Source organism: Helianthus annuus, chromosome 16, assembly GCF_002127325.2.
Source record: "Helianthus annuus cultivar XRQ/B chromosome 16, HanXRQr2.0-SUNRISE, whole genome shotgun sequence".
Taxonomy (NCBI): domain Eukaryota; kingdom Viridiplantae; phylum Streptophyta; class Magnoliopsida; order Asterales; family Asteraceae; genus Helianthus; species Helianthus annuus.
The window spans coordinates 192,683,384-192,755,472 of NC_035448.2; the positions used below are offsets into that span (position 1 = coordinate 192,683,384).

The following is a 72,089-nucleotide window of genomic DNA, read 5'->3' on the forward strand; positions in this document are numbered from 1 at the left end:
GGGCGACATGTTATTAAAATACCTCTGAGCAACCCAAATTATAAATCCCAAGATCCTTAAATTGTTTGATAAACATCTGATATGTTAGCCGGTTGTTTCTAAATAAATACTTCCATTCTTATATGGCAAATTGGATTCTTTGAATTGTTACAATAACATTCTGTAAATAAATTCTGAATTAGGGGAATTACACTTGAAATTTAATTCATGTCCAACTATATGAGAATCCAAGAGAAATTCTTGAGATTTCCGTCATTTCAAATTTCCCACAAGATCCCAAAAGGGTGTAATGCATGGCTAGACATGCAATGGCTGACTAGGTGGTCCCCTACTGCAGTAAAAGCATGAGAATTCGGAGTCTACGAAGTTGCATGGTCAAGGCTTGAAAGTTATAAAAAATTTTGGTTCTGGTCAGCGGATACAGACCGTATGGCCCTAGGCTTACGGTCCGCAAGGAGCATATCTGGGCATATCTGACCAGGGTCGGTTACGGACCGTAACCGTATAATCATACGGACCGCAAGAGTTTTGGCTTACGGTCCGTAAGGCTGTCGCTGGCAACAGAAAATGGACAACTGCCTGTTCAGCTGTTCCACCGCCTTTCATGAGTGGTTTTCGAAATCATGGACTTGCTAGGCAGTATTTAGCCACATAGGGGCACCTGGGATCATCTCACAACACTTGTAGACTTCCTTGGCAAGATCTTGTGACATTTAGTTCACTATATAAGGAGCTTTAGTTGTGACCATTTTAGTTCATTCATTTCAAATATTCACAACTTCATCTCTGGAGCTCTCTGGACATCAAGCCAACTTTCTAGTGATCTCTAGCAGTAATTAGGACTCTTGTAAGTATCCTTAACCTCCTTTAATCCGGTTTAGCTTAGTTAATTAGTTAAAAGTCAAACCGTCATAATTAAGGTTTGACTTCGTGATTAATCAAAATTGGTTCAGTCAAATCACGAATGAAAAATACCTTTGAGTAGGTAATTATGTGGGTAATAAACCCTTAAAAGGGTATTTCCAGATTCCCACTCTAACTATGTTAATTGTCGAGTCAAAGGTTACTTTAAAAAGTCAACAGCATGCTTAATTCCAAATTAATACATAATTAGCAATGTAGGATATATGCAACCTGTTTGATCATTAATACAACTTGGTAATTAATGTAAGAACATGTTTAAACATGTTCAACTCGACAATTTCAGTTTAGACCCGGTTTGGAACCGAAAGTCGCATAGTTTGACTTTCGCTATTGACTTTCAATTCTGACCCGTTTAGGCCACGTTTAGGATTCCCTTAGAGCTTCTTTTGGACCTAGTTACATGTTAGTATAACTCTCTGTGTTTATACGACTTGGTTCACTAGTTGTCTAATTATTATGCAAGTTTCCGTTAAATGCTCATATGTTGACCATTATGCCCAAATGACCTTAAAATGAGATTTTTGAAAATATAAAAGGGTAGACATCTTAGTTACTGAATTATAAAATTGTACCCAAAATTTGACATCAGTTTGAGGTCTAGATTAAGAGTTATGCTCATTAGCGTAATTAGAAGCTTTCTTAGTAATTAATTGGCGTAATTAGCATATAGCCTATCTAAACCCAAATTTTAATATCAAACTTTATACCCACTGATATATAATAATATTTTGGGATTTTTGGAGATTTTTATTTATTTTTAGGCAGAGCATAACTTAGAGTTTTAAGCTTATTTCGGTTATTGCCGGTTTTACCCTTTTAGGCTATAAAATGAGTTTTATAAATCCTTTTGACCTCAAACCTTTTTCTACTGATTTATTATGTTAAAATAATTATTTTGAGCCTTCTGGAATATTAGTAATATCAGCTTTTTATACAAAACCCGAAAATGGCTCCAAATCGCCTTTTTAGGCATTTTTACGACATAGTATGTATCAAAACTAGTTTATATGTATAAGGGTTGATACCTACTGATATATTCAGTAATTTTTTATATTATAACAGTAAACTAAAGTTTTAAACTCAGGTTTCCAGTTTTGACCTTTTAGGCTTATGTGAAATTACCAAAATGCCCTTTCGGTGCATAGGATGGTTATAATTAATAAAATTCACATATATATGATACCCTACTGTTATAACATAATAAATTAAGTATATTTACTGATTTATTCAGATATATAACTCAGGTTACTAGTTTAACTCTTTTATACCCTTTAAAATGACTAAAATACCCTTTCGGGGCATAGTTTGAGTTAAAAACCACTTTGGGCATAATATGACATATCTTACTGATATCACAACATATTTGGTGCATATTAACTCAGAAAACTTGTATATGATTTATATGGTTACCCGTTACGCACTTTCGCGTTCGGATCGGCTTATGTAACTAGTTTACACATATTAGCCGAAACGGGACAAACCATATTATTTTTGTCTCAAAACCCAGAATGTGATTATGTTACCCATATTAAACAAGCATGCAAGCTTGTCGAGTCAAAACCACATTCTAAACCAGTTCTCGCCTTCCATGCGATTGAACCGTATTCATCCTTGAAAACTAACCGGTCTAAGCTAAGGCTAAATTAAAGACCCGTTAGGATTCTAATAGGTTATTACAAACCTTCGTTCCAGAATAGAAGATCCAGTAAAAGATAGTTGCACTTGCTTGTTGTGGTTTGTACTTGCTCAGGTAAATACTTTTAACTTATTTTCCCTTATACAGGCTTGGGGTACGGTATATAAAATACCGCTTGGTCGGGCATTTGACCTTAATCGATTAGTGGTTAAGTATTATCAAGATGACCCGTTTAAAAATTTGTTTTGTTTGTTTTACGCCTTTGGGAGTTTAAGGACCATGTCCCGGATATCCTTGGCATCATTCATGAAATGGCCACGACCTTGACACGCGGGTGTAGGCGTACACCCGATAATGTGTCCATATTTATTAAGGTATAACCGTTGGTTTCCCGCCGCGGATTTATACTATGTGGTGTGTCTATTAATCTTAAACCCGTCACGAACCGGGCCACTAAACGCATAACAAACATGTAATTCTTTTACAAGTTTAAATTTGATTAATTATCCCAAGTTATAAAAAGTTTTGTGCCATGTGCATTCAAATCAATTTTTAAAACATTTTCAAAATGAGTCAATTAAATTGTATTTACGAGTGTAAACTGACGTATTTTCCCCAAAAAGATTAAGTGCAGGTTCTACACGTAATAGGCTGGCCTCTCCTTAGCTTCGTTTAGAGTCTCGCAAGCTTGGATGCAATAAACCTGTTGAACAATTCTCCTTTTTATTTTGATCCGCCTGTGGATCTATTTCAACTACATTATGATACTTAAATATTACAATAATCATTTGGTTGGAATAAATCTATCTCTTTGCTTCCGCTGTTCATTATAATTTGTGTAGTTTGACTATGATGATATCAATTACGTCACGATACTCTCCCACCAGGCCCACCGGTGACCCGTGGAAATTAAGGGTGTGACAATATGCAACGGTTTTAAGTAAACGTTAATGTTGGATAATACACTCACTCTCTATCACTTAAGTCCCATCATACTACCGGGTTAGTTGCTTGTAGGGCAACAGGGTTATTAGTTGATGCGCTATTAGGTTTGGCACCCTCACGACGTACCTGGATAGGACGGGCGTGAACTAATAACTTTAAATCATGACCAATGTTTGATAGAGCATTGGAGAAGGGCAAAAGGGCCGTCTGCGTTATCGAGTTATTATCAACATAACATAACATGTCATAAGTCACTACTTGTTATTAAACGGTTAAAACAAACTGTGAACTCACCAGCGTTGTCTGATACACTTTTCTGCATGCTTGCAGGTCCTTAGGTTCTTGGATTGGAACTTGCTATCTGGAAGTGCTGGAGTGGTCATGGATCGCAACTCTTGGATATTTATTCTTGGTTTAGCACATTGTTTTGAAACACTTGAACAACGAATAATCTTATGCTTCCGCTGAATGTTTACTTTGGTTTTAATGTATGGTTTGAAACTATTTTATGAATGAATGGAATGTTTTATTTAAATACTTATTATAGTTCAATGTGATTAGTGGCTGGATCCTGGTACGTCACACACCTCGCAGGGTTTCCGCATGTGGTGTTTTAGGGGTGTGACAGGTGCCCTCCAATGTGTCACCATTTTTACGAGCAGACATCACATTTGTGGTTAACAAAGTTTGTCAATACACGCATGCTACATCTAGAAATCACTTGTATGTTGCTAAACAAATTCTTCATAACTTAAAGGGCACAATTTATTATGGGTTACATATTTGGTACAATTCTGGATCCCAACTTTAAGCTTATACTGTTGTTCATTGGTTGTGTACCTATATCCTGTGTGCTTACTCAGGTGCTAACTGGACAGCCAGTCCACAGGAATTTTCCATCTATATGAGTTCTAATCTCATATAATGGACTGCACAAAAATTAGAAAACCGTATCTCGATCATCCACAGAGTCAGAATGTAAAGCACTGACTGACACTGTTGTTGAACCGACCTAGTTAAAAGCTCTTCTACAAGAACTTGGCGTAAACACCCAATTTACTCCAACTTTCTGATGTGACAACCTAGATGCAAGCAATCTTGATGTTAATCATGTGTTTCATGCTCGATCAAAACACGCTGAAGTTGATTCATAATTCGTGAGAGAAAAGGTTTCTCAAGGACTATTGCATGTACACTTCATATCCATAGGAGATCAGATCGCAGACATCTTTACGAAATCATTGTCAACGCAAATATATACATATTTATGCTCCAAGCTACATGCTGCTCCTCTACCTTAGCTTGCGAAGGAATATTAAACATATTAGTGATAGATAAGGGTTGACAATGTAAATATGGTTTTGTATATATGCCTTTGTAACCCTAACATTCATAATAACCGATACTAATAGCGTGTATCAATTAGCTTTACATTGCTTGTCAATTAGCTGTACATAGCTGTACATTGATTGTCAATATTCTGTTTCCATTCTATTGGCTCAATACTGTATTATAAATTGAGGTCAAATGAAACACAGAGGTCATTCAGAAAATTACATTACATTCTCTCACATGGTATCAAGTCTTTGATCCTCTTTCTTCCCCACCTTCCCTGCCACTTTCTTTACCCACCTTCCCCACTGGCCCTACACCTCCTTTTCCCTTTCTTCGATTCATTCTTCTTCCCCACCACAAAAATTCTCTCATCTCCACTATCAACATCCAATTTTTTTAAGGTTCTTTTTTTTTCGTTTTCTTTTTCAACTTACATATCTTCTTCAGTATAATTTCTTCTTCACATCCCGCCATGGAAACTAAGCTACACCCCGCCATGACGGTCAACAACATCAAAAACATGGTCCCAATCACCCTGGAAGCGGAGACATCACAATATACCACATGGACCACCCTCTTTGAAGTCCATTGTCGGGCTTACCAGGTCTATGATCACCTGAAACCACGTCCCGCAGCTGCTGCTCCCACTGACACCTCAGACGCGGCCAAGGCCGCCGCTGCCGAGGCTGAATCCATGTGGTCCCGAATCGATGCCATAGTCCTTCAATGGATCTATGGCACCATCTCCACCGACCTCCTTCAAATCATTATTGAACCTCGACAAACCGCCTACCAGGCATGGACAGCCGTAGCCAATCACTTCAACGACAATAAGAGTGCTCGCCAAGTCCAACTCCAACAACAATTCTCCAACATTCACCTTGAAGCCTTTCCCTCTATGGCTGCCTACTGTCAACAGGTTAAGCATCTAGCCGATCAACTTAATAATGTCGGAGCTCCTGTCGATAATCAGCGTCTCGTCACCCAACTTTTGAGCGGGTTAACCGATCAATACGAGAGCATATCTGCTGTCTTACAACATCGGGAACCCTTACCCGATTTTGCTGAATGTCGATCCCGGTTAACCATGGAAGAAAACAAGAAAAAGAACCAAGCAATTCGTGCCGCAGCCTCAGCCGCAACAGCCCTTGCAGCCACTACGACCGTTTCCACACCAGCTGGTCACTCGACTTCTTCGTCTACTCAGGGACGTGGTCGAGGTGGACGCTCTCGTGGTTGAGGTCGGGTCAACACCAACAACCGCAACAACCGCAGCCCTGGGAACCCACCCTCACACCCATATATTGTCTTCCCTCAATCATGGGCGGCCAACCAATGGGGCGCCTTTTTCCCTCAACCTTCTGCCAACAACACCCCTCCATGCCCCTACCCTTCGGTACCTAAAACACCCACCACTGCCCCAGGTACCACAGCCGCGGGCATTCTTGGACCACGACCCGACCAGGCTTATGCTGCTGCTTTTACCCCCACTGACATCCAGCAAGCACTCTACACAATGTCTCTCCAACAACCGGATCCGACAGGCTATATGGACACAGGCGCAACCGGTCACATGGCTAATCCTCAAGGTAACTTCTCCCCGTCTTCTTTTAATTCTTGCACTAACAAATCTATCATCGTTGGTAATGGCATGCAAATACCTGTTATTGGACAAGGCAATCTTACTTTACCATCACCATACCCACCTCTCAAATTAAATAATGTCCTATATGCCCCTCAGTTAATTAAAAACCTGATTTCTGTTCGTAAACTTACAACCGACAATTTGCTATCTATAGAATTTGACCCTTTCGGTTTCACTGTGAAGGACCTCAAGACCAAGGCTCCCATCCTTAGGTGCAATAGCTCGGGCGACCTCTACCCTCTGACTGCTCCTCTTCTCAAAACCACCTCTCAACCTACTGCTCTTGCTGTCACCACTCAAGACCGATGGCACCAGCGACTTGGTCACCCGGGCGACAATTTATTGCATTCTTTAAAATTATCTTCATCCATTTCATTTAATAAAAATAAGACTCCACTTTGCCAATCCTGTGTCTTTGGCAAAAGTGTTAAATTTCCGTTTCATGATTCATGTAATGCAACTACTTTACCGTTTGATATTATCCATAGTGATTTGTGGACCTCCCCGGTTCTAAGCACCGGTGGTCATCGTTATTACATTTTATTTCTTGATGATTTCACCAATTTCTTATGGACATATCCTCTTACAAATAAATCCCACGTTTTTTCCACCTTCACTCATTTCAATAACTACATCAGCACACAATTTGAACGAAAAATCAAACAGTTCCAATGCGACAATGGTAAGGAATATGCAAACGCCTCTTTCCAAACATTTTGCAACAACCATGGCATGCACTTTCGTTTTTCATGTCCATACACCTCGTCCCAAAATGGCAAGGCTGAGCGGAAAATACGGACAATCAATAACATGGTTCGTACCTTGCTCGCTCAATCCTCTCTCCCACCTTCTTTTTGGCATCACGCCCTCGAAACCGCCACTTACCTTTTAAACATCCTATCCAACAAACATCTAAAATTCTACTCCCCTACCACTCGTCTTTACCACTGTGACCCCACGTATGAACACCTCCGAGTGTTCGGCTGTCTTTGTTACCCATTATTACCCTCCACCTCTATCCATAAACTCGCCAACCGCTCCAAACCTATGGTTTTCCTCGGCTATCCCACAAACCATCGGGGCTATAAATGCCTCGACCTCACCTCTCAGTCTATCTTTCTATCCCGCCACGTTCATTTCGAGGAAACCATTTTCCCCTACGCCACCACATTACCGCCTAGCCCCACCGCCTATGACTTCCTCACACCACCCTTTAACCCTCTCCTATGGCCTCATGTGTCTCACCCATCTCCACAACCCTCGGACCATACTACCACCCCTCCTCACAGCACGACCCAAACACCACTCACCCAACCATCGACCCAATCCTCTCCTGGCCCATCCTACCTCACCCAAACTTCAGCCCAATCCCCTGCTGGCCCATCCCACCTCAACACGGCCTCTCCACTTTCCACGTCCCAACCCACCCTAAACGAAACTCACTTCTCCCCACCTTCGGCTCCTGTTCAAATCAACCAACAACCTATCTCACCCACCACTGCTCACCCGTCTCCACCACCACCCCCATCCCCCCCTCCCACTACCCGTACCATGCGCACACGTGCCATGGACGGCATCCATAAACCAAAACAACTTTTCAACCTGCACACTGCCACCATCACCCCCATACCAAAATCACCCCAGCTTGCCTTGTCCTCTCCGGATTGGTTCAATGCCATGTCTAACGAATATAGTGCACTAATTAAAAATGAGACCTGGGAGTTAGTTCCACGTCAGCCTAATATGAACATTATTCGTAGTATGTGGTTATTTAAACACAAGTTCAAATCTGACGGGTCTCTGGAACGGTATAAGGCTCGTTTGGTTTGTGATGGCAGAAGTCAGCAGGTTGGAATTGATTGTGGGGACACTTTTAGTCCGGTTGTTAAACCGGCTACAATTCGCTTGGTTCTCTCCTTAGCTCTCTCCCAATCTTGGTCGATTCACCAATTGGATGTCACAAATGCTTTTCTTCATGGCAACTTGGCGGAAACAGTATACATGTATCAGCCCATGGGGTTTCGCAACCCCACTTATCCTGACCACGTATGTCGTCTGAAAAAGTCCCTATACGGACTTAAGCAGGCGCCACGTGCATGGTACCAGCGTTTCACTGACTTTGTGTTATTACAGGGATTTATCCAGAGTAAATCAGACACATCCTTATTTATTTATCATCATGGGACAGATACAGCGTATTTACTTATTTATGTTGACGATATCATCCTAGTCACATCCTCTGCCACTCTGCGTCAACGTCTCATGACATCTCTCGCTGGTGAATTTGCAATGAAAGATTTGGGTCCCCTCACTTATTTTTTGGGCATATCTGTCACTCGTACTGGCAATCGCCTGTTCCTGTCTCAACAAGCCTATGCCAAAGATATTATTCATCGGGCTGCTATGGACTCTTGCAAGCCCGTTGCCACCCCTGTTGACACCAATTCCAAATTGGGGCACACCTCTGCCCCTCCATTTAGTGATCCCACAGCTTACCGCAGTCTGGCAGGTGCCCTTCAGTATCTTACTTTCACCCGCCCAGATATATCTTATGCAGTTCAGCAGATTTGCATGCAGATGCATTCTCCTACGGAAGCTCACTGGAATGCTCTCAAGCGTATTCTTCGCTACCTTCAAGGCACATCCGATTATGGCTTGCATCTTAGCCCTGCTCCTGATTTATCTCTCCTGGCCTACACTGATGCCGATTGGGCCGGTTGCCCGGACACTCGCCGTTCTACTTCCGGTTACTGTGTCTACCTTGGGGACAATCTTCTTTCTTGGTCCTCTAAACGTCAGCCCACTGTCTCTCGCTCTAGCGCTGAAGCTGAATATCGAGGTGTGGCAAATGTCGTTGCAGAAATTTGTTGGCTTCGAAATCTCCTGCTAGAGCTCAACCGTCCTCTTTCCCGAGCCACCTTGATCTACTGTGACAATGTCAGCGCAATCTACTTGTCTGGTAATCCGGTTCAACATCAACGGACGAAGCACATTGAGCTAGACATTCACTTCGTCCGTGAGCAGGTACAACGGGGGTGCGTTCGAGTCTTACACGTACCATCCCGACATCAAGTTGCCGATATCTTCACAAAAGGCCTCCCTCGCATCCTCTTTGATGACTTTAGATCCAGCCTAAACATTCGGCCACCGAACGTCTCGACTGCGGGGGTGTAATAGCGTGTATCAATTAGCTTTACATTGCTTGTCAATTAGCTGTACATAGCTGTACATTGATTGTCAATATTCTGTTTCCATTCTATTGGCTCAATACTGTATTATAAATTGAGGTCAAATGAAACACAGAGGTCATTCAGAAAATTACATTACATTCTCTCACAGATACAATTAATCACCTACACAATAACACAAACGGTAACAAATCTAGCACAGATTCAATTAAGGTTGGAGATGAATCAGTAATCGATGCTTCAATCCCACTATTTCATACTCATAATTTCTACTTGTAGTGAAGTTCTCGATCTGAAATGTTGTAATTTGTGTTGTGTTTTCTTGTGTTGTATTGTATTTAGTAAAATTGTGGTTAATCATATCTCAAATCTGTCATGTTAGTGTTTTAAGAGGGTTAGGTTACCATAAACATGGAGTCGATCGGATTTTGTAGTTCTAAGAATAAAGACAAGCTTCCAACATCATTTTCTGAGAAAAACAGGAATACGAATTCAAAGCATATAAAGACATCCATTAATGGAAATGGTTATGTGACACCGCCCATGAGATATTGATATGTCAAATGTGATATGATGCAAAACCAATCACATTTAAGGCCGGGACGTGATTTTTACCATACTAATAATGTGTCGGTCTTGAAAAAGGCATAGTTGGAAGTAAATTAATTAATGCCATAAGAACACATACTATTCAATTTTTTCCTATTTATAAAGGAATATTTTAATCGTTTGTTTGTGACCATTTTATTCCATTAGTTAAAAATAAAGTTGTTGTTTCAAATTAAGTTCTGAATAATAAGAAAATTAAAATACTTAGATAAATAAAAGTATTTGATATAAATAGTAGTATCACATGCATGTAATGATATTTAGATTCATAACATCATTAAATAACTAATAACTTATACAAAATGTAACATATAATCAATTATTATCGGTATTATATAGTTACTAAAATTTCAAATACTAAAGTTATACATTAAAATAAGTAATTACATATGAAACAGAATATTAAATGTGAAGTTAACATATTAAATAATGCATTTTTTTAGATGACAATGCCTACTTACTCTTAATTTATACCAAATTAATCTTAATTTACTCTTTGCTTGGGATTAAGCTCAACACCCCCCCCCCCCCCCTCCTAAAAGACAAAAGTATTTATCAAGTGAGCTAATCCCAAATTGACACTAAATTTTAGTTAATGAGCTTAAATATTAGTATTATTATGGCATATATACTAATATTAAACAGAAAGATATTTTTAACTTTTGACAACCTTACCTTCAAATCATAACCTTTTTTACTGTTTTTCTCTTTTAATACTATATGGTATAGGGGCAAATTCAATCCTTGTTTCTATATGGTAGCGTTTGGTATGCATGAATGAGAGGTGGAATGGAATGGACCATTGAGAGGGAATGAAGAAAAGAGTGTTTGGTTGGTCGATGGAATGGAATCGCCCATTCCAAAATGCATTCCATTCCCTCAAAATCATTTCATCTCTCCCCCCTGTTTTTTTTCCATTCCATTCCCTCTTCACCCTTCATTAACAACACCACAACCTACTACCGTTGCTACCACCCACCACCACTGTCAACCGCCGCCGTCACCCACCTTCGCCGCCACCCGCCACCGCCATCACCCGCCATTGTCGTCTCCACCCACCTCCATCCCCGCCACCGCCGTCGCTGCCATCCACCATCGTCGTTGCCACCTCCGATCACCGCCACCACCCACCTTCGATCATCGCCGCTGCCACCTCTGATCACCGCCGCCACCCACCTCCGCCATCGCTAACAACCACCACCACCCACCGCCACCACCGCTACCACCTGCCACCACCGTCGCCACCGCTACCACCTCAGATCACCGCCGCCACCACCTTCGCCGTCACCCACCACCACCACCACCACCGCCGCTATCACCACCAGTTGCCGTCTCCAATCGCCGCCGTCTCCACCCGCCACTGTCGCCGCCGCTACAACTATCACCTATCACCACCTACCATCGCCGTCCATCATTGACCAGCGCCATCCGATTTTATTCTTTCGTCTTTTCTCGCATACCAAACAACAAAAAGTAATGGTTCATTCCATTCTCACATGGTAACCAAACAAGACATGGAATGGTAATGATCAATTCCATTACCTCATCCATTCCATTACCTCGTCCATTCCATTCCCCCGTCCATTCCATTACCTCATACCAAACAGACCCTATTAGTTTTCAATTCTTTTCTACGGCGCCAGGTAGAAGTGTTCGGTAGTTCACAAGACTCATAACCTTGAGGTCATGGGTTCAAATCATCTCTCCACAATACGTTTTGTCTAAACAATGTATGTTTTACTCTGATAACTAGTAATTAGCTAACACATTTTCTTTTGCGGTAGGGATAGAAGGCAAAGAGGTGAATCTTGCGCCGAAGATGAACAAGGCTGGCGGCTTGATGTATCAAAAAAATTATTTTTGTTGCATCCAATATTTTTGTTCTAACAATCGCATGAAGAATGGATGTGGGATAAATACTATCATTTCTATAATTGAATATTGTTATTGTTATTGTATTATTAAGTATTGAAGTGTAGTGAAAATGGAACTTAAAGAATTCTATTTTTTTTAAGCTTAGTATATAGTATACATAAAAAATAGAATAGAAAGAGTGTTCTAATTTTTTAATCTTGTGAACAAGATATAAGAATTCATTTAGTTGATGGAAGAAGATGGGTGCGGGTTTGAGGATCAACGGGTAGTGAACGAGGGGATTGCTTTTCCTTGAACAACTCTTTAAAAAAACAAATATATCTGTCTTTAACACGATAGAAGAGGAAGCCGATGCCATCATAGAAGAAAAAGTTGAACTTCGATGAGCGTGAGCAAAGTATGCCAGCGAATCTGCTATTTTGTTCCCTTCTCGCAAGATGCGAGAAAGTATCATATTGTCTTATAAATTATTTTTTTATAACTTTGCCGTATGTGTTCTTTCCTTGCATTATGATTATATTTTGCTGCATGTAAGAACAATGTTATAGAGTATGTAAATCACCTTCCTTTAAGTTTAAGTCTCCCTTGCCCTTTTCAAATTTCATTTTTAACAGCGACAAATATTTTATATTACACATATTTGAATATAACGAAAACGATATGAACTTGATTCTAATACACAAAAGATTATTGCATAAATTTGTGATGCAAAGTTAGGAGTAAAGGTGTTCATCGAGTCGAATAAGTTGAATTTTAGATTATATTTGAGTTTGAAGTTTTGAAATTTGTATTCGAATTCGCATGAAATTCGAGTTAACCGATTCGAACAAGCTTGATCGAATTTGACTTGAATTCGGGTTTATTTGAATTAGGAAAAAAATAAATAAAAATAAAATATAAAAAAAAAGATCACCATTTTCCTCAACTTTTAACAATCTAAATTAAGATGAATATCGGGATAAGGGTTAACTTGTGTATGCCGTGATTGTCGCCTAATAGCAGATAGAAACTAAATGAGGCAAGGAGCGATCGTTTAGTAATTAGGTCGTTATTCAAATTCGAACTGGATTTCAGATTATTCGAGTGTGGTTCCGTTAATGAACAACGCTAGAAGTGGTTAGATATACATGAGATCAAACTATATTAATAAAAAAAAAAAAAATCAAAAGCTTCCATCTAATGTTTATACGTCTCAATTAAGTACGTTGTGAGTAGCGACCCATGATTTAATGATCCATTATATGCACATGCTGCATTAAAAAAATCGTGACACATTTCAGAATCCAGCATTTAAATTTGGTATCTAATTCGATCCCTATTTACTGAGTTTTTATAGAGTAACAATACACGGGTCTAATTTATTAATCTAAAAGTATGCTTAAAAATATTCAATGTTTGACAAGACTAAAAGATTTTACTTCTCATATATACTTTCAGATATTGTGCATGTTTATTTTCTTATATGTTAAGTTAATAATTCTTAAACATATCGATATCATATTTAATTAATTTTAAAAATCTAATAGTTTTATTTCTCTATAGCTAAAGAAAACTTATTTCACAAACCCACAACTGTCTCTTTCTATTATGTAATATCAATATAATATAATATAATACTCCATTTATGAACTCATTGACTTGTCAATTTTTCTTTTAATAGTGCCGGGAGGTGATTATTTTTTTTACAGCAAATATTTATTAGCAACTAACATGATACTAATTACTTACTAAGTTATATTAGTAAATAGTAACGTATAAATCACATATGTTCTCTCTTTTCTGAAAAGAGTTAATTACATAGTTAGTCCCTGTGGTTTGGACAAAATAACATATTTAGGTACTAGTAGTTTAAATCACCTTCTAGAGTATTAACTTTTAATTTTGTAACGTTTGGAAGTATTAACTTCTAGGGTATTAACATGGTTAGTCCCTGTGGTTTGCACAAAATAACATACTTAGGTACTAATAGAATGTGATTTTAAGCCTACAAATATCGTTAATACCTCCAAACGTTAAAAAATGAAAAGTTAATACCTTAGAATGTGATTTTAAACTATTAGTACCTAAGTATGCTATTTTGTGCAAACCATAGGAACTAACTATGTAATTAACTCTTTTTGAAAAGGTGATTAGTACAACATAACATTACTTAGTAGACTACTATGCTTGAAGTATAGTTTTATGCTACACTATGTTGTTAATGTTCCTCTAATAGTGTAAGTGATTCCCTAAATCACGTACTACTTAATGATAACTAATAAAATAATGTAGTAAACGAACACATTAAAAATATATGAAATATAATTAAATGTTATACCATATATATAGTTCAAATGATAAAAAAATATTGTAAGAATAGAAAGAATAATTTTAAACTAATAAAAATGTTTGATTTGAGATATCTATTTAATGTTATTGTAAGGGTATAGATGTAGATTTACATTACTAATTAGTTTATCATATTTCTTTAAATTAGCCAACTAAATTAAATTGATAACTCATTATCAAAAAATATCATTTCAAAGAAAACTTAATTTATGGAGAAAGATAAATTACGATATGTGTAAGATAAAATGTATAATAAATATATAAAGAATTTCGATATGTGTAGGATATTTGTTTGATATATTCAAATAAGTATAGGATAAATATCAATATCTGTAGAGTAAAATGTTTTTAAAAAAGTAACTAGAGAGAAAATAACTAATGTTGGGGAAAGATAACTTGATTAACGTTTTACCATTATAACATTTCCTCTCTTTCTTCACACATTAACTTTTCTTCTCAGAAGATCGTTATATTGGGAACGATCCCCTAAAAAGTATATTTTGCCTAAGCAGCATAAGATGAATTATAGAAAGAGTTAATTACATAGTTAGTCCCCGTGGTTTGCACAAAATAACATATTTAGGTACTAAAAGTTTAAAATCACCTTCTAGGGTATTAAGTTTTCATTTTGTAACGTTTGGAGGTATTAACTTCTAGGTATTAACATAGTTAGTACCTGTGGTTTGCACAAAATAACATACTTAGGTACTAATAGAATGTGATTTTAAACCTAAAAATAATGTTAATACCTCCAAATGTTACAAAATGAAAAGTTAATACCCTAAAATGTGATTTTAAACTATTAGTACCTAAGTATGTTACTTTGTGCAAACCATAGGGACTAACTATGTAATTAACTCTTATAGAAATGAAATGTGACACTCTTCGTAACTAAGATAAAAAGACATTTTTGTCCTAAAACATGAATTCTCACCTTTTTGTTTTCTCAAAATACAACACAAAAATACCAGTACAAAAAAAATCAGTATAAAAAATTCAGTACAAAAAAACCAACCAAAAAACATAAGTATAAAAAGTTCAACACAAAAAAAAAATCAGTACAGAAAATCTAGTACAAACAAAAACTAGCTCAAAAAAAATATAACACAAAAGATCCAACATATAAAATCTAACACAAAAAACTCAGCGTACAAAATCTAGCACAAAATTGTTATACAACATAGATATACAACACATTTTTGTATATTTTTATTTGTCATTTTTATATAACAATATTATACTCAAATTAAAGATAAAAAATGCATGAAACGATGCAATTTTTTTGAGAAAACAACTTCGTATACAAAAATGTTATAAACGTTTAGAAAAGTGAAGAAATTTAAAAATAGTCAACGGAAATGACCAATGTTTTAAAAATCAGTTTTTAAATCATACCGGATTACACTCGGGAAAGGTTCAATTGATTAAACCGTGTCGTGTCGGGCGATTCATGTGGGTTAACTAACTAACTCTATAATTTCATAAGATACAACTTCAAGTCAAAAAATAATTCAAAAATACATGATTTCATAACAAAATACATGATTTCTAAAATAAAAGGGTACAATAAGTTTATGTCACTGAAATGTACCAAATATTGGATTTTTAAAATTTAAAAATCAACTTTAAGGGGTTAAACGAGTATTGATTTATTATTTAGATAATAAATTAAAGAGGTTATTTTATTAGGAATAAAATAAAGTCAAAGCGTTTGACTAGTGATTTTAGTGAGACGATCAAATAAAAACTGTTTGACTAAAACGAGGAATAATTATTACTAGATAATGATTAGTGAGAGTTGGTTTATTATATGATGATAAAACAAAGTGAAAGGGTTGATGTGGCAAAAATAATTGATCAAACGTTAATTATTTGGAGGGAAAGATAATTATGTGTGGACTATAATGTAATTATGGTTTCTTTAAATAAGAGGTTAGGTCTAAACCCTAATTAGAGAGTTGTGACAGTAAAGATCAACACACAAAAGAAACCTGACACTCTCCTTTCTCCCTCTCCTTCATCCACGATCACCGGCCACCACCAGAACCCACACCTCGCCTCGCCGGCCGCCACTGCCTCCACCACCGCCATCCTCCTTGCTGGACCGCCTCGCTCGACTGCCCTCATTCGTCGATCGCCACCGTTGTTGCTCACTACCACCGTCTCGCGTCTGGTGTTCGGTTAAAAAAATTCGATTCGTTTTCACGTTTGGATCTTGTGGTGTATCGGGCTTACTAGCGAAGCCGTTTGTCGCATCCATCATGTAGGTTTTTGGAATTCGTCAAAGGTTCATCTCTAAATCAACTATGGTTGTTTTATACAATTGTCTAAATAACTCGTAATTAGATCATTGTTGGAATATTGTTTATCCGTTTATGTGTTCGTACACGCTTTCACATCTGACTAATAATATAAGTGTTATTATTGCTGATTACAAAATCAGATTTTATAAATGAATTAAAATTAAAACGCATACCTGGATTCCTATCAATACCAATATTTAAATATTGGAAATGACTATTCCAAAAATACACTTCATTCCGTCCTTTTTCTTTTAACTTTGATCTCAACTATTAATTAGAAACATTAAAGCTAAGATGACCTATTATCCTAGTTAAGCAAAATCAACTTTTTTTTAATTTATTATTTTTTAAATATATAATGATTTAAATGAAAAAAATAAAAATACGAAAGAATAGAAAAAAAGACATCTTTTTTTTTTTTGAAAAAAAAAGACATCTATTTTGAAAAAAAGACATCTAACCAATGAGAAATATGTCTTCTTATTTTGTATTTAATGATACTAGGTTAAAATCCCGTGTATTACACGGGTTGTATAAATATGATTTTATATAATAAATAATATAAAGATATAGTTCTAAAAAAATTCGTATATTACATATATTGAATAAAATATAATGTCATATGTTAATATAAACCGTCATCAAGATTTATCTTTAAGAAATGAACATTGATGTAGTATTTACTTATTATAACATTTTACTTTTTTTTAATTTTTAATAAACAATATAAAATATATATATTAAAAAAACTCATATATTGCACGTGTTTAATAACATATAATGTCATATGTTAACACATACAGTCATCAAAAATTATCTTTTAAAAATCAATTTTAATGTACTATTTACTTATTATAATATTTTACTTTGTTAATATGTATTCTTAACTAATTTTTTGTAAAAAAATAATTTAATATGATTCTAATTAAAACAAATTTATATCCTTATCTATATATTTATTCTTATCTAATATTTTTGTTTAAAATTATTATTATCATTTATTCTGAGATAAATAAGAAAATAAGGTGAGAAAGCATCAGGAAGTGACACGTGTCCAAAAAAGATTTTCATTTATTAGTATAGAAAGATTATAAGGGTATAAAAATAACTTTGAATTAATGGACTAATTTAATTAACTCTACCCTTTTAGTAGGGATGGCAATGGGACGGGTTTGGGGAGGATATGCCTAATCCCAACCCCATACTCGGTTGTGAAAAACTTGTCCCATACCTGGCTCAAAACCCGTCGGGTATCTATTAGGTAATTATCCGTCAGGTATCGGGTATACCCGTGGGTTTCGGGTATGCTTGTGGGTTTTAGATTTCGGGCATATCCATATCCATCGGGTATCAACAAGTAGATGTATGTTAAGTATTATTCTTAGTGTGGCAACATTTAATAACATTGATGAAGTAGTAGGCTTCTATGTCAAATAAAGTTCATTTTTAAAATCCATACATATTAAAAAATAAAAAAGCTAAGGAAATTCTTGAAACCAATACATATCCAAAATATCAAAACCATTCTTAGTTTTCATCCTAAACCAATATATATATTCAAGAACAACAAGTCCACAGGCCCAACACACACTCCTCATCCATCATCTACTCCCACTACACAAACCCAATCCACTAATAACCAGCCACACGCCCACACCTAGCCCGCGAATCCCCAATCAACCAGTCCAAACCCGATTCAATCGATGGCCCAACAAAACCCAAATCTGACCGACTCTACTCAACCTAGCCCAATTCACAAATCGCCTCTGCGGCCGACAACCAGGTTGCCTTTTTTTTTTTTTTTTTTTTTTTTTTTTTTAAGATTTGGCTTGTTACAAAGTATATCCTTTAACTAGGGATTGCTTAGGAGTTTAAAACAGTGATTTTAGTATTCAGAAATAGGAGGGGAGTGTCTTGCAAGAGCTTTAATTAGTGAGGTAATTTCATAGTTACTAGAAGTAATTATGTTTATTAATCCGATGGGATTTCTTTTTATAAAAATGTAAAAAGGTATATGTTGACAACCCATCGAACATCGAACATGCAAATAATTACCAGCCGTAAAAGAAAATAATATAAAATGAATTGAAAGCCACTTTCTTTATTTCTTTGTTAATTAGTCGCCAACCTTTTTTTTTTCGAAGAGTAAACTAGAGGTGAATAAAAAACAACTAGTTTAATACCCGTCCGGTGGACGGGTTACGTTGATGTGTCGTATATAATAACAATATGACGATCCTTGCTCCTCACTTTCCAAGAGTAACACATCATCCATATAAATAACGCTCCGTCTAACTGAAAAAAAATACATAATTGAAAAGTTAATTTGGTCTCAAATAGAGGCCATATTTCAAAATGACCATCAAAATGATATCCTATTCATACCAGATTCACTTCAAAGTTCATTAGGGTGAAGGGGGCACCCCCCTAATGAGGTGAGGGGAAACTTTTTGTAACTCAATCATACGTTGCCATGTTATTTCCCCTCTATAACTTCCTTCTTGTCCAAAAACGTACGGGGTGCACCCCTCTTAGGGGAATTGTTTTTTTATTCAAAAAAAAAAGAGAAAAGTTTTCATTGGTTGAAAAAAAGGGTGGCCCACCTTCTCTCTCCTTCCTTCTTCGGTGCCTCCTCCCCGAAATTGGTCCCCGATTTGGCTCCCCGCTTGGATGACGGCACCGCCCCGCTCGGCAAAATTGGTCCCCGCACGGGGTCACCGAGGGTGCCCCGCTCCCCCTTAATTTCAAGTTATAATCAACACTAAAACCAATAATGAATGCCCCCAAATTCAACAAAGCTCACTAAATTGTATATTGTGTGTTCCAAATAGATAATTAATGTGTAAATCAATTCAATGGATAATAACCTTACATGGAAAGGGGTGAACACAACTTTGGGCAAATTACACAATCATTCGGTAACTTGAATCCCCTACTAGCTTAATCCATATTCACAATCGCAAATGCCATACCTGGATATATGTAATCCAAAATTTCTAAAAATTGGTTCAGTTTTTGCATAATTTTTGTGAGGAATTTTAGATCTTCTGTTTTGATAAGGATAACCGATCAATTGGAAAATAAAGCCATTTAAAGAAAAAGGAAAACAAAAGATATGTAATCTGACATAAGATCGAGGGTGACTCACCAGTCGACCTAGGGAAGCTTTGAAGAGGTGAAGGTAGGAAGAGACCACACCATTGATATTGCCCACCATTATTGTCTTCCCTTATTAGTCTTGGAGCTACAGTGGCATATTTTAATGCCAGAAACTTGATTATAAACCGTCGGTTGACATTCCCTAAACAAAAACCCCAAGATCATAACAGATACAGAAAGATGACGTACAAGAGCTGCTATGGCAGATGTCATAAAACCCACAGATTTCAGAAATTTTGTGGCGCCAGTGTGTGTTAAGCGACGAAAGGGTGTAGAACGGAGGCGGCGCCGGTGTCCGACTCAAACAACAGCAGCGGCGAGTAGAGGAGAAGGGCTTACCGGCGGCAGTTGTGTGAAGCAAACCATTAATACTGTCATTAAACTTCGATAACCTCCCACCACTATCGACGAAAACGCCACTGTATCGCCACCACCTTCCAGAACGTATAAAAGATTAAAAGGAGGAGTTATGAGGTGTAAAGTGGAAAGCAACCATTTGTTTTTAAGAAGATATAAATAGAGGAAGGGTACATGACGGTTACCTGCAACTATCCTGCAACTATCCTGCAACATGGTGAGGAAAAAAAGGAGACAGGGAGGTTTACTGGCAACGTGTACAGAAAAAAGTGGAGCTGCTGAAAATCGAAATGAACCGCTCAACATGATCTGACGGTGGATATCAATTTAGAAAGCGGTTAGATTTAATGGGAAATATATATATATATATATATATATATATATGTATATAATGTGTTAATCTTATGTCTTAAGTATAATTAAAGTCTTATGTCTTAAATATAATTAAAGGGGATGAATGTGTATTTTTGGCCTTGTGGGATCCAAGGGGATGAATGTGAACTTTTTATATAATTTTATGGATTGTGAAGATGATTTTGTACACTTAATTTCTTTGTTGACAAACAAATTAAAGATGTTAGCTTTATTTTCTGTGCTTTATTTTAGGCCTTGATCCTATACAATGTTTTTTTGTTTTTGTTTTCATTTATATTCTACTTTTTTTCTAAAGTAAATGTTCTTTTTTATTTCTTACTTAACTCATAAAAATTATCTAAAACTGAAAATACCAACTAACTTACAAATTGTAGTAGTCTACGAGCTAATATTTTTTATTTTTTATTTTTAGAACAATTATAACAGTTTACTTGGGTGAGTTGATGACGAAGCAAACGGCGAATATATGAAGTAAATAAGAATTTCAAAATGAAAATAACTAAGTACTTATAAACCAAATTATAAATTTTATAACCAACTCCGTGAAACAAAACCATTAACCAAATTAAGGTGGAGCTACTTCATTTCTCGAATATTTGATATGGTAATACACAGAATGCCAAAATCATAATGACAAAATTGACCAAACAAAATGTGACAATCGCCACAATTTCGGCTTTAACCAACCGATCATCCGTTTGATGGCGCCTAGGATCTTTGGCTTTCATAGCATCTGTTTAAAGGCAGCTTAACACACACACACACACATTACTTAAAGTGACAATAACAATGTGAACTACCACATATGTTACCCCTACAAATCTCAGGTTTTTGTAGACCAAAAAGTTAATGGGGTGTATCAAGATTTTCTAGCAAATAGCTCACAGGTGATTATATCATCCATGGATGTAGCAGAGCTACCGGCGCCGATCACAGGCACAATGTTGAAAACGGGTTCCTCACAGGTCTTCACCTTTTTGGTCTTTTCGCTAAATTCGTCAAACTTGCTTTGGATGATGAGTGATAATGTTTCATGGGAGATGTTGGAACTTGTAGGAAAGTAAATTCTCAGATTCTGCAAATCAAAAGAGAGATGAATAAGAATTACATCCGACTATAACGCAACATATTATGAGACACACATATTATGTGTGTGTACATGTGTCATGCATATACGTCTTTCTATGTGGTAAAAGAAACTAACAATTACATCATCCCAAGAGAAGTAGTTTTGTGAAAGGACTTTATCAAGACGATACAAGCAAAATTTTGCAATTCGTTCTAATTCCTTCTCAGCAGTGACAATTAGATTATCACCAACGCTAGAACAGATCTTGTCGGCAATTTCAGTTGTAATGGATAAGAGGGCTGCACATATTCTGCCATGAACAACACACTTCTGAAGACATTCATCATGCCCTTTTTCTGGTTGAAAGCATGAATCAAATGGATTCACTGCATGTTTTAGGTCAGACATATCATGATCATTAACAACTTCCTCGGTGTCTGTGTCATCCTCAACAAAGAGTACCGGCTTTACCTCGACAAAAGCTCTACAAAAACAACCAAATAAAAATATTAAGAAAAATTAATAATTCAAATTTAAGTTCGACTTAGTTATGTTTGATCGAATATGTTTGAACTTGTTACATGCAGGTGCATTATATAGCATATGATCACCTCAACCGACCCAGATTTTTAGGAAGATTGTAGTAGTTGGTTTGGAGATAATGGGTCTAAAAATAAGGAGAAAAGAGGAGTGGAGATCATGGGCCTAAATTTATGGAGCAAAACCACCAGCAAAACTGCAAATAACCTCCATTAGAGCGGTTATTTTTGCTAGTTTAAACGGCTGAGATTTCACCTCAGCATGATCCAACGGTGGATATTGACTTGGATGGTGGTTAGACTTAATGGATTCCATAGATATATATAATTTGCGAACCAAAACCGTTTCAAACCCAACCCAAAAGTGATGATGTAACTTTTAAATTGGGCTGAACGTCTAGTACTGGGCCTAACTGCCTAAGTAAGTCTAGCTCGTTGAATCCAGTCCTACCTAAAGGTGTACAAACCGGATATTTTTAATAACCAGTTTCGGTTTCTTGTTTTAAGGGTTAGAACAGGTTATTGTTATAACTGGTTCGGTTCCGGTTTTGGTTATTTAACCAAAAAATCATATCCTATGTGTCCGAGTCCGGGTAGGGTTCGGTTCCAGTCTTAAGAAACCGGGTATTAAAATACCCTATTTTCGGGTTTTTCTTTACTCTATTTCCATGTCTTTTAGTACCTAATTTTGAGGTTTTTTAATACTCTATTGCGTTTTTACTACCCTATATTCTTGTCTTTTTGTTTATTATTATTAAATACGGATTGTATAACGTAAATAAATCAAAATAAATGCACTAACATAAATTTAAAAGATTGATATTAAAATCATGTATCGGGTATAGCCAGGTATAATCAGTTCTGCTTCCCTTTCTTGTGCGGTTTCAGGTATTAATTAGGTATGATCGGTTCCAGGTATTGAGATCAAAATGCATACCCTATCTATACCCTACAGGTAGGGTCAGTTTCGGTTTCAGGTATAGAATACCCGGGTATTAAAAAAACCGGTTCTGGGTTTTTTACCAGGTCCGGTTCCGGGTACGGTTTTTCTATGCACCTCTAGTCCTACCTGCATCTTTTTTTATTTATAAAGCAAAGGGCGATGGGCAAAAGATGCCGAAAAAAAAACCGGGAATGTAACATGACCGGACAAAAAAACTCAAAATCGGGTTATATAAACAAGCGGGTATGGTGTATCTGGTTTCATACCTGACCCTACCCGCCGGTTACATACGGTTCCATAACGTATGATTAGGACGAACTGCTTCCCACAAGGTTATACCCAACCCAACCCAACCCAACCCAACCGACCTGAACCGAACAAAACCAGGAGCCAAAAAAACACGATCACTTCCTCTCCAAGTCCTCGGTTCCATACCGGATTTTGACTTTGTTAACCATATTTATGCACCACTGGACAACTACTTGATAATGAAAGGGACTTGCGATCTAGTTGTTAAGTGGTCAAAAGCCCACTTGCGATGTTAGGGGATATGTTTGTGAGATGATTATGACCGTTCAATTGGTTGATATTCCTTGTACACCTTTTTTCTATCCAAATGTTAGTTGCAAGGTTCATGAGTCAGCCATCAATTTTGACTTTTGTTGTCTTTGACTTTGTTTGTTTCTAACAATTGGAAGCATTATAGACTTCAGTCTTCAGAATTTGTCTTCACTGTGAGCTTTTGGACTTTTGGTTGTCTTCATCAAACATCAGATTATGATAAAATCAAAACAAAAATGTATGACAACTCCATTTGTAGAGCTTATGACTAAAATTCCATAAATTAACTATGACAGCAAATATAATATTGTTACGAATAGTTAGCTTTGTATTAGAACTAGAGTTATGCACCACCCACGTTGCGGGGCGCTAAACCGAAAATTTCTTACTTTAATATGTGCGTATTTGTTCGGTTAGTTATATATGCTACTTATAACACGATGTAAAAAAAGATACATGGAGTTAACAAAGTAAAGAAAAACGCTATCATAGTTATGATAAAAAATATAACTAAAATGATGGCAAGCGTGTAATTTAGAGTTGGGGGAAAACAATAATTTGTCAGAACCAATTAGCGAGTGCTAGGCAACTGTTTGGCACGAATAAAAACTAAATTGAGTCAACCAAGTAAAATATAACACTACCATAGTTTTGCCCAAAAAAACAATGGCAAGATTGCAATTTTTAGATGGGGTAAAATCATAATTTTAAACTGGAGGTAAAATAATATTTTGAACTAAGGGCAAAAGGATTTTTTTTATTTTGAATTTGGGACAAAATCGTAATATTTTTACGGAGGGAAAATCGTAATTTTTAGCTGGGGGCAAAAGAAAATTTTTATTTTGAACTGGAGCCGAAATTGTAATTTTAAACTGGGAACCAAATTGTAATTTGGCAATACTGTACTTGGGGTCAAAAATACCAGAGGAAAATCGTATTTTTTAACTGAGGGCAAAATCGTAAATTTAAGCTGGGGGCAAAACATAAAAGGAAATTTCAAACTGGAGGCAAGATTGTAATTTGAAACAGAGGATACAATCGTAATTTGGCAGGAGTTATAAATAACTATATTATGCAAAAAAAAAAAAGGTTGGCCGCCACTTTTGGCCAACCAAATGCATGAACTATTCCCGTCATTTGTATGGAAATGTATGGAAACTAGAGTTATGCGCCGCCCGCGTTGCGGGGCGTCAAACCAAATATTTCCTAGTTTAATAACATGTACGCCTTTATTTCGGTTACTGATCGATGTCGTAAGGTCGGTCAAAAATAAAGTTAAAAGTGTCCTATTCACCTTTTGCTAGTAAAGGGCAAGTAGGGTGTCGAATCCACGGGGAATCAGTGGAAAGTATGAAAGTTCGTTGCTTTAATTACCATCTACGTCTAAACTAATTGCTTTTTGCTGTTTGTGAGAGTAATTATGAAAGCGGTTGTAAAATTTAAGTTGTAAACAATTGTGAGAAGAGGGACCAATCTCCGGGTTTTCAGGTTGTGTAGAAACACGGGTAACCTAATTACTACCAATTGGAAATCACATAGACATGATTTGCTAACTACTTGTTTTGGTAAATAATTAACAGATAATATATTTGATTGCAATGATCCACGATCGAAACCGAAAGATTGATGCAACTGAATAGTAACCTAGATAATTACCAATCCTAGATTTCATAAACATGAACAAGTTCAATGGTTAAAGGTTGATGAACAATGACAACTTAGAATTTAATCCCAATTGTTGATGACAAAACCAAATAACTGATGAACAAGTATGCAAATGATAATCCAACAATGTTTAATCAAAAACAAATAAACAATAAAGATAAACTAACCGAATGATTAGTCAAATCTCAATCCAAAAGTTTGTAAAACTAAGTCAACCCGGTTCCTAACACAAACCCTAGTCCCGGAGATGATCACGGGTGGTTTAGCCGCTCATGTTCTTGATTCGATCTTCAATCTTGATGAGGAATTGCATGATTGATGATTGGATTGAGGTTTGGAACTCCAAAATTTGTTCTTGGGAAGTGGAAAACGGCTAGGGTTCATGATAATTTCGTTTGGGGAATGTTTGTGCTTAAATATGGTGGAAAAACAAGAAATTCGCAAGTCATGTCTGGGTTCAGCGCCCAGTGCGCTGAAATCAGCGCCTAGTGCGCCAAATGGTACTTTCCTTCTGTGGTGCGCTGAAATCAGCACCTAGTGGCGCCGATTGCTACCGAACTTCCCGTTTTTCATATTTTGGCCTTCCAACTTGTGTGTATGCTTCCAATACTCCATAATGCTTCCCGAAAACCTTCCGTCAAGCTCCAAAAGCCATCCGTTATGCTCCGAGTACATGTAAATCAAAATCAACTCAAAGTAACCCGTTTTCATACACATAATCATGTAAAACCTCATAATTAAACACTTTAAAACATGATTAAACACCCTCACATCACATCCCCACACTTACCTTTGATTGTCCTCAAGCAAACCAATACGGAACTACGCACCATAGTAACAACACCTCTAAGCCGCTTAACCAGTTCAACAATTTAAGTCCCAAGTCATACCCGTCCCATAGACTAACACAATCGAGATTGACAGTCCGACAAGCAATTGGTGCAATTTCTAAAACTTAAGACTTGTTTACTCAGAACTAACATGCTTAGGATTACAACACATGCTACACGCCCCTCACAATAAACTCTCCTCTCGGTTTAAAAACTGAACTAGCGTGTAATGTGCTAGTATGTATAACACTCAAAACCAATCATGAAATTCTGTAAATCATAAGCTTGTATGACAATCACACCTCCACTGTATCATATAACACGGCACATATCAAAAGGACTTTCGGTTTTGGGCTTTGGCTACAGGTAGGAGATTTTTTTGCTTATATTTATATTTTTATGTGGCGAACAAACAAACGACCAAACTGTGACAACTTTATTTGCAAACATCATGGGTTGGTTTCTACCCAAGAACATAAACAATAATAAGAAAACTTTCTTTTTTTTTCTCTTTTTTTTTCTTTCTTTTCTTTGTTTTCTCTTTTTTTTTCTTTTTCAGTTGTTCATAATTTATCGTTCACGGTCGGTATCAAACAATTCACATTAGGTGGACAAACGAAAAGGTAACTAGGCTCAACAGGGCTACTAAGGGTGATAACTAGGTAAACATAAAACGAACAAACAGGTGTACGGGATATCCTAATGCCTTTATCATTTACGTGCACATGTTAAACCACAGTCTCAGCATGCATCAAATCATACAAGTTCTAACACAGAATAACATGCGGCCTGCTCTCAACAAATGAATTCAATATGTAAAGCATTCTATCATTCTACAGGCTCAAAATCTCACCAAGAAAGGGTAAAAGGGTTGCCGACATGTAGCATATGCAATCTAAAGCATGTTACCCCTAAATAGACATCTCTTTTCACTTCTTTTATCCTTAAAACACCTGTCAGACCTACTCTCATGAAACTTAAAGGAACGACCATGACAAGGGACTATGTTAGTTTACTACCGGCAAGGAACCCATTAGTGATTGAAACGTTCGGTTTTCGTATCCATTTAGTTCACTTGAGGCGATGAAATTCTTTAAAATTTTTAAAATTTTCAATTTTTTCGCTTTTCATCGTTTTCAATCACTTTCAAACTCTTGTCCCAAACCTTCCCTTCCCGGGTTTCCATATCCCCACACTTGGGCGACATTGTCCCCAATGTATAGTGCTTTTAAAAGCAAAACCCGGAAATACCAACTAACAAACCTCATGAGTGACCATTCCTAACACAAAGAACATAACACATTCCCTAACACATAAAATAGTTTAACACCACCAAGAACACGAATAAAAAAAATAATAATAAGAGTGGAACAGACTCCCCTGGTTTAACGTGTAGAATCCTCATGCGTCATGTTCCACCACGACCGTATAGCATTCCATTCGCGGCCGTGTCCACACGTCCTCAGGCCAATCTCTACAATTAGTGTTCAGGTCATCCCCGTCCAAATGGAGATTGAGTATGGACAATTCTTCAGGTCATCCCCGTCCAAATGGAGATTGAGTATGGACAATTCTGCCTGAACTCTAATCCGTGCAATGTCCGCAATTTTAGCTAGAATGTATTGGGACTTCACCAAACATCCCCACACTTGGACCCTTGCATCCTTAGAGATTAATAACCTGATAACCTGTAAAAGTACTCACGCGAAAACAAGACAAATATACACTACTATACATCCTCGGGCTGCCTCCCAAGAGCGCTAAGTTTATAGGTCTTCAGCCAGACCGTACCTGATATACCCTTATGGTGGTCGAGTGGGATGTTTGCGTCCCATGGCCTCTACGTATGTACTCCGCCAATGCTCCGGTAAGTCGTCCACTGTCTTCCACATTGGACCGAATAACTTTAACCTCCGCTTTGCATTATCACATTCAGGCGGTTTCTTTTCCTTCTTCCTCTCTCGTCGCTTCCCTTTGTCCGTTTTAAACTCCTCATACGCCACACTTTCCTTTTTCTTTACTGCTTCGCTTCCTGCCACTTCAAACCTGTCAACCAATAAACACTCCTGTTTGGTTTGAATCTCCTTTGCAGGAGAGACATTTTCATCACCATTTTCAAATTTTGAGTGTTCACCTGAAATGGGAGGATTAGTCGCATCTGAAAACACATTTAACCGTAATTCACGGTCACCAAACTTCATACTTACCGTTCCATCAACACAACTGATAATCGCATGAGCAGTCGCTAAGAACGGTCTGCCCAGAATGACTGGAGGGTGCGTGTTCTTTGAACTTGTGGCACAATCAAGCACTAAGAAGTCAACTGGATAGTAACACTCTTCTACCTTCACAATTACATCTTTTATAATCCCCCTCGGACACATGGGAGTCTGATCAGCCAACACCACAATGGTGTTGACTTTTTGTAGCGGACCAAAATCATATTGGTCATACAGACTCCCTGGTAGAATGCTAACACACGCTCCAAGATCCAAAAGTGCCCTTTCTATTTTAAATTCACCCACTTGTACTGAAATAATGGGTGCTCCTGGATCTTGGAGTTTCAGGGGAAGGGTACCCAACAAAACGGCATTCACATTTGCAGTTAAATCAAGTTTTTTAGGGAACTTGTGAAGTCGTTTTTGGGTACTTAACTCTTTCAGGCACTCAATCTGATCGGGACTCTCTTTAATCGCATCGAGTAAGGGTAGATTAATTTTAGCTTGTATAAAACTTTCCCACCTTTCATCCCTTGGTGGGTCCCGATCATGTTGAGAGTCCGATACATCACCAACATCTTCCACCACCTCCTCAACTAATTGTGATGGTGGAGTAGTTGTGACACTACCAGTTTCAGAATTCTGAATAATACTTACCGCGTTGATGTGCACATTTCTTACATTTTTCAAGCTAGATGACTGATGTGCTGGGTTGACTGTGGTAGTGCTTGGCAACTTACCTGGATCTCTTCTCAGCTGAGCTAGATCTTCTGCTAGCTGCCCCAACTGCTTCTGCATTGCTTCAGACGTTTTGTCCCGAACTTCATTCTCTTTCTGGACGTCCTTCATGAACTTCATAATAGCATCCAATTTGTCATCACTCGTTCCACCACTAGCACTTGAGGAGTTCCCTTGCTGAGTACCCGGATTATATGGGCCCTGATTTTGGTAATTACCTTGCGAGTAATTACCTTGACGACTCTGATACTGCTGGCCTCCTTGCATAGGTACCTGAAAATTAGGGTTCATTTGATTAGCAAAATTACCGTAATTAAAATTGGGGTGGTTTCGCAAACCTGGATGATATGTATTCGATTTCATATCATACTGCTTTCGTTCACCGAATACTTGGTTTACTTCTTCATTCGGACCCATCCTTGCGAGACACTCTCCAACCTGGTGTCCTAACTCACCACAATCTGTACATACGGCGAATGCATTAGCTGCCCTAACTTCAGTTCCCTTTCCCAACTTCATCTGAGCTACCTGTCGCTCTAATAGCAAATTCTGTTGTTTTAATTTCTCAACCCGTTCTTCAGCTTCATAATCAACTGATCTCGCTGATGCTGATCTTGCTCTCCTGCTAGACTGTGCCTGTCTCTTAGAAGTAGCACTCTGTCTCTCCAAATATGCCCAATCTGCAGCTTCTGTATTCGTGAGAAACGTCCCATTACTAATAGCTATGAGATCTCTTACATCATCAGGAAGTAGCCCATCGTAGAACGCTTTAATCAATTCCCATGTCTGAATGCTATGATGGGGGCATTTACTAAGCAACTCCTTAAACCTTGTGAACGCCTCATGGAACGCTTCCCCTGAATGTTGCTGGAATGCTCTGATTGCATCCCGAGCTTCACTGGTTCTATTCATGGTGTAGTATTCCTCCAAAAACACCAGCTGCATCTCTTGCCAAGTGTATATACTACCTGGAGGTAATGTCGCGAACCATTGTCGAGCTTTGTCTTTCAAGGTGAACTGAAACAACATCAACTTAACTTCATCCTTTGTAAACCCCGAAACCCCAATTGTTTGGCAAATTGAATCAAAACTTGCAATGTGCAAGTATGGTTCTTCGGTCCTTTTTCCATGAAACTCGGGCAAATGGCCTAAGTATTGAGGCCTTACCTCAAAAGGTCGGTTATTATTTCCCACTGGTGTAACTATAGCTGACGAGTTCGGTACTACAACTGGTCGACAGTGACCTTCAACGCCTTGAATGGGTGCCCCTTGAACGACTTGTGGGACACCATCCACAAACTGTATCTGATCGCCCCCAACCCGATTAATAGCTCTTTGATTCCCCGCATTGAATCGTGGGACTCCATGTTGAACTAGATTTTGTGGAATCGGGCGCGGGATGTGATTTCTTTGGTTGACTTGTTGTTGTACTGGGTGTCCTTGATTCACGTTGTACCCCTCATCGTATCTGTAATCCGCGTACCTCCCATCATACTGATTCTGATAATCATCTTCTTCCCAACCAGATTCCCAAGTATGCACACTGCCTTCTCTGTGTTGAAAACCCTCATCATACCCGTGTTGATGCTGTGGTTGGTTGAGACGAATAATTTCCCCATGTCGGAGATTCAGATTTCCCGGTTGGTTTTGTGGGCCTGGGTTGAATTGTGGAAATGGTTGTGGTGGTGGTTGATTCTGGTTTTGGTTATTGGGCTGGTTTTGGTTTTGAGGGATTGGTGGATCTGGAATGGGCGGGATTGGTTCGTTTTGTGGAGCTTGGTTTTGTGGCTCTTGGTCAGCCATCTCGTTAGCTGCTTGTTCAAGGTCTTGAGCAACTGTTGACGACTGAGCTTTAGCTTTCACTGCTGAACGTAGAAGAACGTGATTCTGTCGAGCAGTCTTTTCTATCTCTGAATCAAACAAAAGCGGTGATGATTTCTTGGAAAACCTGGTATGCATGCAACACGAGAATCACCTGCACACAGATAAACAAGAAACCGAGCGTAATACTGAACGAAACAAATAAAAGACAAACAAAAAGAAATATTTTTGGATTTTTGGGTTTTTTTTTTCTAATTTTTTTTTCGAAAAACAACTAACTAAACTAAGCGCACCGATTCCCCGGCAACGGCGCCATTTTGATCGATGTCGTAAGGTCGGTCAAAAATAAAGTTAAAAGTGTCCTATTCACCTTTTGCTAGTAAAGGGCAAGTAGGGTGTCGAATCCACGGGGAATCAGTGGAAAGTATGAAAGTTCGTTGCTTTAATTACCATCTACGTCTAAACTAATTGCTTTTTGCTGTTTGTGAGAGTAATTATGAAAGCGGTTGTAAAATTTAAGTTGTAAACAATTGTGAGAAGAGGGACCAATCTCCGGGTTTTCAGGTTGTGTAGAAACACGGGTAACCTAATTACTACCAATTGGAAATCACATAGACATGATTTGCTAACTACTTGTTTTGGTAAATAATTAACAGATAATATATTTGATTGCAATGATCCACGATCGAAACCGAAAGATTGATGCAACTGAATAGTAACCTAGATAATTACCAATCCTAGATTTCATAAACATGAACAAGTTCAATGGTTAAAGGTTGATGAACAATGACAACTTAGAATTTAATCCCAATTGTTGATGACAAAACCAAATAACTGATGAACAAGTATGCAAATGATAATCCAACAATGTTTAATCAAAAACAAATAAACAATAAAGATAAACTAACCGAATGATTAGTCAAATCTCAATCCAAAAGTTTGTAAAACTAAGTCAACCCGGTTCCTAACACAAACCCTAGTCCCGGAGATGATCACGGGTGGTTTAACCGCTCATGTTCTTGATTCGATCTTCAATCTTGATGAGGAATTGCATGATTGATGATTGGATTGAGGTTTGGAACTCCAAAATTTGTTCTTGGGAAGTGGAAAACGGCTAGGGTTCATGATAATTTCGTTTGGGGAATGTTTGTGCTTAAATATGGTGGAAAAAGAAGAAATTCGCAAGTCAGGTCTGGGTTCAGCGCCCAGTGCGCTGAAATCAGCGCCTAGTGCGCCAAATGGTACTTTCCTTCTGTGGTGCGCTGAAATCAGCACCTAGTGGCGCCGATTGCTACCGAACTTCCCGTTTTTCATATTTTGGCCTTCCAACTTGTGTGTATGCTTCCAATACTCCATAATGCTTCCCGAAAACCTTCCGTCAAGCTCCAAAAGCCATCCGTTATGCTCCGAGTACATGTAAATCAAAATCAACTCAAAGTAACCCGTTTTCATACACATAATCATGTAAAACCTCATAATTAAACACTTTAAAACATGATTAAACACCCTCACATCAGTTACTTATACATGCTACTTGTAACACGATCTCAAAAAAAGATGCATTGAGCCAACCAATTAAACCAAAACACTATCATAATTATGCTTAAGAATAACTAAAACAATGACAAGCATGTAATTTAGAGCTGGGGGTTAAAACAATAATTTGTCAGGACCAATTTGCGAGTGCTAGGCTGTTGGCACGAATAAAAACTATATTGAGTGAACCAAGTAAAATAAAACACTACCATAGTTTTGCCAAAAAAAACGATGGCAAGATTGCAATTTTGAACTGGGTTGAAATCGTAATTTTGAAATGAAGGCAAAATCATATTTTGAACTGAGTGCAGACCATAATTTTATTTTGAATTGGGGGCAAAAATCGTAATTTTTAGATGAGGGCAAAATCATAATTTTTAGCTGGAGGCAAAACCAAAATTTTATTTTGAACTGGGGACGAAATCGTAATTTCAATCTGGGGATAAAATCGTAATTTCGCAGGACTATAGCGGAGGCAAAAGCATAAATTTATTTTGAAATAGGGGCAAAATCGTAATTTTAACTGTGGGCAAATTAAAAATTTTATTTTTAATGGGGGAAAAATCATACTTTTAAACTTGGGATAAAGTTGTATTTTAGCAGAAGTTATAGACAACTATTATAAACTTATTAATAAAAGAAAATAGCACCGGCACTTTTAGCCGATCACAAAACAAAAGTATTAAAAAAAAACTAAGATGGCCGCCCAAACCCACCAATAACATTGTGAAACTATTGCCGGCCATGTAATTTGTATACATAGGTAAATTTGAAATGACAAAAACGGTTCATGGGTATTATTTATAATTTTTCATTAATTTTGTTAGGAATAGTTAGCTTTGTATTAGAATATGCATATTCCCTATATGGCTAATCGGTTTTATTAATTTTTTTTGCCATTATAACCCTATCGTACCGAATTCAGGAAGTTCAAAACGGAAGTTCAAAATCGAACCAAATTAAATTTGAAAAGTTAGGTGTAACTGCTTAACAGTTAGCACCTAGAAATGATAGAATCCTTATAATGAATGGAAGAATTTGGGTTCCTATTCATGGAGGGCTTCGAGATATAATCCTCCAGGAAGCTCACAATTCCAAATACTCTGTTCACCCTGGAAGTGACAAAAATGTATCAGGATTTGAAAGTTAATTATTGGTGGATAGGGTTGAAGAAATCTATTGCCACATATGTAGCTAAGTGCCTGACTTGTGCTCAGATTAAAGCTGAACATCAAAGGCCATCGGGTCTGCTACAACAGCCAGAACTTCCCACATGGAAGTTGGAGATGGTAACCATGGATTTTATAACCAAGTTACCTAAAACAAGGCATGGAAATGATACTATATGGGTCATAGTTGACAGATTGACTAAGTCAGCACATTTCTTACCATCAAGGAGACTCATAGCTCTGATAAGCTAGCTCAGTTGTACGTGGATAAGATTGTATCTCTCCACGGAGTTGTAACACCCCAAAAATGTGTAATTTAATTATTGTGCCTTTAAACATTTAGGTATGTAAAATAATAACTTTAGTGATTAACTAAGTTAAGTAGAATGGACTTTGTGTAGAAAGGATGAAAGTTGTGCTTTAATAAATAACAAATGAAACTATAGGGGTTGAAAGTGTATAATTGAATGAAAGATTGAAAATAAAAAAAAGAGTGCAGTGTGTGTATGTGTATATGGTACGAGAGAGAGGGAGAGAAGGAGAAAAACCTTCTCCTTCAACAACAACAAGAAATTCAGCAAATCAAAGAGGTTCTAGGCCTGAAATTGAATGCATGTATTGAGATTCTTGATCATCTAAGTGTCTCTAACATAAGGTAAGTTGAATTTCATGATTTGATGATCTTTCATGTAGTGGGTTGTAATCAATCCATGAAATTATATGGAATTAAGCATGAATATTGTTTGGAATTATCATGTAGAAGATGGATTATGCTTGAATTTGATTATCTTGATGATTTGAAACAAAACCCATTTGTAGTGATAGGAAGATGAAGTATAATGATCATGTAGGTGCAAGATTTGAACAATGTTGATGTATGAATGTATATGTAGTAGACTATTTATAAATGAAATTGATATAGGATGAATATTATGTGAGCTTAGTTGATTTGATGATCCAAGATATGAATTAGTAGGAATGTGCATAGATTACTTGTACATTATGCTTTACTAGTGGTATGCACACCAAGTGTTTGATGAAATGCCTTGAACAAAGATTTCTATATGACAAAGATGATCTCATGTGTGTATAATGATAGATGATTAGACTTGGTAAATGATAGATTGTTAATTTGATTATGTGGAGAAAAGAATGGGAACGAAGACATGAGATTAAACTATGTTGATTGTAAAAAAATGTAGGAGTGAAAAAGGAGGAAACGAGCCATTCCGGGTCACAAACAAGGCAACGTAAAGGTAAGTTCCCTCGCTCATAAAATAATATTAGTATGTATTAATTTGAAATGTTATTAACTTGGAGATGTTATCGTGTAATTGTAATGAGTTAGTGTAAGCCGAAAAATGTTAAGGATATGGGTTGAATGAGTTGAATGGGCAATGCGCCAAGATGAGAATTTCATGTTTGGAAGAAGGTTTAAAAAGTCTTATTGTGGTTCGACTAATAATTTGATGTCTTATAAATTTATGATTTAAAATGTTTAATGGTTTGGTTGTATGTAGGAAAGGCTACTTGATCGATGGCACTACTTGGATCGAACACACTCATGATGCACGCTTCCGCGAAGATCCTATTTATGGTTTAAACTTTTGGTTAAATGTTTTTGTTAAAACGGGTCTTTTGTATGTAAGTCAACCCGGTAGTGGTTAGGTATTAAACTTGTAGTTAAAGACTTGGTTAATACTTTATGAAATATTGGGGTATAAACTCTTTTGTTAGTTAATATGAAGTTAAATGCAGAATTTTACTTCTAAATTATTCGACCCGTTTGGTACTTTGCCTAATGAAGTTCGTTAGTCTTTTTTTAAAAGTTTAGACCTTACAAGTTGGTATCAGAGCCGAGGTTTGAGGGATTTAAGCATTAGAGTTAAAATGCTTGAACTCAAACCGAAAGCTCGTATGAAGGTGTGTTCGTTCCGAAGCGCTATGCAAGTAAGTAAATTGTAAATTTTGATTATGCTTATAGTTAGAAATGGCAAGGGATTATGGTTAGTTTACAATAAAGATTTATTGAGATGTAGGGGAATGTTACGGGGGACTCCGTGGGACCGTTTCGGGTCGAAAAACGGCCTGGAAATGAAGTTTTTAAGTTAATCAGCGTCTGCGCAATGGAGAGACCGTCGGCGACGGCCACTTGTGGCGTCAGCGACGGCACCCTTTCATTCGACGGGTTAACTTGCTGTCTACGCACTTTTTCAGCGACGCAACTTTATACAGGCCGTCGGCGACGCACTCATGTGTCGTCGGCGACGGCACCTCCTTGACTGCTTTTTCCGATTTGTTTGTTTGATATGCGAGGCTCTTTAATTCAGTTCTAGTATTCAATTAAACGCTAGGAACATCTCAAATTGATTATGAAACTGAGAATTCATGATAGCTAACATGTTTTAATGATGAATGTGGGAAAGAATGGGAAGTCTCAAACACGAACGAATAAAGTAATTAACGTATTTAGAATGATGTAAAGGAAGATTGGATGGGTTTATGATTTATGAAAATGAATTACTAAGAACAAATGATGTATAAAAAGGTAAGGAGAACGAATGAAAGAAAGAAAGATAAGAAAGGAAAGTAAGCCTACAACTTATAATGGAACATGTTCAATTTCTCCTTCGCTTGGGAACATGTAAGGGCGGATAAGAAGTCATGTGACTCGAATTGTGCTATGATAATATGTCTCGGGAATATAAAATTTCGGAAAGAAGGATACGAATGTATGTAATAATAAGTCCTTTGACTTATTGATGGCATGTAGATGATTCGTGATCGTTTTGACCAATTTATAGAATGAACGGAAGGAAAGTTATGAAAGTCAGAATGTTAGAATAAATTAAGTATGCTGAAAGAGGGATGATAAAGTATGCGTAAGAATGAAATTTTAAATTGAATAAGTAAGAAATGGTATTGATCTAGAATGTTTTTGTAGATGCAGACAAGAATGTGTGATTAATATAAGAAGTATATAACATTCGTGAGACCGTGATAATTATCACTAGTATGTCCGGTAGAACCGGGAAGTAGGTTGACGTGTGGATAAAAGGAGTTGTAAGACTCTTAAGAAAATGTGAGTATTCCATAAGAATGAAAGGTTTGAATCTGTAGTTAGGTCCGGATCAAACATATAAGAACGAAAGGTATGAATGAAAAGTTTGAATATGTGGGTGAGTACGGATCAAACTTATAAGAATGAAAAAGTTTGAATCCGTATTTGATATACGGATTAAACTTATAAGAATGGAGTATAATAGTGAAAGGTAAAATCCGTAAGCAAGTACGGATCGAACATATAAGAGTCAGAAGTAAGAATGAAAAGACTTGAATCCATAAGTATCTGCGAACCAACCACATAAGAAGAACAAAAGTTCAAATCCATAAACAAAGTGGGAATGAGTAAGAATGAGGGAAGGAATGTCTTTCTTTCTCCTACTAAGGTAGGTATATAAATATTGTAAGTAAGTGGGGTCGGTAGCCTTGTCGAGTCAGGTAGGGCACTTAACTAACATGATGCATAGATACATATGATGCACTTGCGAGCAAGTGAGGGATAAGTTGCGTTTAAAAAGGGAATAATCTTAACCTATCTAGAAATATATTGACGATTCGACCTTGTTGAAGTCGAACGGGTTATTTGGGTAAGTGTAAGACCAATGACAATATGATGGCAAGGGAGATAAAGCTAATTGTCACATAAACAAAATTCATAAGAAACATATTAGAAGTCGACTCATGTGAGTCGGGGTGAATAAGGGACTACGACCCGGAGAATGGCATAAGTATGGATGAGAAAGAAAAGTTGTCCGCGAATTTCTAAAATGGCGAAATGATGTTTTATTAGTATGTTTTGAATTGAAAGTAAGTGCAACACATGACCCAATATATGTGTACAAAATTAATAAATGGCAGATTGACCTTGAAAAGTCAAACTGTAGAAATTGGCATATAATTATGAAATGCAAGAGTCGTACGTAAGAAACGAAGTATGTAATGAAGTATACCAATTTAATGAGAAATTTGTGAAAAAAAAAATAATATAATACAGGTGAGCTAACACCGAATACAACGAATATTTGAATGAAAATAGTATGTTAAAGAATGGTTATGTATTGACCTGTCATAAACGGGTCAAACAAATGAAAATGATTTATTAAGCAACGGTCATGTATTGACCCGTTACGAACGAGTCAAACGAATTAATGTTTTAAAAAGAATCTAGAAAGAACTAGTATGTAAACAGGATGATTTGATAAATACCATGTTTGAGGAAAACTGAATGAAATGTGCTAACGCTTAATTTGTAGATGAGGATGGTCGAACTCTTGGCATGATAAAACTAGTAGAGTTGGTGAAAAGATGCACACGAGCGGAAGCTCATTACATGGATGGACGAGATCAATCTAGTTTTTGACACGCGCTCCCGAAGGGGGGTGGACTGAACTAGGACACGAATCGTTGTTTATGTAAATAATAAGGTTAGTAAAGTATTTGACTTATGAATGTTAAATAGAAAGTTACGGACGGAATAATGTCTCCATACGTACAAATGTCAACACGAGTATGACGCGGTTGGAAGGTTTGACCTTTAGAGGTCAAGAAAAGAACGAAATTCTTAGTTCAAACTCAATGTCATTAATCAAGGCGTAGGCGTGCATAGCAAGTAATAAAAAAAAATGAATGAAATGAACGAACAAATCATGGTGACCCGAATGAAGTTATGCGGAGATTAACCTAAGAATGTACTTTATATCATGTAACGGTAACAAACCTAAAACAACGTTAAACTCTCGAGACAAGTACGAATGATTAAGAAGGAAATAATGGTTGGGTTGTGATAACTATATCAATGATGAAATGTTTAAGAGAAGTTAGGATGTGAGATTGTATGAAAGACTTGACATATGTGAATGAAATATGATAATAATGTAATTAGTAGTAACGAACTTGAAGAATGTGCTATAAATGGAACTCGTAACAAGAATTCGGGTTGAATGTATATTTTGGAAAAGATTAAGCGTTAGGGAGTTGTACATTGTACTTGAATGAGTGATACTCGTCATGTGTTATAATAATTACTTAATTTGCAATTAAGAAGTGAATATGTGCTAAAAGTAAAACATGTGAATTTGCTAGTGAATGAAGATGTTATGATTATGTTAATTGACTAACCTTGTATGTGGTTGTCAAATGTAAGATAATGAAAGTATTAACATGTGTAAAATTGATTATGTGTATTGTGTATGTAACTAGGAGATTACATGGTAGTATGTATTTCACTAAATGGGTACGAAAGGTTTATGGTGTCATTAGCATTACCAACTACATCGATATGGACATATGTTCCTAAGTCGGGAGTTTACATACTTGATCGTTGACTTTTCAGAAAAGTCAACGAATATGAGAATAATATGATTAGAAATCCTAATATGATTGTAAGAACAGAAGGATTGAATGATGCATGATGGATCCTTGAATGTTATACTTGATGATATATATTAAAATTTGCGTGAATCTAGAATGATGCATTGTTGAATCTATGCCTTGTGCTTGTTACAATGATAAGTGAAAATGCGAGATATGAACTTGATATGATTGGTGAAATATAAAATCTTGTATGATAACGAGAATGTGAACGTGGCGACATGTAAGGATAAGCATCATGACAAGATGACACAAGCACAGAAGGCAAATGGGTCAAAAGGAGGCGAGGAAGCGATCACAAATACGAACGCCTAATGTAAGTGACTATCGATCTCGCTTCTTATTTTGTTTAGATAAAGTTATCTATATTTGAATAACTGAAATCAAGTAAGGATGCACAAATAATGGAATTGCTAGGATGAGAATGGTTGTAAGGGTCGCTCGATGTTAATCCGGTAAAACCTCAACGTAGGGGCAAACGGGTCAAAGTTGTTAGTAGTAAAAAAAAAAAAAGGAAGGGAATGGTGCGCCTATTATAATAGGGTGTTCCAAGGAAAGTTAAGTGAATGTGCATGCACAGGATGTAATTTAATGTGTAAACCGAAATTGAATGTAGTAAGACATGAGTGTACGCGTAGACTAGTATGTAAAAGAATCACACGCATAGGTGTTGTGATTAGCATTTGTTTAAACAGATTTGAGAGCATGTAAATTATACGTAAGAGTTCGAGTAGTAAGGTATGTATGTTCGTAGTAGGACTATTTATACCCAAAAGACTTGGACTACGTAATGTGTATGCGTGTTATTAAACTGTACGTATTCAGGTTTCGAGGACGAAACCTTCTTTAAGGAGGGTGGACTTGTAACACCCCAAAAATGTGTAATTTAATTATTGTGCCTTTAAACATTTAGGTATGTAAAATAATAACTTTAGTGATTAACTAAGTTAAGTAGAATGGACTTTGTGTAGAAAGGATGAAAGTTGTGCTTTAATAAATAACAAATGAAACTATAGGGGTTGAAAGTGTATAATTGAATGAAAGATTGAAAATAAAAAAAAAAGAGTGCAGTGTGTGTATGTGTATATGGTACGAGAGAGAGGGAGAGAAGGAGAAAAACCTTCTCCTTCAACAACAACAAGAAATTCAGCAAATCAAAGAGGTTCTAAGCCTGAAATTGAATGCATGTATTGAGATTCTTGATCATCTAAGTGTCTCTAACATAAGGTAAGCTGAATTTCATGATTTGATGATCTTTCATGTAGTGGGTTGTAATCAATCCATGAAATTATATGGAATTAAGCATGAATATTGTTTGGAATTATCATGTAGAAGATGGATTATGCTTGAATTTGATTATCTTGATGATTTGAAACAAAACCCATTTGTAGTGATAGGAAGATGAAGTATAATGATCATGTAGGTGCAAGATTTGAACAATGTTGATGTATGAATGTATATGTAGTAGACTATTTATAAATGAAATTGATATAGGATGAATATTATGTGAGCTTAGTTGATTTGATGATCCAAGATATGAATTAGTAGGAATGTGCATAGATTACTTGTACATTATGCTTTACTAGTGGTATGCACACCAAGTGTTTGATGAAATGCCTTGAACAAAGATTTCTATATGACAAAGATGATCTCATGTGTGTATAATGATAGATGATTAGACTTGGTAAATGATAGATTGTTAATTTGATTATGTGGAGAAAAGAATGGGAACGAAGACATGAGATTAAACTATGTTGATTGTAAAAAAATGTAGGAGTGAAAAAGGAGGAAACGAGCCATTCCGGGTCACAAACAAGGCAACGTAAAGGTAAGTTCCCTCGCTCATAAAATAATATTAGTATGTATTAATTTGAAATGTTATTAACTTGGAGATGTTATCGTGTAATTGTAATGAGTTAGTGTAAGCCGAAAAATGTTAAGGATATGGGTTGAATGAGTTGAATGGGCAATGCGCCAAGATGAGAATTTCATGTTTGGAAGAAGGTTTAAAAAGTCTTATTGTGGTTCGACTAATAATTTGATGTCTTATAAATTTATGATTTAAAATGTTTAATGGTTTGGTTGTATGTAGGAAAGGCTACTTGATCGATGGCACTACTTGGATCGAACACACTCATGATGCACGCTTCCGCGAAGATCCTATTTATGGTTTAAACTTTTGGTTAAATGTTTTTGTTAAAACGGGTCTTTTGTATGTAAGTCAACCCGGTAGTGGTTAGGTATTAAACTTGTAGTTAAAGACTTGGTTAATACTTTATGAAATATTGGGGTATAAACTCTTTTGTTAGTTAATATGAAGTTAAATGCAGAATTTTACTTCTAAATTATTCGACCCGTTTGGTACTTTGCCTAATGAAGTTCGTTAGTCTTTTTTTAAAAGTTTAGACCTTACAGGAGTGCCGATGTCTATTATATCCGATAGAGATACTAGATACACCTCTCACTTTTGGAAAAGTTTCCAACAATCTTTGGGCACTCGTTTGAATTTTACTATTTTAGTACTTCTTACCATCCGCAAACAGATGGACAAAGTGAGCGTACAATTCAAACTTTGGAATACATACTTCGAGCATGTGTTATTGATTTGGGAGGTAGCTGGGATGACCACCTACCTTTGATCGAGTTCTCCTATAACAATAGCTACCATACTAGCATTCAGGCTGTGCCTTTTAAGGCATTGTATGGAAGGAAATGCAAAACTCCTGTTTGCTGGGCGGAAGTAGGAGAAGCTCAGTTGTCAGGACCTGATATATTCCTTGAAACGACGGACAAGATTGTCCAGATTCGTGATCGCCTAAAAGCTGTCAAGGATAGGCAGAAAAGTTATACTGAAAAGAGGCGAAAACCTCTAAAGTTTGAAGTGGGCGACAAAGTCTTACTAAAAGTATAACTCTGGAAAGGTGTGATGCGTTTTGGTAAGAAGGGCAAATTAAGCCCTAGATATATTGGACCATTCTAGATTATCGAATGTGTCGGCAGTGTAGCTTATAAACTAAACTTGCCTGAAGAGCTGAGTGGAATTCACAATGTGTACCACATCTGTAATCTCAAGAAATGTCTAGCTGATGAATCGCTAGCAATGTCACATAAAGACGTACAAATTGATGAAAGCCTGAGGTTTGTTGAAAGACCTATATCGATCGAAGATTGTCAAGTTAAAAAGCTCTGAAGGAAGCATGTGCCTATAGTAAAGGTTAAATGGGATGCCCATAGAGGCCCCGAATATACGTGGGAAGTTGAGTCCACTATGCGACAAAAGTACGCTCACTTATTCCAGTAGATCTCGGGGGCGAGATTTCTCTTATGGGGGTGAGGATGTAACACCATGTAAAAACGTGTCCAATTATGTAAAGACACGTGTCCTAAACTCTAAATATGTGAAAGTTTAAGTTTGAAGGACTAAAGTTGACAAACGATGAAAATATGTATGCGAAGGGACTAAAAGTGTCAACATGCCAAACTTGTGCCTCTGAATGATCACACACAAAGAATATATTCTTAAACGAGTGATTAATTGGATATAAGAAGTCGTTTATGAAAATAATCGAAAGATTATAAACTGCAGGGGTTAAATGTGTCAACATGTTAATTCTTACATCTGAGTGACCTTTTAACAAACCCGAGGCTTCGAAATATTCAATTATAAACTCAAGAATAAGTGATATAAATTTCACGTGATTTCGAGATCGTTATACAAGTTTTCAAGACTTTGGGTGAAAAGTGTCAATGTGATGAAACTTGTGTTTATGGTGATATTTAACGAAACCGGGCCTAACGGAGTTTGGTTATACTCCCTTTAACCTCTACAAACTAACTATAAGGGCCTTATATGCCAAAAATGAAGTTGTATAAGGTTTATAAGGGCCAGGGACTGAAACTGCACATGTTAAAACATGTTTCACATGAACTGAAGGTCGTCGCGGCCCGCGTAGACTCCTTCTGAGTCTTACGCGACCCGCGTAAAAGTGCCCAGCGCAGAAAAGCCTGCCAGCTGCAGGTTTCAGCTTCAGAACCGACTTTAACTCTTTCTATTCGATACCATGGTCTGTTGGACGGACTTGTAATACTACTAGGACACCTGGGGTGATCCTAGATGCCTCCAAAATAGCTGCAAACATCCTAATGCATGGCAAATTGTTATATAAGGCCCCTAAGTTCATTTGTTCAAGTGCTCATTCACTTGCAACATTCAATATGCTCACTTTTGGAGATAGCCAGCATTAGAAGAGGATCAAGAAGTGTAGAAAAGATAGCTAGGACCTTATGTAAGAGTCTTAGCCCTTCCTTAGTTCAGTTTACTAGTTTAAAAACCGAAAAGTCAAAGATATCGTAATTAGACTTTGACTTTCGGTTTAATCACAAATGGTCCAGCCACTGACCGGAATAAAAGTGGTTATGGGACCATATTAAGGTAGGTGATTAACCCTTAAAAGGGCACCTCCTAATTATTTCGTTTGACTAGTTAATTGTCGGGTCAAACTAATGAGTCAAAAAGTCAAACTGGACAGAATTTAAACTAATGATTTAAACTAATAAAACAGAAGTTATAAATTATATTTTAACATTCTAGTAACTTGGTAATTAGTATTCGAACATGTTTAAACATGTCTAACCCGACAATTATCAGTCTAAGGTCGGTTCATAACCGAAAGTCGCAAAAGCTTGACTTTTGCTTTGACTTTCAGTTCTGACCCGATTGAGTTTAATTCTTCCATGTTTTAAGCTTCCATTAGGACCATATTATATAGTAGTATAACCCTCTGGAGTTATATTGTTTGGTCCTTAGTAGTTTGAATTATATGCTCTTGTTTGTTAATATGCTTATAAATGCCATAATTGCCCTTTTGACATATAAATGAGATTTTTAGAAATGTGAGAGGACAAAAACCTTTGTTACTGATATATAAGCTTGTCCCGAAAATTTGACATCAGTTCTTGGTCTCAAACTGAAGTTATGCTCGATATCGTAAATATGAGCTTTTTATTAATTAAATTGCGTTATCTTGCATAAGACATGTTTGAACTTGGATTTTGAACCAAAACTAATTACCTACTGTTAAGATATTATTTTTAAGGATTCTTAGGATTTTTGGTCAGATTATAATCTGTTCATATCATAGAGTTCTTGTGTAATTCGGTAAATGACGATAATACCCTTTTCATGCATAAAATGAGATTAACAAATGATTTGAATACCAAACCTTTTCCTACTGATTTCATACATTAAATAAATTATTTTTAGCATTTAAAACTGATCAAAATCTCAAATTTACATAAACATCTTAATTATCGTCAATTAGCGAGTTTTACACTAATTAGGTGCATATTATGGTTTAAAACCATATTTCACACCTAAGACTTGTTACCTACTGAATTTTAAGACAAATCTTAATATTATTACAGTAAGTATAAGTCATGAACTCAGACTTCCAAAAATGTCCTTAAAAGCATATGTGAAATGACCAAAATGCCCTTTCGGGGCATAGTTTGGCCATAAATGGTAAACCTCACATATGTATAATATCTTACTGATGTAATGTGATAAAATAAATATTTTTACTGATTACCAAGATCAGAACCTCAGTTTATTATAAAATCTCTTTTATAATCATTAAAATTACCAAAATACCCTTACGGGACTTAAATTGGTTTTAAATACTTTTTGGGCATATATGTTAACATCCTACTGATGTATTAACAAATTCTAAGCATAATAACATTTGAGACCTGCATATAATTCATTTGGTTACCCGTTACGCATTTATGCGTTCGGATCGGTTTATGTGACTAGTTTACATAAAATAGACGAAACGGGTTTAACCTTATCATTAAATCTTCAAATTCCATAATGTGTTTAGTTTACCCATATTATACAAGTATCCAAACTTGTCGGGTTTAATCCACATTCTATTCCGGTCTCCGCTTAATTTAGCGTTTAGAACCGTAAAGTTTCTTTCAAGCTAGCCGGTCTAAGTCCTTGACTTAAATAAAGACCCGTTAGTATCCTAATAGGTTAGTAAACCTTCCATACAGATTGAGTAGCTTCAGGATAAGGTATTATCATAAAGCTTTAGGAATATACGGCTGAGTTACTTCTCACATTTAGCTCAGGTAAATACTTTTAACTTATTTTCTCTTATACGGGCTTGGGATAAGGTATTATAATAATACCACTTGGTCGGGTATGAAATCATTTAATCGGATTGTGATTAATAAATTTACATAACCCGTTTTAATTTGTCTTGTTGATAACATAAACATTGGGGGTTAATACGACCGTGTCCTGGATATCCTCGGCTCATTTCATTTGAAAATGGCCATGACCTATGCACGGGATGTAGGCATACACCTGACAGATGCAAATCCTAAAATATAAACCCACATGTTGGGGATAACTCCTTTGTGGGTTCTATAAGTGATGAGTCGGTTAATCATGACTGGCTTCCAAACCAGCCCCAATTGTAAGACAAACATGTAAATTTGTATACAAGATTATCTTAAATAATTGTCCCAAATTATAAATGATTTGTGGTTTGTGCACTTAAATCAATTTTCATAAATGTCTTTCAAATGTGTCAGTTAATTGTATTTACCAGTGTAAACTGACGCATTTTCCAAAGACTAATTGACAGGTACCTCACGTAAATACGCCGGAGCTACTAGGTGTCATATAAGAGGATCTTGCAAATCCCTAGATACCTGGAGTCTGTTATTTCAGTTTCTTGTATTTTATTTTATGATCAGCCTGTGGATCTTATTACAACCAAGTCTGTATATTCTTTCACTCGGACACTCAGACATTATGGTTTGTAACAGTTTATTTATGTCACACCCCGATTTCCACGTGTCTCACCGGTGGGCCCGGTGGGGGATTACCGTGACGATGTTGGCAACAATATAGTCAAACCACACAATTATATAATGCACAGCGGAAGCTTAAGATAAATATATAAACTTCAACCTCTGGTTGTAATATCAAATGTATTACAGAAGTTGAATATATCCACAGCGGATCAAAATAAATAAATATTGTTCATTCAGATACGGCATCGAGTTTGCGAGACTATTCGTGATGCTTAGGCAGCTAATACCAGCCAATTTCGTCTAGTACCTGCACTTAATCTTTTTGGGGAAAATACGTCAGTTTACACTGGTAAATACATTCGACTACAGGGGTTAACTGTGTCAACATGTTTAATATTACCTCTGAGTGACCCTTTAACATTCCCAAGGCTTCGTAACAGTATTATACGCTCACTAGAATATACTGTATAAATTCCGCGAAGTTCCGTCTTAAAACGAAAGAGTTATACTCAAATTCGTATGAGAAGGGTTAAAAGCGTCAATCATGAAAGTTAAGACTTTCTGAATAAATTAATAAACTAACCGGGGACTTAACAACGCGGGTAAATAACACGAGGTCCTTAGTTGTAATTAACCGAGGGCCAAACCGCAAAGTTACCCCTTCAAACCCGAAAGGTCAGGTAAATCATTACGAAAGATTTCGTTATTAATTACCAGGATTTCGTAATCATTTCAAAAGATTTTAAAAATCTGAAAAACAGGCCCCACGCGACCCGCATTGCATTTGTGGTTAAGTTGAGGCGGGCCGCGAGCCTCCTCTTTTACTCGCCTGGTATTTAAATCCCAGGCGGCCCGCATTAGAAACGCATGGAACTCCCATGCGGGCCGCATTAGACGCCCAGATGCAGAAAGTTGTAACTACTTGCATTTTGGAGCATTTGAACGACCAAACATCAATCAATGAGGCATGGGTGCCCCCTACTCGACCCATACACCTTAGGGACACCTGCCCATGATCCATGATCAAATGTAGGCTGAGTTGTGATGATCTTGAGGTCCTTTGAGCACTATAAATAGCAATGTTGAGGTTACAACATTCACACAACTCAAACACTTCCACCTGATCATTCCAAGAGCTCCCTAGCATTCTCTTCTGTTCCATAATCAAGATACAACTTCTGTAAGTCGTTCATAACCATTTTGGTCATACATTTCCATAGTTTTAGCTTAGAAACTCAACCGTCGTAACTAACGGTTGTCATTACAATATCTTGCAAATGGTTCAGTCTTATGACGGATCAAAAGTAGTTTTGAGTAGGTAATTATGTGGGTAATAAACCTCTAAAAGGGTTCCCCCTGATCACCACTCTAACTATGTCAAATATCGAGTCAAACGTGCGGTTAAAAAGTCAACAGAAAGCTATTTTAGCGATTTACGCATAATCTGTAATGTATATGCTATGGAACCTGTTTTGACAATCATAAAACATGATAATAAGTATATAAACTTGTTTGCGCTCGTTTGAATCGACCATTTGCTATATTGACCCGGTTCGGAACCGAATATCGCAAAAGTTTGACTTTTGCATTGACTTCAGTTCTGACCCGTTTTAGTGAGGTATAGATATACCTTAGGACTCTCTTAGGACCAGGTTACATGATGGTACAAACCTCTGTGATCGGTTCATGAGTTGTCCGAGTCTTTTGCGCATTTCCGTCATTCGCCTAAAAGTTGACCGTAACGGCCTTTATAAAATAAAACGAGTATTTCGGACACGTGAACGGACCATAACCTTGCTTATTTAATTATAAGCATGTCCTTAAAGTTTCACGTCAATCCGAGGTCTAGAATGAGAGTTATGCTAAATAGCGCATTTAAAGTAAACTTTAGTAATTAACGACGCAATTAGCATAACACCTATCTAAACCAAGATTTCGTCACCAAAACTTTTACCCACTGTATTAAAATAATATTTTGGGAATTTTAAAGATTTTTAATAATTTTTACCTCGCTCATAACCTGTGGTTATGGCTACGGTTCGGTAAATACCGAATATGCCCTTTTCGGCCAAAACATGAGTTCTACAAGGTCTTTTGACCCGATTCCAGTTGCTACTGATTTTAAATAATAAATAAAGTATTTTAAGCTTTATAAGCTGTTCGGGAAACTCAGATTTCCTGTAGAACTCGAAAAGCTCTTTTAAAAGTCTTTAAAATGACCGAAAAGTCCCTACGGGGCATAATAATAACTTAAACTCGTTACGGGCGTCACGGAAGGTATCCTACTGATACCACAACCCATTTAAGGCATATTGACTTAGGAAATAAGCGTACGACTCTCATGGTTAACCGTTTCGCCTATTGCGCGCACGGTTCGGCTTATGAAACTAGTTTTCATAAATTAGCCGATACGGGTCAAATTATATTATTTGAACCCCAAAATCCAGAGTGTGAACCATAAACCCGTATAAAACAAGTCTCTGAACTTGTTGGGTCAGAATCACACTCCATTCTCGGTTTTCGCCTTTTCGCGCGATTAAACCATATTCATATATCGGAACCAACCGGTCTAGGCTACGGCCATTATAACGACTCGTTAGGATTCTAAGAGGTTAATTAAAACCTTCGTTCCAGATTAGGAGCCCCAGTAAAAGCTATCGGTGATTTAATCCAAATTAAGGAAATATACTTGCAAAGGTAAATACTTTAACTTATTTCCCCTATATGGGCTTGGGTTACGGTATATTAATACCGCTTGATTGAGCATTATATTCTTCCATCGCTTAGGTGGTTAATTAAATAATATGATCGGCTCATTTAAACAGTTTTGTTGCTTATAAGCCTTTGGGGGGTTTAATGACCGTTGTCCCGGATATCCTTGGCATCATTTTACGAAATGGCCACGACCATCGACATCCCGGTGTAGGCGTACACCCGGTATAAAGTGTCGACATTAAATTTAAAAGACGTAGCCGTTGGTTTTTATACTACGGTTTTACGCAAACGTGGTGTGTCTATAAATCTTTAACCCAGCACGACCCGGGCTACTGAACGCATAAAAGAACATGTAAAACGTTCACAAGATTTTATTATAATTTTCCCAAGTTATAAAAGAGTTTGTGCCTTGTGCATTCAAATCAATTTTTAATAAACATTTTCAAATGTGTCAGTTGAATGTATTTACCAGTGTAAACTGACGTATTTTCCCCAAAAAGATTAAGTGCAGGTGCTAGACGAAATTGGCTGGTATTAGCTGCCTAAGCATCACGAATAGTCTCGCAAACTCGATGCCGTATCTGAATGAACAATATTTATTTATTTTGATCCGCTGTGGATATATTCAACTTCTGTAATACATTTGATATTACAACCAGAGGTTGAAGTTTATATATTTATCTTATGCTTCCGCTGTGCATTACATAATTGTGTGGTTTGACTATATTGTTGCCAACATCGTCACGGTAATCCCCCACCGGGCCCACCGGTGAGACACGTGGAAATCGGGGTGTGACAGGTTGGTATCAGAGCCAACATTGAGTGAATTAAACACTATCCTAATGTGTTTAATCTCAATGACACAATTGCACATACTTGAGTCTAGACAAGAACTTAGGACAAATTCGGATTAATACTCCTTTTTGTCTTTATTTTCCTTTCGATTTTAATAAGTTTTGGAGCAGGAAAATGCCACCTGTTATATTCCGAGGAAGAGGAAGGGGAAGAAGAGGCAAAGGAGAAATCGTGACACATCACGATAACGAAGCTGGACCATCTGGTACAAGACATCCTTCGATGACACGGAGCGAAGAGTCACAACGACGAAGGGATCTTTACGAACCCGCGAGGCATTCCACCTCGCACAGCTCAACGCCATCCTACCGGCACTCCTTTGGGCCAAACTCAGAAAATGATCCCAACAACCCACAACCTTCCTTCATACCTCTACAACGTTCGGTATCGACCCGGAATTACGACGACCCTACTCCATACTACATAGGTCAGTTTAATCCGGCTGACTACATACAGGAACCTTCAGGTTTTGTTCCATTAGGGCCACAAGACCATTTTTCTGAAGATCCCATGGAGGAAGATGAGGATCCTACTGCACCAGCTCGTGGTACGCCCACGCATCCGATAGAAGTCTCTGATGGGTCATCCTTCCATGGCACACCCTATCAGGGACCAGACAGTTTCCAAGCGTTGTTTGACCGACATGAGTGGTACTACACGCCACCTCAACAGACATCTCAACAACTGCGACATCCACAGGATCCCTCTGAGGATTCACGCTTTGAGGCAGTTACGCCACCACCTCCGCCACCGGCGCAACCAGTAATACCTGATCCGCCAAGGCGTAGGAGGACGAATGCTCGTATGTCTACACGAGGAGGAGGGGGTATCCACTTCAGCACTCCTCGACATTCTAGTAGTAGCCACTATCCGCCACTACAAGAAGAAGGACCTTCAAGTCCTATACAGGAGGCGAACTCCGCACCAGCTGCACAAAATTCTCCACCATTTGGGTATGACCAACCCATACCAGCTTACACGGGTCCAGCGGCTTACAACCCGTTCGAACCATCACAAGCACAATACAACTACGGCTATGAGCGCGACCCATATGTGGTGTCGGCAAGATATAATGCGCGCTACCCTGACGGAGCACATGGAAACATGGGACCACCGGACTACTCAGCTCATGGGTATCCAATACCTCCCAGACCTCCAGTTCCGCATCAAGCGCCACAACCACGTTTCTCTCCTCCTGAACAGGAAGAAATACTCCATCGACTAGATCGTGTGGAGAGAGAGTTCGAGGAAGAGAAGAAAAGCCACCGAGGATTTCTCAAAGGCTTGGCAAACCTACTAAAGGGCAAAAAGAAGAAACGTGACCATTAGCCTTTAATAGTTGTACTAATGTAATTTCTACTTAGAAATAAGTCCCTGCGTGGACAACTTATGGTATTCAGTCCCTACGTGGACTTATCTTTAGTCCTTGCATGGACACCTATCTTGTATTAGTCCCTGCGTGGACTTGTCACTTATTTTAAACTCCTATGGGGGTATGTACTATTTGAAAGACCCGTTTAGGGCAATATGTAATTGTATTTGAGATTTTGGAATGTATGTTATGAGTTTTGTTTTAATATGTATAAAATAAATCAAAACCATTCCTTTTATATTGATCTGCCTAAATAAAGAATCTTAAAAGGTGAAACCTAGCTTGGTGTCTTTTAAGATCCAGTCAAGATGGTACGACCTAATTGAAAAGATTCTGATTCCCTGTTAACCTCTGTACGCATGTTAACGATCATGGCAGATGTGATTCGTTAAAAATCACGCACGTCATTCTTATACGTTAATCCTTTAAGGATTTCAGAACCCAAATAAATGATTTATAAATCGTGGGTTAAATCACCAATGAAGGTGATCAATCTTATTAAAACATCCATTAGTGATGTAGTGCCTACGGGCCAGTATTATTAAAACATCCATTAGTGATGTAGTGCCTACGGGCCAGTATTATTAAAACATCCATTAGTGATGTAGTGCCTACGGGCCAGTATTATTAAAACATCCATTAGTGATGCAGTGCCTATGGGCCAACCATATTAAAACATCCATTAGTGATGCAGTGCCTACGGGCCAGTATTATTAAAAACATCCATTAGTGATGTAGTGCCTACGGGCCAGTATTATTAAAACATCCATTAGAGATGTAGTGCCTACGGGCCAACCTTATTAAAACATCCATTAGAGATGTAGTGCCTACGGGCCAACCATATTAAAAACCTCCATTAGAGGTGTAGTGCCTATGGGCCGTAATAATTGTCTTATAAAGACAAAAGGCAGTGGTAGTCTATGACTCTCTGTCAGAAAGAGGTAAGAGAACTACGGTTCAAACCTCTATGCCTTTGATTCTCTGAAATCTCGGCTTAAATTATAAAACATCATCATGATTAGGCTTTATGCCGCCAATACTATTTATATAGCTGAAATAGGATATATTCAAATCCTAATATGTAATGAAATAATAAGTTAACCAAATATGGTCTCTGTACCATGGTTGACAAATTGTCATAAAAGACAATTATATAATAATCTCCTAAATAAAATTTTGTTATCTTCTGTAACAGATTCAAGTTACAATGGCGGATCCCAATGGAGAGAACAGCCACACAAATGAAGATGACTATGACAATACGCCAGTGCATCTGACAGGCGCACAACTGAAGGCTCTGATTGACAATGCTGTTCAGGCAGCTCTTGATCTTCAATATACTGAGTCCCAAGGCAGAACCGTGTCAAAACCACCCTCTAAACCAAAGACACACTCCAAACCACCCTCTGAACCCAAGAAAGATGACGACAAACACTCGTCCACTGAGCACAGCGTTCATCGCGATAGAGAATATACTGATGCATCCAGTGCTAAGGGTTGCACCTACAAATACTTTGTATCATGTAAGCCCCGGGAATTTACAGGGGAGAAAGGTGCTGTTGATTGCATCACCTGGCTAGATGAGATGGACACCATAGTGGACATCAGCGGGTGTGCAGCGAGGGATGTGGTGAAGTATGTGTCCCAGTCTTTTAAGGGCGAGGCCCTGGCATGGTGGAGGGCGTTGGTACAGGCATCTGGTAAGTCTGCTTTGTACAAGATGACATGGGAGGAATTTATTGCTCTCATTAAGGAAAACTACTGCCCTCAGCATGAGGTTGAGAAGATTGAGGCTGACTTTGTGTCACTGGTGATGACGAACCTGGACTGCCAGGCATATTTGACGAGTTTCAATACCATGTCTCGTCTGGTCCCGTACCTTGTAACACCAGAACCTCGAAGAATCGCCCGTTTTATTGGGGGCTTGGAGCCCGCAATAAAGGCGAGTGTAAAGGCCTCTCGGCCGACGACCTTCAGGTCAGTTACTGACCTTTCCTTGTCTCTCACCTTAGACGCTGTCCGTCTGAGGACACTAAGGAACAAGGAGGCTGAGAAGAGAAAACGTGAGGATGATACCTCACGAAGATCAGGGAAGAAGCACCGTGGAAACGGTGAAGGCAAAAGAGGGTCGGAAGCGAAGAAAGATGGGCAAGCTGGTGAAAGGCCCAACTGCAAGATCTGCAAGAAACCCCACTCTGGGAAGTGCAGATTTGCATCAAACTCACAGTCACAATCAAAGACTCCTTCCTGTGGACTATGCAAGTCCAAGGATCATAAGACTGTGGAATGCAAAAAGATCAAGGATGCAACCTGCTATGGTTGCAATGAAAAGGGGCATATCAAGAGTAACTGCCCTAAGTATGCCAAGAAGGCGGAAGAAACAAAGAAGTCAAATGCGAGAGTTTTTCGCATGGATGCAAAGGAAGCGGTCCAGAACGACAACGTGCTTACAGGTACTTTTCTCGTAAATAATATATTTGCAAGAGTACTATTCGATTTTGGCGCTGATAAATCCTTTGTAGACCAGAAATTTTGCCAACTACTAAATATGCCTATCAAAACCCTTGATGCGAAATACGAAGTAGAGTTAGCAGACGGCACGATAGAAACCGTCTCTACTATTCTAGAGGGATGTGAAATGTCCATTAAGAACCATTCTTTTCCTTTATCTCTACTTCCCTTCAAATTAGCGGGTTTTGACATTGTGCTAGGCATGGACTGGTTATCCCATAACCAGGCCCAGATCATTTGCGGCAAAAGGCACATAGTAGTAAGGACTCCGAGTGGTGATTCGCTTACCATCCGAGGAGATACGCAGTTCGGGTTGCCCGAGGACGTATCTATGCTCAAAGCTTCTAGGTGTTTGAACAGAGGCTGTGTAATTTACATGGCTCAGGTGATAATTGAAGAACCGAAGCCGAAGATCGAGGATCTTCCTGTCATTTCTGAATATCCCGAGGTTTTTCCTGAAGAACTACCTGGTTTGCCACCAGATAGACAAGTGGAGTTCAGAATAGACATCATTCCTGGAGCGGCTCCGATAGCAAGAGCACCTTACAGATTAGCTCCGACGGAAATGAAAGAACTGAGGACCCAGTTGGATGAACTGCTTGCGAAGGGTTTTATCAGACCTAGTTCATCTCCCTGGGGAGCTCCTGTCCTATTTGTAAAGAAGAAGGACGGATCGATGCGGTTGTGCATCGACTATCGAGAACTAAATAAAGTTACCATAAAGAATAGATATCCTTTACCAAGGATCGATGATCTATTCGATCAGCTGCAAGGAGCAAGCTACTTCTCCAAGATCGACTTGAGGTCGGGTTATCATCAGCTAAGGGTCAGAGATGAAGATGTACATAAGACAGCATTTAGGACTCGCTATGGTCATTACGAGTTCCTAGTGATGCCTTTTGGGCTCACAAATGCACCGGCTGCGTTCATGGATCTCATGAATCGCGTTTGCAAGCCGTACTTGGACAAATTCGTCATAGTCTTCATCGACGATATCCTTATCTATTCCAAGAATCAAGCTGACCACGAGAAGCACCTCCGTTGCATTCTCGAATTACTACAGCGTGAGAAACTCTACGCCAAATTCTCGAAATGTGAATTCTGGCTACGAGAGGTTCAGTTTTTAGGACACGTTGTGAGTGAGCGTGGTATCCAAGTGGATCCCGCTAAGGTAGAGGCGGTCATGAACTGGCAAGAGCCAAAGACGCCTATCGAAATTCGTAGTTTCCTGGGGTTAGCAGGATACTACCGGAGGTTTATTGAAAATTTTTCAAGGATTGCTGCGCCCTTGACTTCCTTGACCAAGAAGAAAGAAAAGTACATTTGGGGCCCAAAGCAGCAAGAGTCCTTTGAAATACTGAAGCAGAAGCTAAGCAACGCACCTGTGCTGACATTACCGGAAGGTACAGATGAGTTCGTAGTTTACTGCGATGCATCACACACGGGCATGGGATGTGTGCTTATGCAGAAGGGCAAGGTGATTGCCTATGCTTCAAGACAATTAAAAGTGCACGAAAAGAATTACACCACCCATGATTTGGAGTTGGGTGCCGTTGTATTTGCACTGAAGTTGTGGAGGCACTACCTTTATGGTATTAAATTTGTGATTTATTCTGATCACAAAAGCCTCCAGCACCTGTTCAACCAGAAAGAGTTGAACATGAGACAGCGCCATTGGATGGAAACCATGAATGATTATGACAGCGAAATCAGGTACCATCCCGGCAAGGCGAATGTAGTCGCCGATGCCTTGAGCAGAAAGGAAAGGGTAAAACCCATTCGAATCAATGCCAAGAGCATTGAAGTCAAGAACAACCTAATTGAAAGGATATTAGCTGCACAGCGAGAGGCTGTGTTGGAAGCTAATTATCCTAATGAAAAGCTGGGAGTAACTGTGGAGCAGTTGACTCTTAGCAAGGATGGAATCCTTAGATTGAACGGACGTATATGGGTTCCAATTTATGGAGGACTACGAGATGTTATCCTCCAGGAAGCCCGTAGTTCCAAATACTCAGTCCATCCTGGTGCAGACAAAATGTACCAAGACTTAATGGCAAATTATTGGTGGATAGGCTTGAAAAAGTCTGTAGCCGCCCACGTAGCAAAGTGCTTAACTTGTGCTCAAGTCAAAGCCGAGCACCAAAAGCCGTCTGGCTTGCTACAACAGCCTGAGCTTCCCGAGTGGAAGTGGGAATGCGTAACTATGGACTTCATAACCAAGTTACCCAAAACCAGGAAAGGAAACGATACAATATGGGTCATAGTCGATAGGCTGACTAAATCAGCTCATTTTCTACCCATCAAGGAGACGTATAGCTCCGATATGTTAGCCCAACTTTATGTTGATAAGATTGTAGCCTTACACGGCATACCTGTGTCTATTATCTCCGACAGGGATACTAGATACACATCTCACTTCTGGAAGAGTTTCCAGCAATCTTTGGGCACGCGTTTGAACTTTAGTACGGCTTACCATCCACAGACGGACGGTCAAAGTGAGCGTACTATCCAAACGCTAGAAGACATGCTTCGTGCATGTGCGATCGATTTAGGTGGTAACTGGGATAAAAACCTACCCCTGATCGAATTCTCCTACAATAATAGCTACCACACCAGCATAAAGGCTGCGCCTTTTGAGGCATTATATGGTAGGAAATGTAGATCGCCTGTTTGTTGGGCGGAAGTAGGAGAGGTCCAATTATCGGGACCAGAGATTGTTTTCCAGACGACGGACAAGATTGTCCAGATCCGGGAACGTCTCAAGGCTGCCCGCGATAGGCAGAAGAGCTACGCTGATCCAAAGCGTAAGGATTTTCACTTCGAAGTGGGTGAAAAGGTATTACTTAAGGTGTCACCCTGGAAAGGGGTGATGCGTTTCGGCAAGAAGGGCAAGCTGAGTCCGAGATACATAGGACCTTTTGAGGTCATTGAACGTATCGGATCAGTTGCCTATAAGTTAAACTTGCCTGAAGAGCTCAATGGAATTCACAACGTGTTCCACATCTGCAATCTCAAAAAATGCTTCGCCGATGAATCATTGGTGATTCCACACACAGATGTGCATATAGATGAGAGCTTAAAATTTATAGAAAAACCTTTGTCGATTGAAGATCGACAGGTGAAGAAACTTCGAAGAAAGCACGTACCGATTGTAAAAGTCAAATGGGATGCTCGTAGAGGTCCCGAATATACGTGGGAAGTCGAAGACACAATGAAAGAAAAATACCCCTATTTATTTGAGTAAATCTCGGGTCGAGATTTATTTTAAGGGGGTGAGGATGTAACACCTCGAATTTTTGTGTCCAATAATGTGTTAACACGTGTCATTTGTTTACACGTGGCATTGATATTAAATAAAGGACTAATTTTGACAAACCTTGAAAGTATATAAATTCGAGGGTTATAAATGTCAACAAGGGTAAATATACTGTATAGTAACCCTAAATAACGCTTGAACCTTCAAACGAATAAATCATAGATCGTACGGAAACGAAACGCGGAAGAAAGTGAGAGATTACGAGCTACAGGGGTTAACTGTGTCAACATGTTTAATATTACCTCTGAGTGACCCTTTAACATTCCCAAGGCTTCGTAACAGTATTATACGCTCACTAGAATATACTGTATAAATTCCGCGAAGTTCTGTCTTAAAACGAAAGAGTTATACTCAAATTCGTATGAGAAGGGTTAAAAGCGTCAATCATGAAAGTTAAGACTTTCTGAATAAATTAATAAACTAACCGGGGACTTAACAACGCGGGTAAATAACACGAGGTCCTTAGTTGTAATTAACCGAGGGCCAAACCGCAAAGTTACCCCTTCAAACCCGAAAGGTCAGGTAAATCATTACGAAAGATTTCGTTATTAATTACCAGGATTTCGTAATCATTTTAAAAGATTTTAAAAATCTGAAAAACAGGCCCCACGCGACCCGCATTGCATTTGTGGTTAAGTTGAGGCGGGCCGCGAGCCTCCTCTTTTACTCGCCTGGTATTTAAATCCCAGGCGGCCCGCATTAGAAACGCATGGAACTCCCATGCGGGCCGCATTAGACGCCCAGATGCAGAAAGTTGTAACTACTTGCCTTTTGGAGCATTTGAACGACCAAACATCAATCAATGAGGCATGGGTGCCCCCTACTCGACCCATACACCTTAGGGACACCTGCCCATGATCCATGATCAAATGTAGGCTGAGTTGTGATGATCTTGAGGTCCTTTGAGCACTATAAATAGCAATGTTGAGGTTACAACATTCACACAACTCAAACACTTCCACCTGATCATTCCAAGAGCTCCCTAGCATTCTCTTCTGTTCCATAATCAAGATACAACTTCTGTAAGTCGTTCATAACCATTTTGGTCATACATTTCCATAGTTTTAACTTAGAAACTCAACCGTCGTAACTAACGGTTGTCATTACAATATCTTGCAAATGGTTCAGTCTTATGACGGATCAAAAGTAGTTTTGAGTAGGTAATTATGTGGGTAATAAACCTCTAAAAGGGTTCCCCCTGATCACCACTCTAACTATGTCAAATATCGAGTCAAACGTGCGGTTAAAAAGTCAACAGAAAGCTATTTTAGCGATTTACGCATAATCTGTAATGTATATGCTATGGAACCTGTTTTGACAATCATAAAACATGATAATAAGTATATAAACTTGTTTGCGCTCGTTTGAATCGACCATTTGCTATATTGACCCGGTTCGGAACCGAATGTCGCAAAAGTTTGACTTTTGCATTGACTTCAGTTCTGACCCGTTTTAGTGAGGTATAGATATACCTTAGGACTCTCTTAGGACCAGGTTACATGATGGTATAAACCTCTGTGATCGGTTCATGAGTTGTCCGAGTCTTTTGCGCATTTCCGTCATTCGCCTAAAAGTTGACCGTAACGGCCTTTATAAAATAAAACGAGTATTTCGGACACGTGAACGGACCATAACCTTGCTTATTTAATTATAAGCATGTCCTTAAAGTTTCACGTCAATCAGAGGTCTAGAATGAGAGTTATGCTAAATAGCGCATTTAAAGTAAACTTTAGTAATTAACGGCGCAATTAGCATAACACCTATCTAAACCAAGATTTCGTCACCAAAACTTTTACCCACTTTATTAAAATTATATTTTGGGAATTTTAAAGATTTTTAATAATTTTTACCTCGCTCATAACCTGTGGTTATGGCTACGGTTCGGTAAATACCGAATATGCCCTTTTCGGCCAAAACATGAGTTCTACAAGGTCTTTTGACCCGATTCCAGTTGCTACTGATTTTAAATAATAAATAAAGTATTTTAAGCTTAATAAGCTGTTCGGGAAACTCAGATTTCCTGTAGAACTCGAAAAGCTCTTTTAAAAGTCTTTAAAATGACCGAAAAGTCCCTACGGGGCATAATAATAACTTAAACTCGTTACGGGCGTCACGGAAGGTATCCTACTGATACCACAACCCATTTAAGGCATATTGACTTAGGAAATAAGCGTACGACTCTCATGGTTAACCGTTTCGCCTATTGCGCGCACGGTTCGGCTTATGAAACTAGTTTTCATAAATTAGCCGATACGGGTCAAATTATATTATTTGAACCCCAAAATCCAGAGTGTGAACCATAAACCCGTATAAAACAAGTCTCTGAACTTGTTGGGTCAGAATCACACTCCATTCTCGGTTTTCGCCTTTTCGCGCGATTAAACCATATTCATATATCGGAACCAACCGGTCTAGGCTACGGCCATTATAACGACTCGTTAGGATTCTAAGAGGTTAATTAAAACCTTCGTTCCAGATTAGGAGCCCCAGTAAAAGCTATCGGTGATTTAATCCAAATTAAGGAAATATACTTGCAAAGGTAAATACTTTAACTTATTTCCCCTATATGGGCTTGGGTTACGGTATATTAATACCGCTTGATTGAGCATTATATTCTTCCATCGCTTAGGTGGTTAGTTAAATAATATGATCGGCTCATTTAAACAGTTTTGTTGCTTATAAGCCTTTGGGGGGTTTAATGACCGTTGTCCCGGATATCCTTGGCATCATTTTACGAAATGGCCACGACCATCGACATCCCGGTGTAGGCGTACACCCGGTATAAAGTGTCGACATTAAATTTAAAAGACGTAGCCGTTGGTTTTTATACTACGGTTTTACGCAAACGTGGTGTGTCTATAAATCTTTAACCCGGCACGACCCGGGCTACTGAACGCATAAAAGAACATGTAAAACGTTCACAAGATTTTATTATAATTTTCCCAAGTTATAAAAGAGTTTGTGCCTTGTGCATTCAAATCAATTTTTAATAAACATTTTCAAATGTGTCAGTTGAATGTATTTACCAGTGTAAACTGACGTATTTTCCCCAAAAAGATTAAGTGCAGGTGCTAGACGAAATTGGCTGGTATTAGCTGCCTAAGCATCACGAATAGTCTCGCAAACTCGATGCCGTATCTTAATGAACAATATTTATTTATTTTGATCCGCTGTGGATATATTCAACTTCTGTAATACATTTGATATTACAACCAGAGGTTGAAGTTTATATATTTATCTTATGCTTCCGCTGTACATTACATAATTGTGTGGTTTGATTATATTGTTGCCAACATCGTCACGGTAATCCCCCACCGGGCCCACCGGTGAGACACGTGGAAATCGGGGTGTGACAATTTACCAAGCCTTCAGCTGTGCTATTATATTGTGTGTATTAACAATGATGATATCAACTACGTCACGATACTCCCCGCCGGGCCCACCGGTAATATGTGGAAATATCGGGGTGTGACACTAAGCTCCTTCAATGATCTAGTTTTGAAGATTGTAAACCAGTGTAATCCCTATCTCACAGTCATTCTCTCTTGAAGATGGTCCTCTTATCAAGGATCTAGTTAAATACCGTCAACTAGTTGGGACTCTAAAATATGTCACAGATCCAGTCAAATACCTAACATCACATTTGATGTAGATAAAGTGTGTATACATGCATGATTATTTAGAAAATCACTTGTCGGGTGCCAAACACACACTTAGATACTTAAAGGGCATAACCGATTATGGATTGCTTATTTCTCACAACTCGAGCTCCCATCTTCAAGCTTATTTTGATGTCCATAGACATGGATCCTTTTCTCTTTGTGCCTTCTCGGATGCTGAATGGGCTGAGTGTCCTGATGACTATCAATCCACGGGAGGAGGGGTATTTGTTATACACACAGGTTCCAACCTCATTTCTTGGATCGCACGAAAACATAAACAATATCTTGATAATCTAAAGAATCCGAATACAAAGCTTTAGCTGATACTGTAGCTAAATTAACTTGGTTAGAGATTGAACTAAAGGAACTTGGGGTAGACACAACTTTTGTTGCACCTCTATGGTGTGATAATACTAATGCAACCTATCTCACACCTAATCCAGTCTTTCACACACGAACAAAATATGTTGAAGTTCTTTTTCATCTTGTTCATGAAAAGGTTGCTTAAGGAAAATACGTATGCAATTTATATGGTCTGGAGTTTAAATGTCAAAATCTTCACCAAACCATTGTCTACACAAAGATTTTACGTTCCAAGATGGAAGTCGCTCCCCGCTCTTAGCTTGCACAGGGAATATTAAATACTATTTTTCGTCACAATGTAAATGATTATAGTCTGGGGGTAGTTTATGTAAATTCCTATTAATAAAAATACTCTTTCAATCGTATTCACAAACATTATCTTTGGAATTTGCTATTTTTCGTTAACATGAAACTATAAGTACTTTTAATATATGCTATATCAGTTAATCAACTTTTTTTTTTGAAAAGAAAACTTTATTAAAAACCAACCAACCGTTTGAAGCCGAGAGGCCACCCCCAAAACAAATTACATATTTACAAATCTACACCAATCCTTCCAAGATAAACTCCTATCTTTCGATCTATTAGAGTAACAAACATAACCCAAAGATCTAATATCGCTAAAAACCTCGTTAATGATAAAGGGCTTCCCTCCAAAAACCATCTCATTCCTAGCTTTCCAAATTCTCCAGTAAGCGAGAATGGCGATGCCGTGAAAAACCTCCTTTTTATGACCTTCCAAGCTGACCCAATTATGCACCTCCAATACATCACGGAATGAGAAAACGAACAAGTTTGTTGTTCTACACCAAGCTTGAATTTTCTGCCAAATAACCGTCGACACTCCACACGATGTGAACGAGTGATCCACCGATTCAACGCCCATGTTACAAAGCAGACAACAACTATCTTCAAAAAAAATATTTCTCCTAATAAGAGCCTCCCTAGTCGGAATCCTATCCTGCTCAGCTCTCCATGCAAAAAGGTTGCACTTCTTTGGAATCCACCTACACCACTCCCAAACAAATCGAGAGCTGAAATCCTTATTAAGATTGAACATAGACTTGACCGCTTTAATCGAGAACCCCGCCGAATCGGTTCCCAACCACTTCCACCCATCCTTTCGGTTCGATAAGAAAGTAGACCGCACCAGCAAACATAAACTACTCCATTCAGCTAGCTCCACATCAGAATCAGGCTCGGACCTCCATATCCATTTCCCGCTCGAGTTAGACACAGGCCTGACAATCCATTCCTTCACCTTGCATTTCTTGAATTTCTCCAACCGAAACAAATTCGGAAACTCCTCTTTCAAAGGATTCCGCAACAACCACGGATCCAACCAAAAAGATAAGTCCTGCCCATTCCCAACCTCTCCTCCCATTAAGCTTTTAAGGACTATGTTATCTACGAACCGGCCAGAGCAAACCTTATGGATATTTCGCCAAACCCTGTTTAGAGACAACCGAAGCAGTAGAAATTCCCAACACAACTTATGACTATGAATGGCATTCATCACCTTAACCCAAAAACTATTGCTCTCAGTCTTGAACCTCCAACCCCACTTGACTAGAAGAGCAATATTGATTTCGGTCAGACTACACAAGCCCAACCCCCCAACCCGGACCGGCGAAGCCACCCGCTCCCACGCGACCCAATGAAGTTTATTCCCTTCGCTAGAACCACCCCAAAGAAACCTTCTGATGAGGTTTTCAAGATCTTTTAACACCCGTACTGGGGCCTTATATAGAGAGAAAAAATAACTCGGGAGACTCTCCAACACCAATTTGATTAAAGTCACTCTACCTGCAATGGAAAGAACCGACGCCTTCCATAAGGACAGAGAGATTCAAAAACTTGAAAAACCGGTCTCCAATTACAGATCCTATTCATGTTAGCACCCACCGTTATCCCTAAGTATTTGAACGGGAACCCATCCGCTTTACATCCTATAGAATCCGCCACCAGGTTCACTTCACTACGATCGACCCCAATACCACAAATATTTGACTTCTTGATGTTTATCCTCAACCCCGAGCAAATGTAAAAGCATCTCAAAATCCGAATCACCGTTTTCACATTCTCACTCACCACTCTCCCATAATGATTGCATCATCTGCAAAAAAAGAGGTGGGAAACACACGGGCCACCATTAGGAAGAGAGATCCCCTTAAAAATTCCTTTATCCACCGCTTTATTGATAAGAAACGACAATGCTTCCATAACAATGAGAAATAAAAACGGGGACAACGGATCCCCTTGCCTCATCCCTTTGAAACAAGGAAAATCAAAGGTGGGCGAACCATTGACGAGGACCGAAGCTCTGGTCGAAGACAGAATCCCTCTAATCCAATCACACCACCGCGGCGGAAAACCCATCTTAGCCAAGACTCCAATAACAAAGTTCCAGTTTACAAAATCGTATGCTTTTTCGAAGTCGATCTTTAGGACAAACGCAACCTTACTACCTTTTTTCAACCGAGTATGCTCCACATTAACCACGAGGGGCCCATCAAGGATAAACTTTCCTTTTAAAAAGGCAGATTGCGAGTCCGAAATAACTCTCCCAAGGACCTGTTTCAATCTGTTGGCCAGAATCTTAGAAATAACCTTATTAATAGCACCAACCAAGCTAATTGGTCGATAATCACCCAACCCGGTAGGATCCTTAACTTTCGGGATTAGCGCAATAAAAAAGCCAGCACATATAGCTTGATTGTAACATATAGGAAATAATCACGATATGTGTTAAAAAGATTTGAGTCGGATTGATAAAGCTTCGTAATGCACATTATTTCCATAAATAAGAGTGAATTGAATAATATTGTACTATATCTATCATGATTTTTTTATGAAAAAAATTACCAGTTGGCATAATGCATAACTAGTTTTAAACCCATTTAGTGTTCGAGTACTTTGTCGTAATAATATGAAAAGCATGTTTCTCTTAAAAGCTTCGATTGCATTGTATACTTCTTGACTTGCAAGTGGGGGATTTCTCGTTATGATCAACAACATTCCTAAATCAGAAACCAGTGCCGGCTTAAGCATAAGCCAAGTAAAGCTAGGGCTTTAGGCCCCATAATTTTAAGGGCCTCCAGTTTTACGCACCGACTATTATCTGTTTGTATAAGTAAATACAGGTGAAGAGCGAATACGGGTGCCGGTTCGACTTGGATGGGAGGCGATGTTTAACCGATTATTCCACCATTGTGTTTTAGGGCGGGTGGAGGTCGGGTTTCCGCGCATCTGGGGAGAGTTAAGGGGCTGGCGGCGGTCGAGTAGTCGACCTTGACCACAGCGGCCGATGTCATGGTGGTTGGCACGTCATTCTTTGCCGTTAGAAAAACTACTTTTGTGTTATATATATCTATATCTATACTACTTTATAAAGCATATCGAAAGGACTTCTTAAAGTCCATAAAAATTCCCTTAAAACATCCCTAAAGCATGTTGTACAACCCTCAAAAGCACAATATAATTTATAATTCCAATTATGCCCTCCAAAACTTTTACCCTTTACCCGGATCTATCATCAGCCATCCATTTTCTTTCATGTCTTCACACGGATCGTGATCTGACGGATGATGTCGTTTTCACACGGATCCACCTTTCCCCTTCATTCTCTCTCATCTCTCTCACAACTCACATCTCACCAGTCTCTCTCTCTCTCTGGCGATTCCGAATCCAGATCTGGATCTAGGGTTTCTCTGCTATCTCTCTCGCGATCCAAGCTATTCAGATCCGCCTTTCCATCTGCTCTCTCTCTCGCACGATCCAAGCGATTCAGATCCAAGGAGATTCAGATCCAAGGAGATTCAGATCCAAGAGATTCAGATCTAGGTGCTGTGTGTGCGATTCAGATCTGGGTTTTTATTGCTATAGTAAGGTTAAACTTGCCACTCTCTGTTTTTTGGTCAAACTTTATTATTATGTTAATGTTTGTTTTTTGTTGTTATTTGATGAATTTATGATGAAGGTGTGTTTAGGAGAGCGAATTCTTGAAGTTTTTAGGGTATATGTGGAACCCATATATTATTATGTTAATGTTTGTTTTCATCTCCATCACGTGCAGTTACATCCCGATTCTTTTCTCTGCTTGGAGAACGACGATGACGACGGGATGGAAAGAGAGTAGGGCGTTAATGATGGTAATGGAGTTTTGCTGAATGATGGGATAAAACTTTTCTTTGATCTGGATTCATTTTTTTAGATTGTTTACTTTAAATCGGTTCTCTTTTTGCAGGCAGGGTTAGCTATGTTGAAAAGAACAAAGGCAAACACGGCGCTAGAGGTTGGGGTCTAGGGATGGCAGAAGGTTGTTATGTGCACAACCTCTTTATCTTTGCATACTCATTTTTGGCTCACTAAGTTACTCGATTTCCCTTATCCATCACCAATGCATCTGCAGGTCATTCTATGCATTCGATGAAAGCTCAATTTTTCAGGTTTGTTTTACGAGTCCTGTTACACATATACACACTTTTTTTTTTTGATAAAATGCTGATCTTTAAGAGTCATAATAGGTAGTTTGTAACTTATGAAGGTTGGGATATGTGGAAAGTAAACCTGGATTTGAATGAATGTGATGCTGCGTTGGTCAGTTGTTCTCATCCTTTCCAAATATGCATATTGAAGGGGTAGGATTGGTCATTTGGCACTTGTTATATGGATCTTAAAGCTGTAACTGGGCTGAGGTGGATGTGGCTGTTGCTAGCTTTGAATTGTCATGAGGAGATTTTGAGTATGATTGAGAATTCTGGATAATACAAGGGCTACAGTCCAGAGCAGTAAGAATCTTTAGGTTTTATGGTTTTCCCTTTTAAAACCTACATCAATTGATCATCTTGAAGTAACTAAAGTTTAATCTTCATTATATAAAAATAGTTCATATTTGGTTACAGGTGATGCACAATGCTATTGATGTTGTGATGCTTGTTGTTACTGAGAGTGAAAAGGCCATTTCATTTTTCAAAAGGATGATATGAAATTTTATTGCTCAATAAGATTCTTCTAAAGTACTACCAATCAACTTTAATGAAGGTGAGGACGGTAGCCCTTGTTCAAAACCTGGTAAAATTGCCGACCATTATTTATCGCTATTCGCTATGTGGCTTATAGGTACCTTATCGCTATTTGTCGTTATTCGCAGTTAACAACTATGGGTGTCCCCGGATGTTGGTGGAGTTGCTAGAGCACGAGCTTTTGCTAAAAACGTATCTGATGCGCCATTGGCCATTGTTAATAAGCGGCGTCATGGGCACAATGTAGCTGAAGTAAGAAGTTTATAGATGAAGGAAAGAATTATATTCTCCATGTTGATGTTTCTGATATTACCCTTTTCAGGTCATGAATTTGATCGTTGATGTGAAAGGTAAAGTAGCAGTTATGGTGGATGACATGATCGATACTGCTGGTGAGATTTACTTTCTTCTTCCTTTTTTATCTCTTTATATGGCGATTAATATGTTGATTTTGTGTTTAAAGGTACTATTGCCAAAGGAGCAGACCTGTTGCATCGTGAAGGGGGCAGGGAAGTTTATGCATGCAGCACGCATGCTGTCAGGTAACTCACACACCTTTTACCTCATACTTTGTCTCTTCCATATGAAAATGAATGGTTTAAGTTAAGTGGATATGTTTTACGGCAGTCCACCAGCAATTGAACGGTTGTCAAGTGGTCTATTTCAAGAGGTGATTATTACGAATACCATTCCGGTGTCTGAAAAGAACTATTTACCACAGCTGACTGTCTTATCGGTAGCAAACCTACTTGTCGAGAGCATCTGGCGTGTGCATGATGATTACCCTGTAAGTATTGTTTTACATTTATATGCTTTTTCTAGAGTTGTAAAGATGGGCACTACTTTGTAAAGATGGGCACTTAATCTCCGCAACAATGATAGGAGAGACCCTCATCATAGTTTTTCTGATATTTCTGGTTTTGCCACTGCATTGGTGGTCAACACAAACGATCTTAGCCACAAGATCCCTCTTCTTACTTATGGTCAAGAGGTAATAGCAGAATAGCGGTTTTTTTATGGGGCGTTTGGACATGCGTTTCAAAACTGATTATGTGATGTTAAATAACCTAATAAGATAATTAGATATGATTAATATCTCAGTGCTTAGTGATAAAATGATCAAATAGGACATAATATTGAAAAAAAGGGTTAGCTGGTCGTAAAATGGGAATAAAGTTCTCTCAAATTAGACTAAGAGGTAATTTCTTCTCAAAAGGTTGTTTCGACTGATGGATCCTCAAAGATCTCTCCCGTTTGTCATTAAAGCACACATATATCTGGCTGTGAGTTGACACAAGTATTGACCCGTTTAAATGAATTGATCTATTAAATTATTTATCATTTTTGTTAGATTCAGTTATTATAATTTCTTGTGTAAATTTCAAAAGCGTTGTAAAAAACGTACTCTTTTCACTAATGTTGCTACTTTTTCACACAACTAATATCAACTGCCATTTATGTACTTAGCTCTGTGGACATTATACCCGAAGGTACGTTGCTTCAAGCCCGCTTCACAATATGTCAACTCAAATATATTTTTGATAAAATGCTGGTTATTTTGATTTTTGACAGCATTGTTTGGAGTACTTGGTCTATTGGATGATGTCATTATAGCCCTTATCTTTTTCCTACATGTTGGCACCCTGTATCGGGCTATTCTTGTGCGCCGTTATGGAGGATCTTCAACCTGACGATTTGAAGCCTTATATTGATGTTGGTTGTTCCTATTTAACATCTGCAATTATGCTTCATCTGATATTGATACAACATAGAGATTGTGATCTTTGTATAATGATGCGGAAGATTGTTTCAGTTGCAAGACGTACAAGTTTTCATTTTTATTAGTCTTAACAGTGTTGGTTAGTCATTGGTCATGTATAACCTGGTTGATTTGCATTTAGGTTTAGTAGTGGTAAAATTGGGGGGGGGGGGGGGGAGTGGATAAAGCGATACATTTAGCATCTGATATCATTATTGTTAATAAGGTTGTGGATAAATCTACTTTTGATATTTTTTAGAAAAATATTTATGGTTTAAATACGTTTTCATATAGAAATTTCTGGGTATATACGTTTTCGACCCCCCGTCGAAAACGTCAAGCTTCACCACTGCCGAAGGCCTTATCGTAATTGATGATACGATTCATCATTCAAAATCGTTGATTTACCCACATCTTTAGAACCCCTCATAACATAACTAGAATCACACATTTTTTTTCTCTTGAAGCCGGAAACTAGCCGTCACATAATAACCACCAAACGCCATCACGAAATCACCAATCGCCGCACACCGCTGATTCTCTACCGCTGAAGAAGGCCGCAACCGACCCTCACGTTCTGCTACACAGCCACCATCGTCGTCGCACGCCACATCAGAAACTACATCCCCGTACATAGCCCTAAACTCACCAACCTAAGTGATGTTAATAAGGTTGTGGATAAATCTACTTTTGATATTTTTGAGAAAAATATTTATGGTTTAAATACGTTTTCATATAGAAATTTTTGGGTATATACGTTTTCGACCCCCCGTCGAAAACGTCAAGCTTTGCCACTGCCGAAGGCCTTATCGTAACTGATGATACGATTCATCATTCAAAATTGTTGATTTACCCACATCTTTAGAACCCCTCATAACATAACTAGAATCACACATTTTTTTTTCTCCTGAAGCCGGTAACCGGCCGTTACATAATAACCACGAAACGCCATCACGAAACCACCAATCGTCGCACACCGCTGATTCTCTGCCGCTGAAGAAGGCCGCAACCGACCCTCACGTTCTGCTACACTACCACCATCGTCGTCGCACGCCACATCAGAAACTACATCCCCGTACATAGCCCTAAACTCATCAACCTAAGTGATATGTTTCCCGCCGCATCGCGCGGGTAAACGACTAGTGTGTATATATATATATATATATTATTGTTTCATATATATTATAAACTTTAATACTTCGTTGTGGTTTATATTTTATAGTTATATTATGTGTTAAAATAACTCAATTATATTTAAGTTATATTTGATGAATATATATTTTGGTATTGAGATACATGCTTATTTCAATTAGATTGTTTTACATATATTTTTATTCTCGTATGTAAATAAATTTAAATGCTTATGGATTAAAAGAAGTATATGAAATAGCATATTTAATTTAAAGTTCACTTGCATTATTTTTGAAATCTTAATAATGGGACAAGGAATATTAAGGATTGACATATTTTGTGTTGATATGTTATTAAACAAGAATTGAGACCCGCCACAATGCGGCGGGGATTCTTTAGTTATAACTAAGTCGATTTGGCACCCGCACGTTATATTAAACCTGTCAAATGGGAAAAAATAGACGATGTAAAAACGTTCACCCACAAACGCACGTTGCGTCGTGTTAACTCGCAAAATTTAGAACGAAACATAAAAACGTTAAATCAAAGACGCACGTTACGATGTGTTAAGTCACAAAATTTAGAACCAATCATAAAACGAAAAATTTACGGAAAATGAAAACTATAAAGGACCAAAGTTGAAAGTAAAAAAAGTTGCGAGGATGGATTGCAAAAGATAAAAATTTTGGGTTAAAAGTAAAAAAAAAATAGTTTTGGGTTAAAAGTAATTTATGAAATACTTTTTAGTGAAAAGTAAAAAAATCAATTTTTTTTGGGAAAACCTCCAAAGCCAAGGTCACGACAACCATATGCATAACCATTTTTTCTTTAGAAAACCCCCAAAGCGCACCCCGCGTTGCGACGGGCGTAAAACGGTGTCAAATAGTACCAATGTCACACAACCGTCGTCGACCACCAACACTGACTCGACCTAGGATCTGCGTGTTGCGACGAACCTGTTAAGCATGAAAAAAATAGAGGTAAAAACGTTGAACCACACATGCACGTTGCGCCGTGTTAACTTGCAAAATTTGAAACAAAAGATAAAAAAGTAGAACCACACTCGTACGTTGTGTTGTATTAAGTCGAAAAATTCAGAACTATACGTAAAAAGAAAATTTACCAAAGATGAAAAGTATAAGTGACAAAAGTTGTGAAGTTAAATTGAAAATAATGAAAAGTTTTTGGTTAAAGTTAAAAAAAATATGTAGGGTTAAAATTACAAAAGCTAAAAACCTTTGAGTTAAAAGTAAAAAATCAAGTTTTTTTTGAAAAACTCACAAAGCACAAGGTACAAGTGGTTATGCACAAAAAAATTGCTTATTTATATATGGAATAATAAGATGATCTATTAAAAAATTACTCACAAAAGTAACTTATATAAAGGCCTCAAATTTTCATGATCGCTTTAGGCCTCGAGAAACGTTGAGCCGACCCTGTCAGAAACTATTAATGCATCATAGAACAATTATATGAAACTGATGTAAAATAAAAAGAAAAAGGTACAAAGATATAAAATAGAGATGGTAAAACGAGTGGGTTATCATATGCATTCTCTTTAAGTAACTTTCAAAATCATACGACCCCATGGTGCTATGGGTTGTTGAAATTGGTGGGTATGATGAGCATAACAACGCTATACAAGAAGATTCTCTCACATAAATGTATAACCAACATCTATAGAACCCCTCACTACACATTTAAGTTATATAATCCCCTTTTTCTTACATATTTGCCATGTATCGTATAACCCTCCCCCCCCCCCCCCCCAACACACACACTAAACATAGCCTAAGAGAGTTTCAATTTGAAATCAGCTTATTTCGAACTCTATGTCTAAAGCTCGAGCTAGGCTTGGACTTCACTCATTAATTATTTAAAAAATACTTTCGTTTATTATTTATAAAATACTTATATACTCTATTTATATACATATATAAATATTTATAATTACAATCTTTATATCATCATCATCATACTCAGTAAATCCCACCAATAGCAAAGTTAAGGTAGGGTCTGAGGAGGGTAAGATATAGACAGCCAATTACCACTACCCCGTAGGAATAGAGATGCTACTTCCAGTGAGACTCCTGGCTTGATAATTACAATCTTTATATATAGTTATTTTATCATACTTTTATATATAATAATATTTACTGTATAAAATAATAAATGATAAGACATATATAATAAGCTCGTTTTGACGGTTTTGTCTCGCGACCCTAGTAAAGCTTAGGCAAAGGCTTGTTTATTAAATAAACTTCACTAGACTTGAGTCTAATTAAAAGTTTTAGTGAGCCGACATGAGTAATTAACGAGCGATTATGATCATTTACAACCCTTGATGTAACAATATTGAATATCTACTTCAGTCTAATCGATAATAATTATTGTTCTTGGTGTAAAGTGTATGCAAAAAAAATCTTATTATTAACCTCGAAGATTTTATTTTTCAGAACGGGACAGTAGAAACAGTCGATAATTCTTTTCTAGTATTTATGTCTATTTTAGAGGATGGATTATGATGTGACGAATAAAGTAAATATAATTATATCACAGAGGCAATAAATTCCACATTAAAATGTCATTTTCATTTGTAAAATTTATTTTTCACACACTGATTCCACATTAAAATGTCATTTTCATTTACAAAATTTATTTTTCACACACGTACTATTTAAAAAAAGGGGTAACTTTGTAGAATAGTAATCAAGTTTTTAAAGTGTTCCAATTAGGTCACTTAAGTTTCAAATGTTTTCCAATCAGGTCACTTAACATTCATTTTTCATTAAAATTAAGGGTTTTTTCATCCATTTCATAGGTAACCATAGTGATGTGGATTTTTGTTTCTTTCTTCTCTTTTATTTGATGTTAACGTCGAGTGATGACATGGATTGTAACTTGTTTTTAAATTTTTAATGTAATTAAAGTGTTTTTATATTTAATAAATTTAATTTCATATATTAAAATAACTCGACCACGGTATCTTATGCTCCATTTTTTTCTTGACACATGGAAAAAAGGATATAGCTCGATTTGAATGTTAAGTTATCTAATTGAGACAAAAATGATATGAGTGACCTAATTAGAACAATTTTAAAACTTGATTACTATTCTGTGACAAAACTAAATACGCAATTAAAATAATAAAATGTAAAATCAATAACTTAGTTACAAATATCAATTTTTATTTAAGTGAAACATCTTTGGCGCTACATGGAAGGTCTTTTCAAAGGATCGCAGAGAGAATGGACCCAGGGAGTGGAGTGGAAAATGGTTCTTTCAAATGGAACTGATCTAATCAGCCTGAGTCAGAAGAGGAACTTAAGGAATGGAAGGAATGTTGCGAGGTGC

At 37.8% G+C, this 72,089-nt stretch overlaps 4 protein-coding genes and 3 long non-coding RNA genes across 14 annotated transcripts; 4 read left to right on the top strand and 3 right to left on the bottom strand.

The window, feature by feature from the left end:
- Positions 1-5,312: 5,312 nt before the first annotated feature.
- Positions 5,313-6,080, top strand: LOC110920268. The gene has a single exon (XM_022164488.1). It carries the CDS (start codon positions 5,313-5,315, stop codon positions 6,078-6,080), a length of 768 nt encoding a protein of 255 aa, XP_022020180.1.
- Positions 6,081-18,620: 12,540 nt separating this feature from the next.
- On the bottom strand, positions 18,621-20,411 carry LOC110917604. 3 transcript variants are annotated; one of them, XR_004883297.1, is made up of 5 exons: positions 20,137-20,411; positions 19,937-20,032; positions 19,661-19,760; positions 19,392-19,525; positions 18,621-19,083 (listed from the first exon to the last, which is right to left on the bottom strand). It is a non-coding gene; the product is annotated as an uncharacterized LOC110917604 (long non-coding RNA). The 3 variants fall into 3 exon arrangements; XR_002580685.2 differs by having other exon boundaries at positions 19,392-19,760; XR_004883298.1 differs by having other exon boundaries at positions 19,392-19,784.
- An 813-nt stretch (positions 20,412-21,224) lies between these two features.
- Positions 21,225-22,297, bottom strand: LOC118488028. Its single transcript, XM_035985049.1, has 2 exons — positions 21,884-22,297; positions 21,225-21,754 (listed from the first exon to the last, which is right to left on the bottom strand). The coding sequence occupies exons 1-2, from the start codon at positions 22,154-22,156 to the stop codon at positions 21,539-21,541; spliced, it is 489 nt and encodes a 162-aa protein (XP_035840942.1). The 5' UTR covers positions 22,157-22,297; the 3' UTR covers positions 21,225-21,538.
- An 11,987-nt stretch (positions 22,298-34,284) lies between these two features.
- On the top strand, positions 34,285-35,510 carry LOC110917608. The gene is made up of 3 exons (XR_002580695.2): positions 34,285-34,424; positions 34,972-35,025; positions 35,290-35,510. It is a non-coding gene; the product is annotated as an uncharacterized LOC110917608 (long non-coding RNA).
- A 4,793-nt stretch (positions 35,511-40,303) lies between these two features.
- Positions 40,304-41,515, top strand: LOC110917609. Its single transcript, XR_002580696.2, has 3 exons — positions 40,304-40,429; positions 40,977-41,030; positions 41,295-41,515. It is a non-coding gene; the product is annotated as an uncharacterized LOC110917609 (long non-coding RNA).
- A 19,832-nt stretch (positions 41,516-61,347) lies between these two features.
- LOC110920269 lies at positions 61,348-62,205 on the bottom strand. Its single transcript, XM_022164489.1, has one exon. It carries the CDS (start codon positions 62,203-62,205, stop codon positions 61,348-61,350), a length of 858 nt encoding a protein of 285 aa, XP_022020181.1.
- A 2,771-nt stretch (positions 62,206-64,976) lies between these two features.
- LOC110915044 (ribose-phosphate pyrophosphokinase 1) lies at positions 64,977-67,712 on the top strand. 6 transcript variants are annotated; one of them, XM_035985053.1, is made up of 8 exons: positions 64,977-65,139; positions 65,233-65,269; positions 65,352-65,611; positions 65,726-66,097; positions 66,168-66,237; positions 66,309-66,387; positions 66,473-66,632; positions 67,313-67,532. In XM_035985053.1, exons 5-8 carry the CDS (start codon positions 66,171-66,173, stop codon positions 67,385-67,387), a joined length of 381 nt encoding a protein of 126 aa, XP_035840946.1. In that variant the 5' UTR covers positions 64,977-65,139; positions 65,233-65,269; positions 65,352-65,611; positions 65,726-66,097; positions 66,168-66,170; the 3' UTR covers positions 67,388-67,532. The 6 variants fall into 6 exon arrangements, with proteins under 6 accessions (XP_035840946.1, XP_035840944.1, XP_035840943.1 ...); XM_035985051.1 differs by having other exon boundaries at positions 65,368-65,611; XM_022159669.2 differs by lacking the exon at positions 64,977-65,139 and having other exon boundaries at positions 65,154-65,269; positions 65,348-65,611; positions 67,313-67,335; positions 67,418-67,712.
- The last annotated feature ends 4,377 nt before the right edge of the window (positions 67,713-72,089 follow it).

Coding starts and splice junctions, on each gene's coding strand:
- LOC110920269 (XM_022164489.1), bottom strand. CDS start 62,205: ATGGGAGGAGAGGTTGGGAATGGGCAGGACTTATCTTTTTGGTTGGAT.
- LOC110920268 (XM_022164488.1), top strand. CDS start 5,313: ATGGAAACTAAGCTACACCCCGCCATGACGGTCAACAACATCAAAAAC.
- LOC118488028 (XM_035985049.1), bottom strand. CDS start 22,156: ATGTCTGACCTAAAACATGCAGTGAATCCATTTGATTCATGCTTTCAA. Junction 21,755..21,883: donor TCTCTTGGGATGATGTAATT/GTTAGTTTCTTT, acceptor TTTGATTTGCAG/AATCTGAGAATTTACTTTCC.
- LOC110915044 (XM_035985053.1), top strand. CDS start 66,171: ATGAATTTGATCGTTGATGTGAAAGGTAAAGTAGCAGTTATGGTGGAT. Junction 66,238..66,308: donor TGACATGATCGATACTGCTG/GTGAGATTTACT, acceptor TTGTGTTTAAAG/GTACTATTGCCAAAGGAGCA. Junction 66,388..66,472: donor TGCAGCACGCATGCTGTCAG/GTAACTCACACA, acceptor GTTTTACGGCAG/TCCACCAGCAATTGAACGGT.